The sequence below is a fragment of the Salmo salar genome, unplaced genomic scaffold (genome assembly GCF_905237065.1).
Source record: "Salmo salar unplaced genomic scaffold, Ssal_v3.1, whole genome shotgun sequence".
Lineage (NCBI taxonomy): Eukaryota > Metazoa > Chordata > Actinopteri > Salmoniformes > Salmonidae > Salmo > Salmo salar.
The window spans coordinates 1-56,639 of record NW_025549562.1 but is presented as its reverse complement, the minus strand read 5'-3'; the positions used below and the strand labels follow the sequence as shown (position 1 = coordinate 56,639).

Sequence of the window (56,639 nt, the reverse complement as noted above, 5' to 3'; positions counted from 1 at the left end):
CTGAAGTAGGAGCCAGAGTCAAACGGGCCTTCGAAGTAGGAGCCAGAGTCAAACGGGACTTCTGAAGTAGGAGCCAGAGTCAAACGGGCCTTCTGAAGTAGGAGCCAGAGTCAAACGGGCGTTCTGAAGTAGGAGCCAGAGTCAAACGGGCCTTCTGAAGTAGGAGCCAGAGTCAAACGGGCCTTCTGAAGTAGGAGCCAGAGTCAAACGGGCCTTCTGAAGTAGGAGCTAGAGTCAAACGGGCCTTCTGAAGTAGGAGCCAGAGTCAAACGGGCCTTCGAAGTAGGACCTAGAGTTAAACGCCCCGATCCTGTAACCAGTTACGTTCACACAACCATTGTACGGTGTCTCCAAAACGCTGGTGTCATATTTGCGCATAAAAAAAACTTATCACAACCGTTTTACCAAATGTGTTGTACAGCTTTACTGTGTACCGTGCCAGATAGATGATGTTATAATCCCTTGGCTCAGTGGCTTTGGAGCTTTTCACAAGATCAATGTACCATGACTGTGGAGACCACACTGCCTAGAGCCTGCCTCTGGAGATAAATGTGTGTATGTGTGTGGCAGAGCTGGGCAGTTTGCTGCTGAGCCCAGAAATTAGAGAGGAAATGGCAGAGAGCAGTTTAGTGCAAAGAGCTAGTAAGGCTGGTCTGTGATAGAGCTATTAAAGCTGGTCAGTGAGAGAGCTACTAAAGCTGGTCTGTGAGAGAGCTACTAAAGCTGGTCTGGCTACTAAAGCTGGTCTGGCTACTAAAGCTGGTCTGGCTACTAAAGCTGGTCTGAGAGAGAGCTATTAAAGCTGGTCTGTGAGAGAGCTATTAAAGCTGGTCTGTGAGAGCTATTAAAGCTGGTCTGTGAGAGCTATTAAAGCTGGTCTGTGATAGAGCTATTAAAGCTGGTCTGTGATAGAGCTATTAAAGCTGGTCTGTGATAGAGCTATTAAAGCTGGTCTGTGATAGAGCTATTAAAGCTGGTCTGTGATAGAGCTATTAAAGCTGGTCTGTGATAGAGCTATTAAAGCTGGTCTGTGAGAGAGCTATTAAAGCTGGTCTGGGATAGAGCTATTAAAGCTGGTCTGGCTACTAAAGCTGGTCTGGGATAGAGCTATTAAAGCTGGTCTGTGAAAGAGCTATTAAAGCTGGTCTGAGAGAGAACTATTAAAGCTGGTCTGAGAGAGAGCTATTAAAGCTGGTCTGAGAGAGCTATTAAAGCTGGTCTGAGAGAGAACTATTAAAGCTGGTCTGAGAGAGAGCTATTAAAGCTGGTCTGAGAGAGAGCTATTAAAGCTGGTCTGAGAGAGAGCTATTAAAGCTGGTCTGAGAGAGAGCTATTAAAGCTGGTCTGAGAGAGAGCTATTAAAGCTGGTCTGAGAGAGAGCTATTAAAGCTGGTCTGAGAGAGCTATTAAAGCTGGTCTGTGAGAGCTATTAAAGCTGGTCTGTGAGAGCTATTAAAGCTGGTCTGTGAGAGCTATTAAAGCTGGTCTGTGAGAGCTATTAAAGCTGGTCTGTGAGAGCTATTAAAGCTGGTCTGTGAGAGCTATTAAAGCTGGTCTGGCTATTAAAGCTGGTCTGGCTATTAAAGCTGGTCTGGCTATTAAAGCTGGTCTGTGAGAGAGCTATTAAAGCTGGTCTGTGAGAGAGCTATTAAAGCTGGTCTGTCAGAGAGCTATTAAAGCTGGTCTGTCAGAGAGCTATTAAAGCTGGTCTGTGAGAGAGCTACTAAAGCTGGTCTGGCTACTAAAGCTGGTCTGGGATAGAGCTATTAAAGCTGGTCTGGCTACTAAAGCTGGTCTGTGATAGAGCTACTAAAGCTGGTCTGTGATAGAGCTACTAAAGCTGGTCTGTGATAGAGCTACTAAAGCTGGTCTGTGATAATTCACTCAGAGCACTGAGGGACAACTCTACTTAATGAGGAGCTGTGCTGTAAAGCCTGTAAAGGACTTGAAGAGTGTTTTACAAGGGCTAAACTATCCTCAAGCAGTGTGCAGGTACAAGCCCTGAGGCAGGGAAAAACATGTGCAGTAGGCCAAAACAGTTTTGCTGTGCATTCCCTTCTGAGGAACTTGATTGACCCTAACGTATTGATTAGAATATAATCAACTGTGATCAAATAGAAATATTAAAGGATTATCTAAAATGAGGCTTAGAAAATTTAATAAATCAAATGTATTTATAAAGCCCTTTTTATGTCACAAAGTGCTTATTCAGAAACCCAGCCTAAAACCCCAAACAGCAAGCAATGCAGGTGTAGAAGCACAGTGGCTAGGAAAAACTCCCTAGAAAGGCAAGAACCTAGGAAGAAACTTAGAAAGGAACCAGGCTATGAGGGGTGGCCAGTCCTCTTCTGGCTGTGCCGGGTGGATATTATAACAGAACATGGCCAAGATGTTCAAATGTTCATAAATGACCAGCATGGTCAAATAATAATAGTCACAGTAGTTGTCGAGGGTGCAACAAGTCAGCATCTCAAGAGTAAATGTCAGTTGGCTTTTCATAGCCGATCATTGAGAATATCTCTACCGCTCCTGCTGTTTCTAGAGAGTTGAAAACAGCAGGTCTGGGACAGGTAGCACGTCCGGTGAACAGGTCAGGGCTCCATAGCCACAGGCAGAACAGTTGAAACTGGAGCAGCATCACGGCCAGGTGGACTGGGGACAGCAAGGAGTCATCAGGCCAGGTAGACCTGAGACATGGTCCCAGGGCTCAGGTCCTGAGAGAATTACAGGGAGCATACTTAAATTCACACAGGACTCCAGATATAACAGACTGACCCTAGCCCCCGACACAAACTATTGCAGCATAAATACTGGAGGCTGAGACAATGTGGCCCCATCCGACGAATCCCCCGGACAGGGCCAACCAGGCAGGATTTAACCCCAACCACTTTGCCAAAGCACAGCCCCCACACCACTAGAGGGATATCTTCAACCACCAACTTACCATCCTGAGACAAGGCCGAGTATAGCCCACAAAGATCTTCACCACTGCACGAATCCGAGGGGGGGGCGGCCAACCCGGACAGGAAGATCACGTCAGTGACGCACCAGTGACTAGGGTTAGAGGCAGAGAATCACAGTGGAGAGAGGGGTACCGGCCAGGCAGAGACAGCAAGGGTGGTTCGTTGCTCCAGTGCCTTTCCGTTAACCTTCACACCTCTGTGCCAGACTACACTCAATCATAGGACCTACTGAAGAGATGAGTCTTCAGTAAAGACTTAAAGACAGAGTCTGCGTCTCTCACATGGGTAGGCAGACCATTCCATAAAAATGGAGCTCTATAGGAGAAAGCCCTGCCTCCAGCTGTTTGCTTAGAAATTCTAGGGACAGTAAGGAGGCCTGCATCTTGTGACAGTAGCGTACGTGTAGGTATGTACGGCAGGACCAAATCGGAAAGATAGGTAGGAGCAAGCCCATGTAATGCTTTGTAGGTTAGCAGTACAACCTTGAAATCAGCCCTTGCCTTAACAGGAAGCCAGTGTAGGGAGGCTAGCACTGGAGTAATATGTTCACAATTTTTTGGTTCTAGTCAAGATTCTAGAAGCTGCATTTAGCACTAACTTAAGTTTATTTAGTGCTTTATCCGGGTAGCCGGAAAGTAGAGCAACGCAGTTGAAATATAAACCGACACTCATCTGTGCTCATTTTACGTCTCTCTACAGCACCCCTGGGGGTCATGTCTCAGTAGTGCCTGGTGTTTTCCCCACTCCTCTCCCTGTGAGTCCGGCTCTACTCCGGCGGTTCCTGATCTCATGCCTTTAGCAGCTGTTGTCAAGGAAAGGGAGACTTGTGGCATATGTTCTAGTTCGAACAAAGAGAAGCATACTGAACACGACACCTTAAAGTACAGCTGCTGAATCAGTCTAAAGCTATGGTTTAACTGGGCCCAGAGCATGTGAGAGGAGGGTGGCGAGTTATGAGTCAACATTTATAAAATCACACTTTTCTTCTGAAATGTGGGTCGTTTGAGGACAGTACATTTGTCACTTGGTTCTGGAGCAAAAACAAATCTGAAGAAGCTCTTTTCTAATGTTATATAACTGGTTAACTATTAGCAGTTAATATATTATGTCCTTCAAATGAACATTGTGGACTTTTTTTCCCCGTTGTATGCTGAATGAAGACAGACTCTGGTTCAATGATTAGGCACCACTTCACATAATGTAGCTAGAACTGGCTCAAGTTAGACTGTGTGGTAATAGTATGGCTACTGCAATTTGAGGCCATCTGGCAGAAAGTGACGCGGGCGTTGGAGATAGGGGTGGGGGCTAGTGGGTCTGGGCAGGGGTGATGTATGTGTATGTTGTGTTTATAAAATATCAAATAAATTATTATAAAAACAATTTTTAAAGTATGGCTCTCTCAGGTAAGAGTAGTGCAGATGTAAAATATTGCTACAGACAGGCCTGCCCTATACAGACTAACCTATAAAGACAGTCCTGCCCTATAGACAGTCCTGCCCTATACAGACTAAGCTGTACAGACAGGCCTGCCCTATACAGACTAACCTGCCCTATACAGACTAACCTGCCCTATACAGACTAACCTGCCGTATACAGACTAACGAATACAGACAGGCCTGCCCTATACCTTTAGACAGGTTTGCCCTATACAGACTACCCTATTGACAGGCCTGCCCTATACAGACTAACCTATACAGACTAACCTATAGACAGGCCTGCCCTATACAGACAGGCCTGCCCTATACAGATTAACCAATACAAACTAACCTGCCCTATACAGACTAACCTATACAGACAGGCCTGCTTTATACCTATAGACAGGTCTGCTCTATACAGACTAACCTATTGACAGGCCTGCCCTATACAGACTAACCTATACAGACAGGACTACCCTATACAGACAGGCCTGCCCTATACTCACTAACCTATGCAGACAGGCCTGCCCTATACAGACTAACCTATACAGACTGCCCTATACCGACAGGCCTGCCCTATACAGACTAACCTATATAGACAGGCCTGCCCTATACAGACTAACCTATAGACAGGCCTGCCCTATACAGACAGGCCTGCCCTATACAGATTAACCAATACAAACTAACCTGCCCTATACAGACTAACCTATACAGACAGGCCTGCTTTATACCTATAGACAGGTCTGCTCTATACAGACTAACCTATTGACAGGCCTGCCCTATACAGACTAACCTATACAGACAGGCCTACCCTATACAGAGAGGCCTGCCCTATACTCACTAACCTATGCAGACAGGCCTGCCCTAAACAGACTAACCTATACAGACAGGCCTGCCCTATACAGACAGGCCTGCCCTATACAGACTAACCTATACAGACTGCCCTATACCGACAGGCCTGCCCTATACAGACTAACCTATATAGACAGGCCTGCCCTATACAGACTAACCTATATAGACAGGCCTGCCCTGTACAGACTAACCTATACAGACAGGCCTGCCCTGTACAAACTAACCTATACAGACAGGCCTGCCCTATACAGACTGAACTTGTAACACAGGCCTGTCCTGTACAGACTGACAGGTTTGAACCGACATTTTCTTGTACACCTCCCTCTATATACTGTAGTCACGCTTCTATCTGCTTGAAAGATGCATTTTGAAGTAGGTTTGTTGAACCCTCTAGTGGATCCTCCAAGAAACACCCAGCAGAAAGGGGAAGGGGGGATACCTAGTCAGTTGTACAACAGAAAGGGGGGGATACCTAGTCAGTTGTACAACAGAAAGGGGGGATACCTAGTCAGGTATACAACAGAAAGGGGGGATACCTAGTCAGTTGTACAACAGAAAGGGGGATACCTAGTCAGTTGTACAACAGAAAGGGGGATACCTAGTCAGTTGTACAACAGAAAGGGGGGGGATACCTAGTCAGTTGTACAACAGAAAGGGGGGATACCTAGTCAGTTGTACAACAGAAAGGGGGGGATACCTAGTCAGTTGTACAACAGAAAGGGGGATACCTAGTCAGTTATACAACAGAAAGGGGGGATACCTAGTCAGTTGTACAACAGAAAGGGGGATACCTAGTCAGTTGTACAACAGAAAGGGGGGATACCTAGTCAGTTATACAACAGAAAGGGGGGGATACCTAGTCAGTTATACAACAGAAAGGGGGGATACCTAGTCAGTTGTACAACAGAAAGGGGGATACCTAGTCAGTTGTTCAACCCCTCTGAATCAGAGAGGTGCGGGAGGCTGCCATAATCCACGTCTTCGGTGCCTGGGGAACAGTGGGTTAACTGCCTTGTTCAGGGGCAGAATGACAGATGTTTACCTTGTCAGCTCGGTGATTCGATCCAGAAACCTTTCAGTTACTGGTCCAGCACTCTAACCACTAGGTAGTTATCTAACACAGTTAGGACTAAAATAACTGTGGGCTGAAACTAATTTGAGGATTAACCAGGTTTGAAACTTTGTTCCATGACAATTAAAAAGCCATGCTAAATATAACTTCAGAGACATGACACAGAGACATGACAGAGACATGACACAGAGACATGACACAGAGAGACATGACACAGAGACAGAGACATGACACAGAGACATGACACAGAGACATGACACAGAGACAGAGACATGACAGAGACATGAGACGTGACACAGAGACGTGACACAGAGACATGACACAAAGACATGACACAAAGACATGACACAGAGACATGATACAGAGACATGACACAGAGACATGACACAGAGACATGACACAAAGACATGAGACATGACACAAAGACATGACACAGAGACATGAGACGTGACACAGAGACATGACACAGAGACATGACACAGAGACATGACACAGAGACATGTGACAGAGACATGACACAGAGACATGAGACGTGACAAAGACATGACACAGAGACATGACACAGAGACAGAGACATGAGACGTGACAGAGACATGAGACGTGACAGAGACATGACACAGAGACATGACACAGAGACATGAGACGTGACAGAGACATGAGACGTGACAAAGACATGACACAGAGACATGAGACAAAGACATGACACAGAGACATGAGACGTGACAGAGACATGACACAGAGACATGACACAGAGACATGAGACGTGACAAAGACATGACACAGAGACATGACAAAGACATGACACAGAGACATGACACAGAGACAGAGACGTGACAAAGACATGACACAGAGACATGACAAAGACATGAGACGTAACACAGAGCGTTGGATGTGGTTTTCAAAAAGCAGTTGTTGAACATCGTAGCAGACTAGGCCAAGTAACACTAAACTCCACACCACGCATTCAGCTCAGAGTACGCAGGATGTGACATCACGTCTATAGGTAATTCATTTATTATCACCGAGGTTTGAAAAACTCATTGGCACCTTTTCCTTTACCAGAAAGCCTTCTGGGAATCGTCGGCAGGATGTTGTCGAATAAATGATTGTGTGGGAGATCTAAAACAAAAAGAGAGAGACTGCCAGTGTAGCGTTAGAGAGATAATCAGAGAGAGACTGCCAGTGTAGCGTTAGAGAGATAATCAGAGAGAGACTGCCAGTGTAGCGTTAGAGAGAGAGAGAGAAGCGTGTCAAATACAAAGGAAGGATGTAGGCCTCTTTAATGGTTTATTTGGACAGTACAGTAAATTGTGACATGTTTCTGAGAAGGGCGAACCAATCACAAATCAGGATCATGGGGAGGGAGGGCTCAGGAAGTTTAAACTTTTCTCTTGATTGGGTCACTGAGAAGAGAACCCCACCCTGCACAACATGTCTATTCCCCTTCCACCCAGTAAAACATACATGTCTATTCCCCTTCCACCCAGTAAAACATACATGTCTATTCCCCTTCCACCCAGTAAAACATACATGTCTATTCCAGTCAAGACCTAAGCTGGTCCTTCCAGCTCTACCATTAACACAGACGTATCACCCAGGCTCGTCAGGAGAACAGAGTCAGTCATCTTAGTTCACCACCTGACTCAGCGAAGCCTCCATCCTGCCTCCGTTTTGAAAAGACCAATAACAACACGTCTTAATACGCTGTGATCAACAACAAACTGTTTTGTTTGGAAAGCTACTTGAAGATTACACCTTAAGACATGAGGTGTGTATTGAATGTTTACAGCAACATGGTCATAAACACACCAACAGACTCCTCACTCAGACCACACGTGTAAGATCTGCTTTTAATGATGCAGAGAGGGACAACACCCTGGTTGTCCCATGGAGGTGCCGTTAGCAGGACCAACGTGTCGGACATCAGGGCACAGAGTTCAACAGGTCTTGCAGGAAGAGGTCTGGAATGTCAGAGAGGAGTCCTGAAAACAGATTAAACAGAGTTAGATGAAATGATTCAATCTCACACATTGAGCTGTACACATCAGTCTGGCAACACTGGCCTACGACATTCAGGAACTCAGAGAAGGATTCAGCAGGCATGAGTTCTTCCTGATAGGCCTTGAGTATGCACTCCGAGGCCTCGTACAAGAGCATGTCATTGTGCCTCATGTACTCCGCCAGCGAGAAGGACCAGCCTCCCTCTGTGTTGCTGGTGGACACTTTCTATAGGAAGGGGGTAGACGTGGATGAGTGAACTGAACACGGCAGAAACAGTTCACGACCCATGTTGTACAGCTTAATTGTTTTATTCCACCTTTATTTAACCAGGTAGGCCAGTTGAGAACAAGTTCTCATTTACAACTGCGACCCGGTCAAGATAAAGCAAAGCAGTGCGACACAAAACAACAAAGCATATACACAAATGTACAAAAGAATTTGACACAAGGGTTGTGTTACAGCAGGTATTTTTGTCTGCCAAATGTTTTGGGTTGTGTGACGTAAAAATAAGTCCCTCTTACCCTGAACATGTCATAGATTAGTTCCACAAGGCCCCAGAAGAGGAGTGGAGAGCGGTACACTACATACTCCTTGGACTGTTTATCTGGGAGTCTGGAGAGATGAGGAAGATTACAAATCATTCACACTGCAGCTAAATTATATATATTTTAAAATCAACAGGAATGTATTCTCACAGAACAATCTTACAATTTAGTCATGGGGGGGGTTCATGTCTCACAGGGATCACAACAACAAAAAAATACTAAAACGTGTGAACTTTTACAAGTTGTTATAAATGCGATTATGAAGACAGTTCTGGAACAGTATCTTACTAGTCGGCGGAGACCTTGCGTGCGTGTACGGTGACGAGGAGCCTGCGTAGGAAGGTGTGTTCCTCCAGCGTTCAGGAGACAGGATGTGCATGGCCAACACTGTGTAGTAGTGGGGACCGTCCACATCATAGCTGCTCTCCACCCACTTCTCACACGGCTGCTCCAAGAAACACTGCAGGTTCTTCTCCTCACGACTAGTAGCCCGAGTACTGAGAGAAGACACAAAGACACCAACGGGTCAAACAGAATGGAGAGTCCCACGCAAATTAACAAGATGTTCATTAATAATTCACAAGATAGTTATGAGGAGAGAGACAGAGAAAGAGACAGAGAGAGACAGAGAGAGAGACAGAGAGAGACAGAGAGAGAGACAGAGAGAGAGACAGAGAGAGAGACAGAGAGAGAGACAGAGAGAGAGAGAGAGAGAGAGACAGAGAGAGAGAGAGAGGAGTATGTCAGGTAACATCTCCATACGTGTTGAGAGCACGGTGTGGATGACGTAAGGGATGAGGTGGATGGTGCTCTCTCGTCCTCCCCCTCCCGTATCCACGCTGAAGGACTGCTCCGTGGAGAAACGCAGGAACAAGAGCTTGGTGTCGTGGATGTTCAGCTGGTAGGTGGGCTCTCTCTGTCCCGTACACTCCTGTAGATATGTGTTGTGTCTGGGGGAAAAAGAGAGAGCAAAAGGAGAGAGGAGATTAGTAATGAGGATGGATGTTCAGCTGGTAGGTGGGCTCTCTCTGTCCAGTACACTCCTGTAGATATGTGTTGTGTCTGGGGGGAAAAAGAGAGAGCAAAAGGAGAGAGGAGATTAGTAATGAGGATGGATGTTCAGCTGGTAGGTGGGCTCTCTCTGTCCAGTACACTCCTGTAGATATGTGTTGTGTCTGGGGGAAAAGAGAGAGCAAAAGGAGAGAGGAGATTAGTAATGAGGATGGATGTTCAGCTGGTAGGTGGGCTCTCCTGCAGATGTGTGTTTCTTGGAGATCGAGAGGAGAGATGTTTGACAGGAAATAGTTTGGGAACGGTTTGTGTGTACTAGATCTGATTAAGTTGATTGCATTTTCAAGAGATGAAATTAAATTCTTCATTTCATAACACTGTTTTTTGGCAATATATCATCTCATTAAGTTAATTAGAGAACATCTTTTAATTGCTAATGTTCTGGAAAAGTGAGATGCAACTGGTCCAACAACAGAGGATTTGAATTGTTCGGCGATGCCCTACTGAACATGATGAACCTGCTGTGTGTCATTACCTGGCCAGGCATGTGGCGAAGGCTGATTCTGGGACGTGAGGCCCCCAGACAGTCCATTACACTTGGTGTTGGCGTTCTGCAACGCAGCACTCTCCCACTCCTCCCGCCCCCGAGCAAGCCTGACGGAGGAAGGATAAAGACACTATTGCTGAGCATGTTCCAAGCTTGACCAGCAGAGTAGAGACAGTCTAGGGCCTGATCCTCTTTCCTCAGGGAGGAGGAGGCCTGAATCCTCTTTCCTCAGGGAGGAGGAGGCCTGATCCTCTTTCCTCAGGGAGGAGGCGGCCTGATCCTGTTTCCTCAGGGAGGAGGAGGCCTGATCCTCTTTCCTCAGGGAGGAGGCGGCCTGACCCTCTTTCCTCAGGGAGGAGGCGGCCTGACCCTCTTTCCTCAGGGAGGAGGCGGCCTGACCCTCTTTCCTCAGGGAGGAGGCGGCCTGACCCTCTTTCCTCAGGGAGGAGGAGGCCTGACCCTCTTTCCTCAGGGAGGAGGAGGCCTGACCCTCTTTCCTCAGGGAGGAGGAGGCCTGATCCTCTTTCCTCAGGGAGGAGGAGGCCTGATCCTCTTTCCTCAGGGAGGAGGAGGCCTGCAGTGGGGTGACAGTCATAATGAACTATGTTAAAGTCGTACCCTGCCGCTGCATGCACCGTCCCTGCCCCTTGCGTACCGTCCCTGCCCCTTGCGTACCGTCCCTGCCCCTTGCGTACCGTCCCCTGCCCCTTGCGCATCGTCCCTGCCCCTTGCGTACCGTCCCTGCTGCTTGTGTGTGTGTACTAACCTGACATCTGCGAAGTGGCAGTCGTAGTGGACTATGTTGAAGTGCGTCACAGTGCTGTATCCCTGCTGCTTGCGGGGCTTGTTCTCAAAGTCCTCCAGGGCCACGTGCTTCGTAAAGGTGTAGATCCCCAGCACCTTGGTCGGCTGGGGAGAACACGAGGTGAGACATTACTCACAACATATTGAAATATAACTGACACACAGGAACAAAGGCTTACATTTGGAATAAAGTAACATTTTACATATGAAAAGCAAACAGTATAAGTCACCGCCACGAGCGGAACTTTACACACGTTTGACAATTTTAAGTTTTTAAAAGATGTAAAATTTGTATATTTAAGCAATAAGGCGTGAGGAAGTGTGTTATATGGCCAATATATCACAGCTAAAGCTGTTCTTATGCACGACGCAACAGAGCGAGCCTGGATACAGCCCTTAGCCATGGTATATTGGCCGTATACCACAAACCCCCGAGGTGCCTTATTGCTATTATAAACTGGTTACCAACGTAATTAGAACAGTACAAAACATGTTTTGTCATAACTGTGGTATACGGTCTGATATACCACGGCTGTCAGCCAATCAGCATCCTCTCAGAGTGAGGATGAGGAGCAGCAGTGGTCCAGCCGTCACAGGTTAACCTGTTGGGGATAGGGGGCAGTATTTGCACGGCCGGATAAAAAACGTACCCGATTTAATCTGGTTACTACTCCTGCCCAGTAACTAGAATATGCATATAATTGTTTGATTTGGATAGAAAACACCCTAAAGTTTCTAAAACTGTTTGAATGGTGTCTGTGAGTATAACAGAACTCATTTGGCAGGCCAAAACCTGAGAAGATTCCAAACAGGAAGCGCTCTCTCTGACTATTTCTTGGCCTTCTTGATCATCTCTAACCAAAACAGGGGATCTCTGGCATAACGTGACATTTTCTAACGCTCCCATAGGCTCTCAGAAGGCGCCAGAACGATGAATGGTGACTTTGCAGGCCATGGCTGAAAAACAGTAGCGCATTTGGATAGTGGTCGATCTGAGAACAATGAGACTGAGGCGCAGGCACGAGCCGACACCATGTTGTTATTTTTTGGTCTTTGAACGAAAACAGGGTTTTCCGGTCGGAATATTATCGCTTTTTTACGAGAAAAATAGCATAAAAATTGATTTTAAACAGCGTTTGACATGCTTCAAGTACGGTAATGGAATATTTTGACATTTTTTGTCACGAAACGCGTCGGGCGCGTCACCCTTCTTTACCCTTCGGATAGTGTCTTGAACGCACAAACAAAACGCCGCTATTTGGATATAACTATGGATTATTTGGAACCAAACCAACATTTGTTATTGAAGTAGAAGTCCTGGGAGTGCATTCTGACGAAGAACAGCAAAGGTAATCCAATTTTTCTAATAGTAATTCTGAGTTTGGTGAGTACCACACTTGGTGGGTGTCAAAATAGCTAGCCTGTGATGGCCGGGCTATCTACTCAGAATATTGCAAAATGTGCTTTCACCGAAAAGCTATTTCAAAATCGGACATAGCGATTGCATAAAGGAGTTCTGTATCTATAATTCTTAAAATAATTGTTATGTTTATCGTGAGTAATTTAGTAAATTCACCGGAAGTGTTCGGTGGGAATGCTAGTCACATGCTAGTCACATGCTAATGTAAAAAGCTGGTTTTTGATATAAATATGAACTTGATTGAACAAAACATGCATGTATTGTATAACATAATGTCCTATGAGTGTCATCTGATGAAGAACATCAAAGGTTAGTGCTGCATTTAGCTGTGGTTTTTGTGACATTATATGCTAGCTTGAAAAATGGGTGTCTGATTATTTCTGGCTGGGTACTCTGCTGACATAATCTAATGTTTTGCTTTCGTTGTAAAGCCTTTTTGAAATCGGACAGTGTGGTTAGATTAACGAGAGTCTTGTCTTTAAAATGGTGTAAAATAGTCATATGTTTGAGAAATTGAAGTAATAGCATTTCTAAGGTATTTGAATATCGCGCCACGGGATTCCACTGGCTGTTGAGTAGGTGGGACGCTTGATACAGTTATGGAACCTGTATCCCTCTCTACAGATACCGCAGGTCAGTCCTGGTAGAGTGTTGTTGTTATGTTACCTGGAACTTGTATCCCTCTCTACAGATACAGCAGGTCAGTCCTGGTAGAGTGTTGTTGTGTTACCTGGAACTTGTATCCCGCTCTACAGATGCAGCAGGTCAGTCCTGGTAGAGTGTTGTTGTGTGTTACCTGGAACTTGTATCCCTCTCTACAGATACAGAAGGTCATTCCTGGTAGAGTGTTGTTGTGTTACCTGTGTCATGACGTTGCCCTCTCTGGGAACAGGGAGCACAGTTGACTCCCCTCCCCTTGCACCATCCCCCTACCTACCTCTCCCTACCCAGGCCCTGTGAAAACAGTTGTAAAATTCTAAAGGAGAATGTCCTGCCGCTTGGCCCAGTTGAGACACAGAGGGGTTTCATTGAGAGACCAAGGAAATTCTTCCAAAACACAGAATTGGGGAACCGAACGACATTTATGTTCTGGAGAAGGTATAAAAGATCGGTGAAGAATCCAGCTACGAACTGGTCCACTTGGTACAATTTTGTGATACTCAGAAGAAACAATATAGCCATATTACCATAATACTGTTTATATAATAGCCTCAGCTATGGGACTTGCATCTAAATGATTGTATAAAATGTATTAATAAGGATAAAGCTATTTGGAATACGTTGAGATGCTATGTACTGATGTTAATGTGATAGAATGTATTTCTGTTCAAAGCTTAAATCAGTCATCGGCACGCCCCCCAGGGACACAAACAGGACCAGGCGTCATGTGACAAGCCTGTTCTATGTTCACGTATAAAACCCCCACCCTGATTTTCTTTCATCAGACCAGCTTACCTCAGAAGAGAGAGCCAAGGTCTGACCATCCAATTCCTCTACTGAAAGTTAACTATACCACGTAGTTAAACTTTTAGACTATCGAGACCGACAGAATAATAACAAGTATTTGATATTAATTAATAGTCTGCAGATAGAAATTATATCATTGAACGCGAAGACCGACGAAACATCCATTCTATAACGACATTAATGAATGTCGCTTTGAAAGATCCATTCTAACCGAGAGAGAGAGAGAGAGAACAGGACAAAAACTCTCCAACAAGGATCCCGACGACACACTGAGCGTAAATATATATTGATTGCAATTGTTCCCAAATGAGTGAGCGTTCATGTGCAAAGAATTGTTAATATTTATCAACTCTGTAGTGTCTTCTCAGCTGCCCTTTATGACCCTTTGTTTAACAGGCCGCCATGCCTGTTTAGCCCACTAGGGCACATTCCTCTACCATTTCTTTGTAACGATAACTACTGTTTGTATGCTTTCTGTGAATTACTTAGTTTAGTAAATAAATGATTTTAAGACAATTGATGTATGGATGACTTTAGTAAAGGCTGGATTCGTGCAGATACAACAATTTACGACGTTTGGAATGAGACTGGACGCGAGGTAAAATACACCATTTAAACCAGAAGATAACCGGCCTATACTATAATTTAATATAATATATAATGTTATAATATAGGAAAGTTATATTAGGAAAATTATAACTTTGTAATCTGAATATTTTCCTTGGTGCCCCGATCTCCTAGTTAATTACAATTAAACGATTAATCAGTTTAATCGCGTGATAATAATTACAGGGAGTTATTTGATAAACATGTCTTCAAGTTAATGGTGCCCAAAGACACGACACAGGTAAGCTACACACCCTTTGCCAGGTCCCAGTTTAGGGGAGCCTTCTCCATCCTTGGTGCGGGCGGCGATGTCTCGGACCCTGAGGGCGGCCCAGAGGGTCCTTCTCCTTGCCCTTGTCAGCCAGGGCCGTGGGACACAGGTTCAGGATGTTCAGCAGACACCACGCTCCCAGCAGCTGGAAGTTCTGGTAGTGCTGGAGGACACATTTCACAACAATGTTTGAATCATTTAGCAGGCACTCCTCTCCAGAGACTTCACAATCAGTGAATTTAACTACCCTAAACAACCACATACACTACATGGCCGAAACTATGTGGACACCTGCTTTCATTTCATGTAACTCCTGATCTTGTGATGACGTTGCTTCCAGAGGCAGTTTGGAATTCGGTAGTGAGTGTTGCAAACAGACAATTTTTTTTACGTGCTTCAGCATTCAGCGGTCCCGTTCTGTGAGCTTGTGTGGCCTACCACTTTGCGGCTAAGCCGTTGTTGCTCCTAGACGTTTCTACTTCACAATAACAGCACTTACAGTTGACCGGAGCAGCTCTAGCAGGGCAGAAATTTGACCGACTGACTTGTTGGAAAGGTGGCATTCTATGATGGTGCCACGTTGAAAGTCACTGAGCCATTCTATTGCCAGTGTTTGTTTATGGAGATTGCATGGCTGTGTGCTCAATTCTATACACCTGTCAGCAACGGGTGTGGCTAAAATAGCCAAATTCACTAATTTGAAGGACTGTCACCATACTTTTGGCCATGTAGCATATTTCTATGCTTTATAATACTTTTAAATGACATGTCCGTTTTTGGCGGGAAATACCAGGTTACCCGGGAGAAAAGTGATTTATTCACCCATCAGCCTGTATCCAGCTACACAGGTGAGGACAGGTATCCAGCTACACAGGTGAGGACAGGTATCCAGCTACACAGGTGAGGACAGGTATCCAGCTACACAGGTGAGGACAGGTATCCAGCTACACAGGTGAGGACAGGTATCCAGCTACACAGGTGAGGACAGGTATCCAGCTACACAGGTGAGGACAGCGTTGATTCACTAGTCACCTCTCCTCCAGCTCTGCGGGAGCTGCTGATGGCCTGGCTGATCAATTCATAGATGTCCAGCTGAAAACACAGAGAGAGGACAGAGAGAGCGAGGACAGAGAGAGCGAGAGCGAGGACAGAGAGAGCGAGAGCGAGGACAGAGAGAGAGAGAGAGCGCGAGGACAGAGAGAGAGAGAGAGAGAGCGCGAGGACAGAGAGAGAGAGAGCGCGAGGACAGAGAGAGAGAGAGAGCGAGGACAGAGAGAGAGAGAGAGCGAGGACAGAGAGAGAGAGAGAGCGAGGACAGAGAGAGAGAGAGAGCGAGGACAGAGAGAGAGAGAGAGAGCGAGGACAGAGAGAGAGAGAGAGAGCGAGGACAGAGAGAGAGAGAGAGGAGACAGAGAGCGAGGAGAGAGAGAGAGCGCGAGGACAGAGAGAGAGAGAGAGCGAGGACAGAGAGAGAGAGAGAGCGAGGACAGAGAGAGAGAGAGAGCGAGGACAGAGAGAGAGAGAGAGCGAGGACAGAGAGAGAGAGAGCGAGGACAGAGAGAGAGAGAGAGCGAGGACAGAGAGAGAGAGAGAGCGAGGACAGAGAGAGAGAGAGAGCGAGGACAGAGAGAGAGAGAGAGCGAGGACAGAGAGAGAGAGAGAGCGAGGACAGAGAGAGAGAGAGAGAGCGAGGACAGAGAGAGAGAGAGAGAGCGAGGACAGAGAGAGAGAGCGACGAGAGAGAGAGCGAGGACAGAGAGAGAGAGAGAGCGAGGACAGAGAGAGAGAGAGAGCGAGGACAGAGAGAGAGAGAGAGCGAGGACAGAGAGAGAGAGAGAGCGAGGACAGAGAGAGAGAGAGAGCGAGGACAGAGAGAGAGAGAGAGACGAGGACAGAGAGAGAGAGAGAGAGAGAGCGAGGACAGAGAGAGAGCGAGGACAGAGAGAGAGAGAGCGAGAGAGCGAGGACAGAGAGAGAGAGAGAGAGCGAGAGAGCGAGGACAGAGAGAGAGAGAGAGAGCGAGAGAGAGAGAGAGAGAGAGAGAGAGAGAGAGAGAGGACAGAGAGAGAGAGAGAGAGAGAGAGGACAGAGAGAGAGAGCGAGGACAGAGAGAGAGAGCGAGGACAGAGAGAGAGAGAGAGCGAGGACAGAGAGAGAGAGAGCGAGGACAGAGAGAGAGAGAGAGCGAGGACAGAGAGAGAGAGAGAGAGAGAGAGCGAGGACAGAGAGAGCGAGGACAGAGAGAGAGAGAGAGCGAGGACAGAGAGAGAGAGAGCGAGGACAGAGAGAGAGAGAGAGAGAGCGAGAGAGAGCGAGAGCGAGAGCGAGAGAGAGAGAGAGCGAGAGAGAGAGAGAGCGAGGACAGAGAGAGAGAGAGAGAGCGAGGACAGAGAGCGAGGACAGAGAGAGAGAGAGCGAGGACAGAGAGAGAGAGAGCGAGGACAGAGAGAGAGAGAGCGAGAGATCGAGGACAGAGAGAGAGAGAGAGAGAGAGAGAGCGAGGACAGAGAGAGAGAGAGAGAGAGAGCGAGGACAGAGAGAGAGAGAGAGCGAGAGCGAGGACAGAGAGAGAGAGCGAGGACAGAGAGAGAGAGCGAGGACAGAGAGAGCGAGGACAGAGAGAGAGAGAGCGAGGACAGAGAGAGAGAGAGCGAGGACAGAGAGAGAGAGAGAGAGCGAGGACAGAGAGAGAGAGAGAGAGAGAGCGAGGACAGAGAGAGAGAGAGAGAGAGAGCGAGGACAGAGAGAGAGAGAGAGAGCGAGGACAGAGAGAGAGAGAGAAGCGAGGACAGAGAGAGAGAGCGAGACAGAGAGAGAGAGAGCGAGGACAGAGCGAGGACAGAGCGAGGACAGAGAGAGAGAGAGAGAGCGAGGACAGAGAGAGAGAGAGAGAGAGCGAGGACAGAGAGAGAGAGAGAGAGAGAGCGAGGACAGAGAGAGAGAGAGAGAGAGAGCGAGGACAGAGAGAGAGAGAGAGAGCGAGGACAGAGAGAGAGAGAGAGAGAGCGAGGACAGAGAGAGAGAGAGAGAGAGCGAGGACAGAGAGAGAGAGAGAGAGAGAGCGAGGACAGAGAGAGAGAGAGAGAGAGAGCGAGGACAGAGAGAGAGAGAGAGAGAGAGCGAGGACAGAGAGAGAGAGAGCGAGCAAGGACAGAGAGAGAGAGAGCGAGCAAGGACAGAGAGAGCGAGCAAGGACAGAGAGAGCGAGCAAGGACAGAGAGAGCGAGCAAGGACAGAGAGAGCGAGCAAGGACAGAGAGAGCGAGCAAGGACAGAGAGAGCGAGCAAGGACAGAGAGAGCGAGCAAGGACAGAGAGAGCGAGATCAAATGTAAGTAACTTAAAATCAGCCAAAACGCACCCGTTAATAGAATGTGTTTTGATAACTTCTAATTGTAAAAGATTAGCTGGAAGGGGTGAACTGATGTCATTCTTCACTAACTGATCAGAGTACTGAGTCATATCAGTCTGCTAGAGTACTACAGAGTCATATCAGTCTGCTACAGAGTACTACAGAGTCATATCAGTCTGCTAGAGTACTACAGAGTCAAATCAGTCTGCTACAGAGTCATATCAGTCGGATACAGAGTACTACAGTCATATCAGTCTGCTACAGAGTCATATCAGTCTGCTAGAGTACTACAGAGTCATATCAGTCTGCTAGAGTACTACAGAGTCATATCAGTCTGCTACAGAGTCATATCAGTCTGCTACAGAGTCATATCAGTCTGCTAGAGTACTACAGAGTCATATCAGTCTGCTACAGAGTCAAATCAGTCTGCTACAGAGTCAAATCAGTCTGCTAGAGTACTACAGAGTCATATCAGTCTACTACAGAGTCATATCAGTCTACTACAGAGTCATATCAGTCTGCTAGAGTACTACAGAGTCATATCAGTCTGCTACAGAGTACTACAGAGTCATATCAGTCTGCTAGAGTACTACAGAGTCAAATCAGTCTGCTACAGAGTCATATCAGTCGGATACAGAGTACTACAGTCATATCAGTCTGCTACAGAGTCATATCAGTCTGCTAGAGTACTACAGAGTCATATCAGTCTGCTAATCAGAGACTACAGAGTCATATCAGTCTGCTAGAGTACTACAGAGTCAAATCAGTCTGCTACAGAGTCTTCAGTCTGTAGAGTACTACAGAGTCATATCAGTCTACTACAGAGTCATATCAGTCTACTACAGAGTCATATCAGTCTGCTAGAGTACTACAGAGTCATATCAGTCTGCTAGAGTACTACAGAGTCATATCAGTCTGCTAGAGTACTACAGAGTCATATCAGTCTGCTACAGAGTCATATCAGTCTGCTAGAGTACTACATACACAATTGGTGCACCCTAGCAACTAGGTATAATATTGGTGGTAATTACACATTTCTGTACGATGGTAGCAGCATCCTTTTCATAGTCCTCCTCTTTGGAGCCAGTGGAGGCTGTGCGGAGCTGCAGGCCACTGCCCACCTGCAGGACGGCCATGAACGTGGCAACACTGACACCTGGAGGAGAGGAGGAGTAAACCTACAGTTAACTCCAAGATTAGAGGCAGAGGCAACAGGGGAACTTTCAGCCAAAATAAAACATATTTAAACTAAAAGAATCATTGTATAAAATCATGGGTAAGCTTCGTCAGAAGAACATTGTTTTTCCGCTTGAAAAGTTGACTTTTGACAAAAAACAAACAAAAAAAGGGGACAGTACACTACTGTATGTGGCCAAACTAGGAGTGGAACCTACAACTGAACACAGAACGTACCGGTGTAGAGGCAGCTGAGTGCCAGGACAGTCACATCCAGCAGTCTCCCAGGGGTCAGGGGCTCCAGGACGGGCAGGGACAAGGTGTCCAGGGCCATGGTTACATCGAATACCAGGGAGTGGAACCTGAAGGGAAGAGAATAACACTGGGTAGTGGGTGTCAAATACTGATGATAAATGAGTGTGACCGAGCACGTCACAAAATTCACCTATGACCAGTGTAGGTACCAACTCAGGAGCATGATTACATCAACAAATTTACTGCAATTTTGACTAGAAGAGACAATTGACTCAAATGGGGAAAATATTCTATCACAACAACAATTCACTATGCTCCTACAGAGAGGAAAGAAATCCTTGAGTAGTGTTGTACTCGAGTCCAGAAGTCCAGTGATTAGGGATTTAACTACAATACAATCCTGTGAAGACCAGAGAAATCTGGGTCACACACACACACACACACACTCAAACCCACCCATTGCGGACGGCGGTTGCGTCTCCGACGGTGGCGGGCATGATGAAGGAAAGAGTTGGCTGAGACGGCGTCCTGAAACCGGTTGATATAGCGCAGGAAGTAAGGGAGGTTCAGGCAGACACGCAGCGATTTCTCTGACCCGCCCAGTTCCTGGAGACTGGCCACGTTCTGGGACGCGTTTTCATTTTGGCCTGGAAGGTCTGGTCTGTCGTCTGGTCCTCAATCTCCACCTGAAGAGTAAAGATAAACAGAAATATCAGACCATGTGAACAGCAGCCTACAAAACAACAAATATTACACTCAGAGCCATTTTTGACAAATGATGGTTATAAAAAAGGTACAGAGTAAAATGTTGATATCAAGAAACACAGAGGGGGAAAAAAACTGTTAACTTTCCCAGCTAACAGGGTGGCCATGACTGGCTTTTACTTTTGGTGGCTAAAAAAGTTGTAGAAAATGTTTCAGGAGAAATGTTCTACCTGCGTGTGTCCTGAGGGGGAGGCCAGTACGGTGAGGTCAGGGTTGAACACCGAGGTCAGCTGATTGAAGAAGTTCATTCGCACTTCCTTGTGTCGCAGCTCAGGGTTGACTGGAGAAGGCACCTCCTTCTGGTCCTCCACTGTCAGGGCGGGAGAAACAGGCCCGTTAGGACAGGGCGGGAGAAACAGGCCCGTTAGGACAGGGCGGGAGAAACAGGCCCGTTAGGACAGGGCGGGAGAAACAGCTGTCTTGCCCTAACCCTGTTGAGTAGACAAGCACCATAGCTGTCTAACCAAACATTGTCACCCCAACATTTTAAATGTATTTATTTGACATAATCCAACAACATAGCCAGAATTAAATGACACTTCTACTGAGTCTATCTAACAATGTGATACAGTGAGTCAATTCCATTTAAATTCCAGTCAATTCAGGAAGTAAACCAAATTGAAAAGTATTAAAGAAAATGTGGAATTTCAGCAGCAGCGGCCTGTGCAGTTTCAGATGAGGGAGGACGATCCTTTTTTTTTTATGATCTTATTTCTATTACAGCATATTGGATGACTGTCATTCATATTCCATTCACTCAAGTTCAATGTAACAGCGATAGGTTTAGGCTACTAGACAATACTCAAATGTTCCCTGTACCCATCAAGCGGTTTCTACAACTTAGCCTATGAATGACAGTTTACAACGTAGGTGCACACAGGTCGAGAGAAAGACTTGTGACAGTGACACATTCAATAACGCCTTGCACATTCTTGCCTGCATCTAGCTGATTTAGGGTGTAATAAATTAGTCCAACAGTTGCAAACGAGAGTTTCTATTGGACAAATACAGGTATGTTTTATCCCTGTTTCGTTCTGTTTTACAAATGTTTTTCAACGGAATGAATAAACACCTGATCACACACAAACAGCTCACTTTAACAGCCACATAGAAACAGCTCGTTGTATTCCTTCTCGCATCTCCTCCTCTCACCTTTTCCCTTCGCTTGTGGACTTCAAATGCACAACACATTAGCTGTCTGTGACCAGGCGAGAAAAATAAAAAAACTTTACATGCCAAACCTTAATATCAAAACCGCAATCATGCAGTACAGTCAGTAAGCAGTTTAGCAGTTACACTGACGGGGCCCCGGTGGCACCAAATTAGTAAAACCAAAAGCTTACCTTGACTTCGTTAAGAGTTCTGGTGTTGGATAGTCATAGCCAGCTAGCTAACATAGCACCCCTCTGAGCCGGGTGTTTGAGTACGCTAAACAGGCTAGCTGCAATTGGTAGCTAAGTAATTGAAAACAATTGGCAAACTCTAGCTAACTCTCGCTCTTGCTCCTCCGTTTTTGAAGAAATGAATTTGTTCATAACTGTTCAACTATTGTCTTTCTCTCTCTTTGAGTCAACTACTCACCATATTTTAAACACTGCAGTTCTAGCTAGCTGTAGCGTATGCTTTCAGTACTAGATTAATTCTCTGATCCTTTGATTGGGCGGACAACATATCAGTTCATGCTGCAACAGCTCTGATAGACTGGAGGACGTCCTCCAGAAGTTGTCATAATTACTGTGTAAGTCTATGGAAGGGGGTGAGAACCATGAGCCTCCTAGGTTTTGTATTGAAGTCAATGTAGCCAGAGGAGGACGGAAGCTAGCTGTCCTCCGGCTACACCATGGTGCTACCCTACAGAGTGCTGCTGAGGCTACTGTAGACCTTTTTTGGAAAACAGTGTGTTTTTAACAAATTATTTGGTGACAAATATATTTTGAATAGTTTTATCTAAACACGATAACTTTTTAAATGTTTCACTATTTACATTTTTATTAAAATTCACCGAGGATGGTCCTCCTGTGAGGAGCCTCCGCTGAATTTCAGTGTACTTCCTGAATTGACTGGAATTGAAATGGAGTTGACCCCAAGCCTGGTGAGATGTAAGAAGAGAATTCACAGTCAGAAAGTGTCTTGACTGTCTGTGGCAGCTTGGCGGACTTCATCATGGCTGTGAAGGTGATGATCTTGGTTCTGTCTAGGCGGCTGCAGCCGGTACACAGCCCCTTTATTAACAGGATCAGGTGTTTCTGGAGACAGAAAAGAGAGGAGGAGAGGGGGAGGGGGGGGGGTGAGTAGAGTTCTGTTACGCCATTTATTCCACTGAGTCACTGACTACTCTATATTTATAGACACAGTCCAGTACTACTACTGCTGATACTTACTACTACTACTACTACTACTAACTGCTACAGATACTTACTACTACAGATACTTACTTACTACTACTACTACAGATACTTACTACTACTACTACAGATACTTACTACTACTACTACAGATACTTACTACTACTACAGATACTTACTACTACAGATACTTACTACTACCCCTACTACAGATACTTACTACTACCCCTACTACTACAGATACTTACTACTGCTACTTACTGTTGCTACTACTGATACTTACTACTGATACTTACACTACTACTACTGATGATACTTACTACTACTACTACTACTGATACTTACACTACTACTACTGATGATACTTACTACTACTACTACTACTACTACTACTGATACTACTACTACTACTGCTACTTACTACTACTGCTACTTACTACTGAAACTACTACTGCTACTTACTACTGATAATACTGCTACTAACTACTACTGATACTGCTGCTACGTAGTACAAGTACTATAATACATACTACCTCTTATAACTTCTACTAATTGTTATTTTGAAATTGTCTCTTTTCATTGTTATGGACTGATGCGTTCGCTTCCTCAACAATGCAGTACATCAGCATTTCACTGCACCTTGTATACCTGCTGTAAACTGTACTGTAATGTTGAGGAAGCTAAAACATCAGCATTTCACTGCACCTTGCATACCTGCTGTAAACTGTGTATGTGACAAATACAATTTGATGTTGAGAGGACGGTCTTCCTCGGGGACGTGACCAAGACAACATAGAAGATCAGGATTTGGGCAAGGGAATAGTTCAGTTTCAATTAAGATTCCTCTCTATATCTATGAATAATCAAGAAAAATCCCATCCCTGCTGTCTGTCTGTGGGATAACAGACTGGACATAATACACTTCAAAGTAGGTTTAGATAAACACAGTGGAGGATGTCTAGCCTGCCTGACCCCAGATCTGTTTGAGCTGGCTATGCCAACGCTGGCATGAGAATGATTAGAGGAGTTGGCAAGACAGCAAAAACAGATCTGGGATCAGGCTAGAGGACAGAGAGGATGGGTATAAGCCAGGACTCTCCAAACATGTTTTCCTGAAGGAGGTACCCTCCTGCAGGTATTCACTACAACCCTGTTTTCCTGAAGGAGGTACCCTCCTGCAGGTATTCACTACAACCCTGTTTTCCTGAAGGAGGTACCCTCCTGCAGGTATTCACTACAACCCTGTTTTCCTGAAGGAGGTACCCTCCTGCAGGTATTCACTACAACCCTGTTTTCCTGAAGGAGGTACCCTCCTGCAGGTATTCACTACAACCCTGTTTTCCTGAAGGAGGTACCCTCCTGCAGGTATTCACTACAACCCTGTTTTCCTGAAGGAGGTACCCTCCTGCAGGTATTCACTACAACCCTGTTTTCCTGAAGGAGGTACCCTCCTGCAGGTATTCACTACAACCCTGTTTTCCTGAAGAGGTACCCTCCTGTAGGTATTCACTACAACCCTGTTTTCCTGAAGGAGGTACCCTCCTGCAGGTATTCACTACAACCCTGTTTTCCTGAAGAGGAACCCTCCTGCAGGTATTCACTACAACCCTGTTTTCCTGAAGGAGGTACCCTCCTGCAGGTATTCACTACAACCCTGTTTTCCTGAAGAGGAACCCTCCTGCAGGTATTCACTACAACCCTGTTTTCCTGAAGGAGGTACCCTCCTGCAGGTATTCACTACAACCCTGTTTTCCTGAAGAGGAACCCTCCTGCAGGTATTCACTACAACCCTGTTTTCCTGAAGGAGGTACCCTCCTGTAGGTATTCACTACAACCCTGTTTTCCTGAAGGAGGTACCCTCCTGTAGGTATTCACTACAACCCTGTTTTCCTGAAGGAGGTACCCTCCTGCAGGTATTCACTACAACCCTGTTTTCCTGAAGGAGGTACCCTCCTGTAGGTATTCACTACAACCCTGTTTCCTGAAGGAGGTACCCTCCTGCAGGTATTCACTACAACCCTGTTTTCCTGAAGGAGGTACCCTCCTGTAGGTATTCACTACAACCCTGTTTCCTGAAGAGGTACCCTCCTGTAGGTATTCACTACAACCCTGTTTCCTGAAGGAGGTACCCTCCTGTAGGTATTCACTACAACCCTGTTTCCTGAAGGAGGTACCCTCCTGTAGGTATTCACTACAACCCTGTTTTCCTGAAGAGGTACCCTCCTGTAGGTATTCACTACAACCCTGTTTCCTGAAGGAGGTACCCTCCTGTAGGTATTCACTACAACCCTGTTTCCTGAAGAGGTACCCTCCTGTAGGTATTCACTACAACCCTGTTTTCCTGAAGGAGGTACCCTCCTGTAGGTATTCACTACAACCCTGTTTTCCTGAAGAGGTACCCTCCTGCAGGTATTCACTACAACCCTGTTTTCCTGAAGAGGAACCCTCCTGTAGGTATTCACTACAACCCTGTTTTCCTGAAGGAGGTACCCTCCTGTAGGTATTCACTACAACCCTGTTTTCCTGAAGGAGGTACCCTCCTGTAGGTATTCACTACAACCCTGTTTCCTGAAGAGGAACCCTCCTGCAGGTATTCACTACAACCCTGTTTTCCTGAAGAGGTACCCTCCTGTAGGTATTCACTACAACCCTGTTTCCTGAAGAGGAACCCTCCTGTAGGTATTCACTACAACCCTGTTTTCCTGAAGAGGTACCCTCCTGTAGGTATTCACTACAACCCTGTTTTCCTGAAGAGGTACCCTCCTGTAGGTATTCACTACAACCCTGTTTTCCTGAAGAGGTACCCTCCTGTAGGTATTCACTACAACCCTGTTTTCCTGAAGAGGAACCCTCCTGTAGGTATTCACTACAACCCTGTTTTCCTGAAGAGGAACCCTCCTGTAGGTATTCACTACAACCCTGTTTTCCTGAAGAGGAACCCTCCTGTAGGTATTCACTACAACCCTGTTTTCCTGAAGAGGAACCCTCCTGTAGGTATTCACTACAACCCTGTTTTCCTGAAGAGGTACCCTCCTGTAGGTATTCACTACAACCCCAGCTGTAACTAACCTGATTCAGTTTATCAAACAGCTAATTATTAGAATCAGGTGTGCTAGATTAAGGTTGGAGTGAAAACCTGGACGGTATCTCTCCAGGGACAGGGTTGGAGTGAAAACCTACAGGACGGTATCTCTCCAGGAAGAGGGTTGGAGTGAAAACCTACAGGACGGTATCTCTCCAGGAAGAGGGTTGGAGTGAAAACCTACAGGACGGTATCTCTCCAGGAAGAGGGTTGGAGTGAAAACCTACAGGACGGTATCTCTCCAGGAAGAGGGTTGGAGTGAACACCTACTGGACTGCATCTCACCAGGAACAGGGTTGGAGTGAAAACCTACAGGACGGTATCTCACCAGGAACAGGGTTGGAGAGCTCTGGCTGGTTTAAGCATTTCTACTTCTCTCACCTGTGAGACGGCGCATGCTTCGTCAGGGTTCTCCATACGCAGCAGTGAGAACTCAATCAATACTTTACAAGCTGCTGCTACTGACAGCAACTGGTTTCTGGGGACTAGAGGTGGAGAGAACAGAGGATGACTGATCAGATTTCATATGAATAGTCTTGTTAATAACATGTACACAACACTGCAATCTTGACATTTTTTATTAAAAAGTTGTATAGTGATGTACCTGAAGGCCATGCGAACATGAACAGCACAATCTACTGTAACTGGGTTAGCCGCAGAGAGAACATGAACGTAGCGTATCAATTGGAAGGCAGAAATACTGTAAACATGTTTCTATCAAATGACTTTATGCCTGTAAGTTAAGACTGGAATAAGAATGTGACAAATATGTGTAGTTTCTTCCTGGGGGGGGTTTCACACCAAATTGTGCCGTTTCCTCCCGTTGGATGACCAAAGAGAAAGTATTGTAAAAGATTGGGACACACAAGTGATGCTTCATTATAAAAATCATAGATGGATTTAACGTGAGCATTTTTTGTACAATAAACAAAATGACTTGCATGGACAGTGGATACGTGGTTATGTTTAGGAATTTTTGTTTGTTAGACATTTGGCGATGTGAAAGCAACCGGACCAAATGTAAAACCTACAACGTAATACACTTAACTCAGTTTTAAGTTATAGTTCCAATCAATGTGTGAAAACGCCTTGAGCCTTAGATATCTCAGACCTTGGAGCAACATAAGACAGGCAACGACAACAAGGTCTGAGGATGATGTCAGCTTGGGCCTGCCGCAGAGGCAGAGTTCTACCTTCAGACACATTAAATGATTAAAAATGGCAACACTAGGGCTGCTGAATCAAGTGCACCTACCAAGTGCACCTACCAAACAAATGAACAAAAAAAATAGGAATGCAAGGCTTCATCTTTTTTTTATAGAAATGTTTGGGGATCGACTAGGAATGCCTTGGAGATCGACCAGTCGATTGCCCGTTTGGTGACCACTGGTCTGGAGAGACTAGTCTCTTCTCACAAAACAAATTTACAAAGGAGTGGTTGCTAAAGTAGTTGAAATGGTAGACATAAAGGAACTAGTTAAATTAGTTAATGGATAGTTGAACATACTTTGTCCACAGACTGTGGTGATGTAATGAGCAGAGAGCGCCACGAACGACGAGTAGAACGGCTAATACTGTTTATCATGGTGTAGGATCTCAGATTCACTGCAATGACATGGGAAATTGAAGAGGGAAGGTCATTGCAAAATACACAATAAATGGCATTACAAAAGTACAGTTCAACTCACAGTCAAGAAAAGGCTATGTCGGCATGAAGAATAACACTGTGCAAAAGAATAGGTTGGTCCAGCAGCCGAAATAAATAGTCAAGCATAGATCCATAATATCCACAGGACTTTATTCACTCCTGAAATGTTGCTGTTGAGAAGGTTTTGTTTACATTTACATTTTAGTCATTTAGCAGACGCTCTTATCCAGAGCGACTTACAGTAGTGAGTGCATACATTTCATTTCATGCATTTTCTTTTTGTACTGGCCCCCCGTGGGAATCGAACCCACAACCCTGGCTTTGCACACACCATGCTGGCGTTGCAAACCAACTGAGCCACAGGGAAGATAAAAAATTACAAGTGAATGCTGTGGTTTAGAGTCCCCGGGAACACCAGCTCCAATGGTTTCACATATTTGGTTGTATGTTTTGTCGTCATTTGACAACAAAATGTTTTTATAGCTTCAAATTTAGACTGTCAGTTAATGCATCCAGAAATGAGTCTATACATTTGAGTGGTTATATTTCTCCAGCCCCCATCCCTGAGCTACTGTTGCCCATATTTGATCTATCCCATAGTCACAACACCTGACAAATCAAGGGCTTGATTGTTTGTTAACAACTAGTAGTCAAATCAGGTGTGCTATTGTTGGGATAGATCCAAATGTGTGTGTTCTGCCATTTCAGTTGATGAAGAAATCAAACCTATCACATTCATAGATGCAGCTCTGGATGCCAGGACTGACAGACAGTTCAACACAATGACATGATAAATGGGGCGGCAGGTAGCCTAGTGGTTGGATGCCAGGATTGACAGACAGTTCAACACAATGACATGATAAATGTTCTACAAATTGTGAAGCTATAACTTACAGTTCAGTGTACTCAAATGACAACACAAAAAGGTTGTGCTGCTACTCCATTGTATAGCTAGCTATACTTTGTTATAAATGGAGGTTTGATAGTTGCACTAGGCTCATTAGACTTGACACATAAGGCATTTAACAGTATAACCGATAAGCTTCAAGTATGAATGGGTGTGTCAACGACTGAAGTGACCATTGAACTGCAAGAAATATCCCAGATTGTAGCTAGCTGTTGACAGTCCTTTGGGCTAACGTTAACTACCTAACTCAGAACGGATCAAGGAGTGCAAAGTCAAGAAACGTTATAGTTAGCCCACATCGAACGACATATGAAACGATTATATCAACAGCTGTGTCAACTCGTGATGTTGACATATCTAAATACTAACTATCTAATCCATTCATGCCATCACATCAGCAACATCATGACGGCAAACAACTTGACCATCAAGTAAACAGAGAACCACGGGGTAAACTTTCGTTTCTTACAATACAAGAAATGTTAGTTAGTTCGTCAACTGTGGCTCGTTAAAGCCTAACATTACAGTAGTTCGCCAAAAAAAAACTACAATGTTTGGCTTTGTTTATTGTCATGCAAATACGACAAAACTCTTCCGAATTCAGTTATTATGGTTTAACAGCAATGTTTACTTCACCGTAAACTCTGTTAGGAATGCAAGGCTTCATCTTTTTTTTATAGAAATGTTTGGGGATCGACTAGGAATGCCTTGAAGCAAATTCACACTAGGTATATTACTGTAGGTAGCATGCTATGCTAATGCTAGCGCAATACAACTGAGCTGAGTTAAGTTAGCATGGTTGCTAGCTGTTATATCGAGCTCTTTCTCGTCAACAGAGCGCTGCATTTCACAGACGGACACGTTGTTTATGGATTCTATAAGCGGAGGTAGCTCTTTCGTTTCAAAAGTTGTGTAGGAAGCTGATAACAGCGGCGGGACAGCGGCAGTCCATTTCGATTCCCCATCTCGTCCACTCACCGCCATCTTTAGATTCCTTACCGGACAAGCAGAAACACTTCCTCAACAACATCCCCCAAATAACAGGAAGTGTCGACATAGATATTAAATCAAAGACGCGCTGTAATAAAGCGCTTTAATAATAAACTACGACAAACTAGCAAGAAAATTTCGTAGATGTAGAAAGGATAGAGAATTTTAGAGAAGAAAATAAAAAAAAGACAGTGAAATAATTGCTATTATTTCTTTATAGCACAACCAAACATCTGTAGTACGCTTACTTTGTGCAAAAAATTTTAAAAAAATAAGACTTTCAGAAATAGGAATCATTTTATTGAGGGCATTGGCGTTTTTGTTAAAGTGTTGCATGAGCAGAGTTGTCCATTCACCCCAAAAAGGAAAAATGTATATTCTAGAGCGCCATGCTAATCCATGTTTAAGACATAAATATAGCACATAAAAATGAAACATTACAAACAAAATAAACCAAAATTATCAAAATCTCATCGAAATCTGTACCGCATTTAGTAATCTTAAAAGACGTTTTAGTCATCTTTCAGAGCTAAATCATGTTTCAGTATAAGAACACCTGCTTTGAAATGCACCAAGTAACCACTTAACTGCTCTTTCGTTGTGGTAAAAATAACATTTCATTGCATGAAGTGAGATCATGAAAAGCACTTTACATTGCTATCTTAAAAGGAAGGTTATAAAGGGTGTAGACAGTTCATTATTTGTTAATAGCAATGACATACAGTGCCTTCAGAAAGTATTCATACCACTTGACTTATTCTACAATTTGTTGTGTTACAGCCTGAATTCAAAATGGATTAAACACATGACAGTAAAAACATGTTAAGAATTTAATGCAAATTTATTGACAATTAAATACAGTAATCTCATTTACATAAGTATTCACACCCCTTTGCTATGACACTCCTAATTGAGCTCAGGTTCATCCAATTTCCTTTGATCATCCTTGAGATGTCACTACAACATGATTGGAGTCCACCAGTGGCCAATTCAATTGTTTTGACAGGATTTAGAAAGAAACACACCTGTCTATATATGGTCCCACAGTTGACAGCACACGTCAGAACAGAAACTATACCATGAATTCCAAGGAACTGTCTGTAGATCACTGAGATAGAATTGGGATGAGTCATATCTGGGGGAAGGGTACACAATTTCTAGATTGTTGAAAGTTTCCAAGAGTACAGAGGTCTCCATCATTGGGAAATTGAAAAAATATGGAACTACCCACTCTGCCTAGAGATGGCCATCCGACCAAACTGAACAACTGGGCAAAAATGACCTTGATCAGGGAGGTGACAAAGAGCCCAATGACCACTCTGACAGAACTATAAAGTTCCTTGGCTGAGATCGGAGAACCTGCCGGAAGGACAACAGTCTCTATAGCACTTCACTAATCTGGGCTTTATGGGAGAGTGATCAGATGGAAGCCACTCCTGAGGAAAAAGCCACATGACAGCACGCCCGAAAAATGGCTAAAAAATGCATGTGAAAGAGCATATCTAAAAATATTGTGGTCTGATGAGATGAAAATCTAACTCTTTGGCCTGAATGCAACGTGCTACGTCTGGAGAAAACCAGGCACAGCTCATCTGGAAAAAGACTTGAAGATTGCTGTTCACCGCTGCTCCCCATCTAACTTAACAGAGCTTGAAAAAAAATCTGCAAGGAAGAATGGGAGAAAATCCTTAAATCCAGATGTGCAAAGCTGATACCGACATACCCAAGACAACTGAAATCTGTAATCTCCACCAAAGGTGCTTCTACAAAAGTATTGCATTTACATTTGTCATTTAGCAGACGCTCTTATCCAGAGCGACTTACCATTTTTTTTTTGCTCCGTACTGGTCCCCCGTGGAAATCGAACCCACAACCCTGGCGTTGCAAACACCATGTTCTACCAACTGAGCCACACGGGACCAGGGGTGTGAATACCAGGGGTATTGACTCAGGGGTGTGAATACTTACGTAAATTAAATCTGTATTTAATTTTCAATAAATGTACGAACATTTCTAAAAACATGTTTTCACTTTCATTATGGGGTATTGTGTGTAGCTGGGTGAAGGGGGGGAATCAAATCCATTTTTAATTCATGCTGTAACAACAATGTGGAATAAGTCAAGGGGTAGGAATACTTTCTGAATGCAACTCCCCTTAAATTCTACCTCAATGTAAAGTCTTACCAAATAAATTAAACAATCAAAAAATGTTATGGAAAATCTTGCAACCCGAAATTAATCTCTTTCTTGAAAAAGAAAGATGACGACCCCCCCCCCCACCAAAACGGCTTCAGCTCGTCCACCACCATTGTCCCGGTGTCATCCATGCAGCAACGGAGAGATCAGAGTTGAAAGGTGAGAAGTTGACTCTTCACCGCCAGGCCCGGTTGAGCAGTTTGACCTGTGCCAGGCGTTTACTAATCATGGTGGCGAAGAACAGAGCGAACAGAACACTGCTGATCAGGACGTAGTCGTAGTCATCTTTCAGCACGTCGAACTGCTTGGAGGGGTACACTCTGGTTTGGTAGATGTCAAGACCGTACGCAACCACCTGTGTAACAAAACATATACAATTCCGTGTTAAGTATTTAGTCTTTGACCTACATCATATTTAAATCTTCATTTCATCTACAGTCGCTCTGCATTGTCAGTGTACCATGGCCTCAGAAATGCAGAAGGAAGTCCAGACTTGATACATTGAAGGTAGTGTAATAGACCAGTTTCCCAACCAGGGGTACTAAGACTTGGGGGTACTAAGACCCCTGGGGGTACCTGGCCTATCCACAGGGGGTACTAAGACCCCTGGGGGTACCTGGCCTATCCACAGGGGGTACTAAGACCCCTGGGGGTACCTGGCCTATCCACTGGGGGTACTAAGACCCCTGGGGGTACTTGGCCTATCCACTGGGGTACTAAGACCCCTGGGGGTACTTGACCTATCCACAGGGGGTACTAGAGAAGACTCATGAGACCATAGGCCTACTGGTAAAATGCACATGAGGGGTACTCCAAGGGTACTGTGGTCATAGCAAAATGTACTTTGTGGTACAGTAGCTGAAACAGGTTGGAAACCAAAGTAATAGACCATAGACTCACCAGACATGTGGACTCCAGGCCAGAGGGGGCAGTGTAGATTCCTTTCACTCTCAATACGGTCTGATTGTAGTTGATGAACCACTCTGTGCGGATGGGCATCTCTGGGGCGTAGGGTATAAGGTTCTCCTCACTGAAAATAAATGATAAATCAATTCTTACTTTCATAGAGTTTCATATAGTGACAAGGGCCCAAAAAGACTCCAGCCACCCCAGTCATAGACTCTTCTCTCTGCTACCGCCCGGCAAGCGGTACCGGAGCCCCAAGTCTAGGTCCTAAAGGCTTCTTAACACCTTCAACCCCCAAGCCATAAGACTCCTGAACAGCTAATCAAATGGCTACCCGGACTATTTGCATTGTCACCCCCTCCACCATTTTACACTGCTGCGCCTCTCTGTTTGTTATCCATGCAGTCACTTTACCTCTACCTACATATCACCTCAACTAACCTGTACCCCCACACATTGACTCTGTACTGGTACCCCCCTGTATATAGCCTCACTACTGTTATTTTTCTTATTTTATATTTATTTATTTTTTTACTTCAGTTTATTTTTGTAAAAACTTTCTTAAAACATATTTTTCTTTAAACTGCATTGTTGGTTAAGGGCTTGTAAGTACGTAAGCATTTCACTGTAAGGTCTACTACACCTGTTGTATTCAGCATTTCACTGTAAGGTCTACTACACCTGTTGTATTCAGCATTTCACTGTAAGGTCTACTACACCTGTTGTATTCAGCATTTCACTGTAAGGTCTACTACACCTGTTGTATTCAGCATTTCACTGTAAGGTCTACTACACCTGTTGTATTCAGCATTTCACTGTGAGGTCTACTACACCTGTTGTATTCAGCATTTCACTGTAAGGTCTACTACACCTGTTGTATTCAGCATTTCACTGTAAGGTCTACTACACCTGTTGTATTCAGCATTTCACTGTAAGGTCTACTACACCTGTTGTATTCAGCATTTCACTGTGAGGTCTACCACCTGTTGTATTCAGCATTTCACTGTAAGGTCTACTACACCTGTTGTATTCAGCATTTCACTGTAAGGTCTACTACACCTGTTGTATTCAGCATTTCACTGTGAGGTCTACTACACCTGTTGTATTCAGCATTTCACTGTGAGGTCTACCTACACCTGTTGTATTCAGCATTTCACTGTAAGGTCTACTACACCTGTTGTATTCAGCATTTCACAGTAAGGTCTACTACACCTGTTGTATTCAGCATTTCACTGTGAGGTCTACTACACCTGTTGTATTCAACATTTCACTGTGAGGTCTACACCTGTTGTATTCAGCATTTCACTGTAAGGTCTACTACACCTGTTGTATTCAGCATTTCACTGTAAGGTCTACTACACCTGTTGTATTCAGCATTTCACTGTGAGGTCTACTACACCTGTTGTATTCAGCATTTCACTGTGAGGTCTACTACACCTGTTGTATTCAGCGCATGTGACTAATAACATTTGATTTGAACCAATATTCCTCTCTAACGGTCAAATAACTTTGAAACAACAGGGTCCTGTTCATTAGTGTACAATGTAGCAAAATGTTTTGCAACAGAAAACAAAAATATGCATTCGTAATTGGACAAAAATAGGTATTCCCTCGCAGTTTCAGTACATTTTCTTCCTTTTGGTGCCTAATGAACATGTGTTGGTACTAACCGGCTGTGCTCAGTGACGACCTCTGGTCTCCGTGGATCAAGGAACATCTTGGGGAGAGACAAGATGGCTCCTGATGGTAAACCCACTGAGATAAAACAAATAGCCAGAGCAAAATTAATTACGATACAGATAGTGCTGAAAGAGGGTATTAAATCCACTAAACACCATTGCAAAATCTGCATAACTAAAGGTTTAGCAAAAAAATAAAAAATAAATGTAACCATGAAAATCATTAATGACTGTCAATAACAAATACTTCTTGGTATTCTTGGTTATTGTCTAGGCAACATTTTGTAATGTCTTTATTATTTTAAATACTACCCACCCACCCACAGAACTACCCACCCACCCACAGAACTACCCACCCATCCCTCCCACCCACCCACAGAACTACCCACCCACCCACCCGCAGAACTACCCACCCACAAAACTACCCACCCACAAAACTACCCACCCACAAAACTACCCACCCACCCACCCACAAAACTACCCACCCACCCATCCACAGAACTACCCACCCACCCATCCACAGAACTACCCACCCACCCATCCACAGAACTACCCACCCATCCACAGAACTACCCACCCATCCACAGAACTACCCACCCATCCACAGAACTACCCACCCATCCACAGAACTACCCACCCATCCACAGAACTACCCACCCATCCACAGAACTACCCACCCATCCACAGAACTACCCATACTGACCGAGGAGATGTCTGGAGGTGATGCCCTTCTCAGTGAGCGTAGCCTCCATGGTGGTGATGGGAGAGGGGAAGATGTAGGTCTGCTGTAGGACCTGGGGCAGGTGGGGTCTGTCCAGACTACTGAACACTGTGCTGTTATACAGCTCTGTCCCTTCAAACAGCTCCAGCACACTGAACTCATTACGCCTGGACTTGGTGTTCCAGTACTCATACTGTGGAGAGGGACGGAGAGAGAGAACATTTTCAGGGTTTCTCAATAGCTGGAAGACAGTAGTTCATTAACCTTTTTCCTCACCATAGAAATCTTTAACACTTGTGACCGTAACAGCAGCAGCTGCTGCTGATGATACTACTACTACTACTACTACTACTACTGTTGCTACTCCTACCACTCCTACTCCTACTGTAAATTCTACTTCTACTTCTGCTATTACCACCACTGATAATACTACTACCACCACCACCACTGATAATACTACTGCAATCACCACTACTGATAATACTACTACTACCACCACTGATAATACTACCACCACTGATAATACTACCACCACTGATAATACTACTGCTCCCACTACTGATAATACTACTGCTCCCACTACTGATAATACTACTACTACTGATAATACTACTGCTCCCACTGATAATACTACTACTGATAATACTACTGATAATACTACTGCTCCCACTGATAATACTACTACTGATAATACTCCTGCTCCCACTGATAATACTACTACTACTACTGATAATACTACTAATAATACTACTGCTCCCACTACTGCTAATACTACTGCTCCCACTACTGATAATACTACTACTCCCACTGATAATACTACTGCTACCACTACTGATAATACTACTACCACTGATAATACCACTGATAATACTACTACCACTGATAATACTACTGCTAATACTACTGCTCCCACTACTGCTAATACTACTGATAATACTACTGATAATACTACTGATAATACTACTGCTAATACTACTGATAATACTACTGCGCTCACTACTGCTAATACTACTGCGCCCACTACTGCTAATACTACTGCGCCCACTACTGATAATACTACTGCGCCCACTAGTGATAATACTACTGCGCCCACTACTGCTAATACTACTGCGCCCACTACTGCTAATACTACTGCGCCCACTACTGCTAATACTACTGCTCCCACTACTGCTAATACTACTGCTAATACTATTGCGCCCACTACTGATAATACCACTGCTCCCACTACTGATAATACTACTGCTCCTACTACTGCTAATACTACTGCTAATACTACTGATAATACTACTGCTCCCACTACTGATAATACTACTGCTCCCACTACTGCTCCCACTACTGATAATACTACTGCTCCCACTACTGCTCATACTGCTGCTAACTACTGCTGCTAATACTACTGCTGCTAATACTACTGCTGCTAATACTACTGCTGCTAATACTACTGCTGCTAATACTACTGCTGCTAATACTACTGCTGCTAATACTACTGCTGCTAATACTACTGCTCCCACTACTGATAATACTACTGCTCCCACTACTGATAATACTACTGCTCCCACTACTGATAATACTACCGCTGATAATACTACTACCACTGATAATACTACTGCTCCCACTACTGATAATACTACTGCTCCCACTACTGATAATACTACTACCACTGATAATACTACTGCTCCCACTACTGATAATACTACTACTCCCACTACTGATAATACTACTGCTCCCACTACTGCTAATACTACTATTGATAGTAGTACTACTACTGCGAATACTGCTGCTACTACTACTCACCACCACCCAGTTCTCAGAGTGGACAAAGTGGACGGGTCCCCTGGCCTTTCTCTGGACGGCTTCATGGATGATGCGTCCAGTCACACCGTCGACCAGGAACACGCCCACGAAGGCCCGCTCAGGGTGGGCGTCTGTACTCTCCGTCACCACTGCCAGCAGGTTAGGGTTTAGGTACTGCGGTAGGTAAAAAGGAAAGAGACTGTTATTCAGGTCTTCACAACAACAACAAAAAATAATATATATATTTTTTTTAAATCACAATTTCTCTTATTTCCAACAAGTTTGTATGTGCACTTGTTGCTCCTCAAAAAAATTATTAAAAGTTAAACTTTTGGGTCAGAGTTTGCAGATATTACCCGCTGAACATGCTTTTTAGTCCAGTCTAGTCTAAATCTGGATCTGGGAAACTGGCCCTTAATAGTCTGAGTGTAGACTCTCTAGTCCAGCCTTTCTTAAAGTATGGGTCGCAACCCACTTGACATGTTAATAGTGGGTTGTTGACGTGTCAGAGTAAATGTATAATTATTTAATTAATTACTGGAATTGATTTGACCACGTGCGCAACTGCACTCCGCGACCCACACGCTGCAGTGCTGTCAGCCACTGACTTGTCATTCCCACTCGCCATCAAATGGACTCAAGCTAGCCACAAGTTCTGAGTGAGCTCAAATCGTCATGAAACGCAAATACAGCGATGAGTTTCTCTTGGTTTTGTACAAACTTTGAGAAATAACAAGGATCGGCCGCAATGTGTTTTGCGCGGTGAAGTGCTTACCTGCTGACCACACCGCTCTCGTCGCACAAATAAACATTCACATACATGTTATTCAATCATTGCACCCACACTGCTCACGGGCATCTGCGTGGCCAGGTCGCTAAAATAGAAATTAGTTATATTTGTGACACTCAACGCGCTGCAAGTCCGGCCTCTCCCATCTCCTCATTGGTTTTTAGTAGCATATACCCACGTGGGGGATTGAAAGATGAACTGAGGTCCACACTCCTGTCGGTGTGTAGTAATGCTGTAGAGTTGGTTGCCAACCGCCATTTAAAGTCCACAGAAGAAAAATAAGCCTTAAGGAAGGAGGAGAGATGAAAAACAAAGTCGGTTGACCGTTTTATGTGTGGATTAATTGTCGGGCGTAGAGGACCTTGTGCATTTCAGGTAAAATAACAACTCAATGTTTATATACCAGGACAAATTAAGCTACCTAAATAGGACAAATTGGCTAGCAACAACAAGCTAGCTAGCTAAATTGCCATGAATGTTTAATGCTTTTCGACCTATCCCTAAATTAATATAATTGGTTCAGAGTTTGTTTTGATATTTCAACCTGCGTGTCCTGATCGCTTCTGGTGTGGGTAAACCACACGTCCGGTTTGGTCAGCATGCTAGGAATTAGGCTCTCAAAACGAACAAATTAAAAATGACCCGTCCTGACCAAACGTCCACAGCATGACATTAAACCCAGGGAGTTCTGACAGAACGGGGCAGAATGCTTCAGGAAACAATGCTTCGACAGTGGACGAGTAAGTCAGCTAGCAAGGCATTGTCGTCATTTTATAACAGGTAATGATTAGCAGAAATAAGCGAGTACTCTCTCCATAGTAGTAGATTAGTTCTTACAAACAATCCCCTCGTACACAGCTAATAGCTAGCTAGCTAATGTTAGCCAAAGCAAGCTAGCGAGATACTGATAGTGTAATACAGATGGAGAATCAATATGATCACACCTACGGTACACATCTTACTGTATAAATTACTGTTGGAGTCTAGGTTGGAACTGTTGCTGTTAAAATACAAGTAATAAAAAATAAAAAAATCTGAATACAATTATTTAACACGTCACACAGATGTAGACTAGTCCCGTGTGGCTCAGTTGGTAGAGCATGGTGTTTGCAACGCAAGGGTTGTGGGTTCGATTCCCACGGGGGACCAGTATGGAAAAAAATGTATGCATTCACTACTGTAAGTCGCTCCGGATAAGAGCGTCTGCTAAATGACTAAAATGTCAAATGTAGACCAAGACAGACAGACCATGACAGACAGACCATGACAGACAGACCGACATATGTGTGATTTGATCAGTCAGTTTATTCCAGTTCAGAATGAATTAATGTGAATTAATTTTAACAGCAACAGTTCCAACCTAGGCAGATATGTAAGAGTGTTTTTAATCATTTATATGGGTCTCATCATTTGTTGTCTATACTGCATTTGTTTTAGGCATAAGGACAATGAAATGCACCAATTTTTACATATAGATGCATGTTTTCATAAGCTTGGGTCCCAGGAAAAACACCGCATTTCTCATTTGGGTCCCAGGCTGTAAAGGTTGAAGAACCCCTGCTGTAGTCTACAGTCGTGGCCAAACGTTTTGAGAATGACACAAATATTCATTTTCTGCTGCCTCAGTTTGTATGATGGCAATTTGTATATACTCCAGAATGTTATGAAGAGTGATCAGATGAATTGCAATTAATTGCAAAGTCCCTCTTTGCCATGCAAATGAACTGAATCCTCCAAAAAACATTTCCACTGCATTTCAGCCCTGCCACAAAAGGACCAGCTGACATCATGTCAGTGATTCTCTCGTTAACACAGGTGTGAGTGTTGACCAGGACAAGGCTGGAGATCAGTCTGTAATGCTGATTGAGTTCGAACAACAGACTGGAAGCTTCAAAAGGAGGGTGATGCTTGTAATCATTGTTCTTCCTCTGTCAACCATGGTTACCTGCAAGGAAACAGGTGCCGTCATCATTGCTTTGCACAAAAAGGGCTTCACAGGCAAGGATATTGCTGCCAGTAAGACTGCACCTAAATCTACCATTTATCGGATCATCAATGGTGGAACAAGCTCCCTCACGACGCCAGGACAGCGGAGTCAATCCCCACCTTCCGGAGACACCTGAAACCCCACCTCTTTAAGGAATACCTGGGATAGGATAAAGTAATCCTTCTAACCCCCCCCCCCCAAAAAAAAAGTTATAGATGTACTATTGTAAAGTGGTTGTTACACTAGATATCATAAGGTGAATGCACCAATTTGTAAGTCGCTCTGGATAAGAGCGTCTGCTAAATGACGTAAATGTAAATCAAGAACTTCAAGGAGAGCGGTTCAATTGTTGTGAAGAAGGCTTCAGGGCATCCAAGAAAGTCCAGCAAGCGCCAGGACCATCTCCTAAAGTTGATTCAGCTGTGGGATCGGAGCACCACCAGTACAGAGCTTGCTCAGGAATGGCAGCAGGCAGGTGTGAGTGCATCTGCACGCACAGTGAGGCGAAGACTTTTGGAGGATGGCCTGGTGTCAAGAAGGGCAGCAAAGAAGCCACTTCTCTCCAGGAAAAACATCAGGGACAGACTGATATTCTGCAAAAGGTACAGGGATTGGACTGCTGAGGACTGGGGTAAAGTCATTTTCTCTGATGAATCCCGTTTGCGATTGTTTGGGGCATCCGGAAAAAAAGCTTGTCCGGAGAAGATGAGGTGAGCGCTACCATCAGTCCTGTGTCATGCCAACAGTAAAGCATCCTGAGACCATTCATGTGTGGGGTTGCTTCTCAGTCAAGGGAGTGGACTCACAATTCTGCCTAAGAACACAGCCATGAATAATGGTACCAACACATCCTCAGAGAGCAACTTCTCCCAACCATCCAGGAACAGTTTGGTGACGAACAATGCCTTTTCCAGCATGACGGAGCACCTTGCCATAAGGCAAAAGTGATAACTAAGTGGCTCGGGGAACAAAACATCGATATTTTGGGTCCATGGCCATGAAACTCCCCAGATCTTAATCCCGTTGAGAACTTGTGGTCAATCCTCAAGAGGCGGGTGGACAAACAAAACCCCACAAATTCTGACAAACTCCAAGCATTGATTATGCAAGAATGGGCTGCCATCAGTCAGGATGTGGCCCAGAAGTTAATTGACAGCATGCCAGGGAGGATTGCAGAGGTCTTGAAAAAGAAGGGTCAACACTGCAATTGACTCTTTGCATCAACTTTATGTAATTGTCAATAAAAGCCTGACACTTATGAAATGCTTGTAATTAAATTATACTTCAGTATTCCATAGTAACATCTGACAAAAATATCTAAAGACACTGAGGCAGCAGACTTTGTGAAAATGAATGTGTCATTCTCAAAACTTTTGGCCATGACAGTACTGTCCTACCACCTAGAGCAGTGATTTACCTTGTAGAGAACACTGTCCTACCACCTAGAGCAGCGTTTACCTTGTAGAGAACACTGTCCTGCCACCTAGAGCAGCGTTTACCTTGTAGAGAACACTGTCCTGCCACCTAGAGCAGCGTTTACCTTGTAGAGAACACTGTCCTACCACCTAGAGCAGTGATTTACCTTGTAGAGAACACTGTCCTGCCACCTAGAGCAGCGTTTACCTTGTAGAGAACACTGTCCTACCACCTAGAGCAGCGTTTACCTTGTAGAGAACACTGTCCTGCCACCTAGAGCAGCGTTTACCTTGTAGAGAACACTGTCCTACCACCTAGAGCAGCGCTTACCTTGTAGAGAACACTGTCCTGCCACCTAGAGCAGCGTTTACCTTGTAGAGAACACTGTCCTGCCACCTAGAGCAGCGTTTACCTTGTAGAGAACACTGTCCTGCCACCTAGAGCAGCATTTACCTTGTAGAGAACACTGTCCTGCCACCTAGAGCAGCATTTACCTTGTAGAGAACACTGTCCTACCACCTAGAGCAGCGTTTACCTTGTAGAGAACACTGTCCTGCCACCTAGAGCAGCGTTTACCTTGTAGAGAACACTGCGGTCTCCCATCACTCTGCCCTGAGAGTGGACATGTTCGTTGGGCCTCTTCCCTTTGACAGCTACTATCTTCTGGACCTCTGTAGGTAGGACCACCTCCCAGATTCGCTCTGTGGACAAGTCCTGGATGAACACACACACACTCTCAATGTCACATCCATGCATACACACACACACAAATGAATGTCACGTACACACACAGTGTTAAGTCACCTTGCGCAGTCTGAATCCAGACAGGTTTCCGTGCTCTGAATGGACCAGGTAGAAGAAGATCGAGGAGGCCATCTCCTGGAGCTGCTGCAGGACGTTTTTCGTAGAGGGGAAGGCTGTCACCTGGAGGGAGGGAACACATATAAAGGCAGAAAAATTAAAAGGGAGTCAACACTAACAGGTACTTTACAAAAGAAAAGGCGCAAATCTTTCCCACAAATGCAGCAGAATGTTTTATTACACATCAGTTAAAACCCGTTGACGTTTCATCCCTCAAGGCCTTGCAATCAGACAGATGTAGTCCTACCTTGTATTGGTCATCGACCAGCAGCAGGACTTTGGCGTAGTCCTGGTCTATAACAGGTAGTAGTAGTGACTGGAGGATGGGGCGGGGCAGGGCCGGCAGGGCGATGTGGCTCTTCCTGCCAAATATGGGGTTGAACACATGCAGGGTGGCCAGGCCAGTGTCCTGGGGGGAAAAACCAGACACAGCGAGAGCAGAAATGTTTAGAAAAATAGGAGACATTTCCTCCAACGTTACATCCAGTCGGAGTAAGAGCTGCCCTACCTAGTTACAGTACGTAAAAATGTAGGTTGTAATTCCTACTGAGACGCTTGGTAAACGACAGCTCCGATGGCTTTTTCCAGCTTCAAGATCACATTTAAAATCGTTGGGGAATCTTACAAATCACCAGAACTCTTAAATAAATAAATAAATAAATAAATAAAGTGTAGTAAGGACTATTTTGCAACACAGTCCACGGTGTTGTTTCCTACCTTATCCTTGATGAGCAGAGTGCATTGTGGGGGATGGGGGAAGTGAGCGGTGGTCCTCTGGACTACCAGTTTGAAGGCTGCGTTGGGCTGGACATTCTCCAGGTAGTGCTTCCACAGAATAGAGCCTGACTTGCTGTCGATGCCAAAGAGCTGGAACCAAAACAGAGATAAAAGATTATTTCATAACGTGTGCTATAAAAGCATAACACTTATTTTATGGCCAAGGACAAATGCACTGTGAAAGCCGAACATCATTTCAAACAACATTCCAATCATTTATTAAAATCAATTGCACAAAAACCACATCACATCCAGAGCATTTTACAGAGCTTGTGTTAGGACTGAAGTAACACAACACTCTGCATATATGAGACTGACTAGGACTACTGCAAAGTGCTACCAATGTGGGTGCTGAGGTCAACAGAACCTCTCTCTACCAATGTGGGTGCTGAGGTCAACAGAACCTCTCTCTACCAACGTGGGTGCTGAGGTCAACAGAACCTCTCTCTACCAACGTGGGTGCTGAGGTCAACAGAACCTCTCTACCAATGTGGGTGCTGAGGTCAACAGAACCTCTCTCTACCAATGTGGGTGCTGAGGTCAACAGAACCTCTCTCTACCAACGTGGGTGCTGAGGTCAACAGAACCTCTCTCTACCAATGTGGGTGCTGAGGTCAACAGAACCTCTCTCTACCAATGTGGGTGCTGAGGTCAACAGAACCTCTCTCTACCAATGTGGGTGCTGAGGTCAACAGAACCTCTCTCTATCAATGTGGGTGCTGAGGTCAACAGAACCTCTCTCTACCAATGTGGGTGCTGAGGTCAACAGAACCTCTCTCTACCAATGTGGGTGCTGAGGTCAACAGAACGTCTCTCTACCAATGTGGGTGTTGAGGTCAACAGAACCTCTCTCTACCAATGTGGGTGCTGAGGTCAACAGAACCTCTCTCTATCAACGTGGGTGCTGAGGTCAACAGAACCTCTATCAACGTGGGTGCTGAGGTCAACAGAACCTCTCTCTATCAACGTGGGTGTTGAGGTCAACAGAACCTCTCTCTACCAACGTGGGTGTTGAGGTCAACAGAACCTCTCTCTACCAACGTGGGTGCTGAGGTCAACAGAACCTCTCTCTACCAACGTGGGTGCTGAGGTCAACAGAACCTCTCTCTACCAATGTGGGTGCTGAGGTCAACAGAACCTCTCTCTACCAACGTGGGTGCTGAGGTCAACAGAACCTCTCTCTACCAATGTGGGTGCTGAGGTCAACAGAACCTCTCTCTACCAATGTGGGTGCTGAGGTCAACAGAACCTCTCTCTACCAATGTGGGTGCTGAGGTCAACAGAACCTCTCTCTACCAATGTGGGTGCTGAGGTCAACAGAACCTCTCTCTACCAATGTGGGTGCTGAGGTCAACAGAACCTCTCTCTACCAATGTGGGTGCTGAGGTCAACAGAACCTCTCTCTCTACCAATGTGGGTGCTGAGGTCAACAGAACCTCTCTCTACCAATGTGGGTGCTGAGGTCAACAGAACCTCTCTCTACCAATGTGGGTGCTGAGGTCAACAGAACCTCTCTCTACCAATGTGGGTGCTGAGGTCAACAGAACCTCTCTCTACCAATGTGGGTGCTGAGGTCAACAGAACCTCTCTCTACCAATGTGGGTGCTGAGGTCAACAGAACCTCTCTCTACCAATGTGGGTGCTGAGGTCAACAGAACCTCTCTCTACCAATGTGGGTGCTGAGGTCAACAGAACCTCTCTCTACCAACGTGGGTGCTGAGGTCAACAGAACCTCTCTCTACCAATGTGGGTGCTGAGGTCAACAGAACCTCTCTCTACCAATGTGGGTGCTGAGGTCAACAGAACCTCTCTCTACCAATGTGGGTGCTGAGGTCAACAGAACCTCTCTCTACCAATGTGGGTGCTGAGGTCAACAGAACCTCTCTCTACCAATGTGGGTGCTGAGGTCAACAGAACCTCTCTCTACCAATGTGGGTGCTGAGGTCAACAGAACCTCTCTCTACCAACGTGGGTGTTGAAGGGGGGAGGGGCTGCATGTTTTTTATCAGGTAGTTTCTCACCTTCCCCGAGGCCGTGACCATGAGGATCACCTTCTGCCATCTATACACACACACATCCCCCCCAACCCCCCACCCCCCCTCGGCTCACCTTCCCCGAGGCCGTGACCATGAGGATCACCTTCTGCCATCTATACACACACACATCCCCCCCCCACCCCCCTCGGCTCACCTTCCCGAGGCCGTGACCATCACCATCATCTTCTGCAGGTTGAACTCATCCCTGGACAACGTTTCTATGGTGACCTCGTTCTTAACCTGGCTGCGGGGTTTACGGGCTTCGTGAGAACAACTTCCACAGGTGTGCCAGCCACACCTGGAGCAGAGTCACCTGGGATGACAGACGCTTCAGCACCATGGGGAATAAGCCGTCTGAGGAGAGGGATAACCACGGACAGACGGACACACGTTATCATCTACACTTTCAGTCGTTAGATTCTAAAACAGCCATGGTTGCAGTCGTCAGGATAGAAGGCTGGACCGCAAGATGTTTCCTCAGGTTAATCTGGAACCCGGTGGATTCTTTCTACAGGGACACTAAATAAACCAGGTCAACACTGAAGCTCACAAACTGATCTACAAACAAAATGACAGACTTAGAACACAACCAAACAACAAAGACTACAAGAACACAACAAAGACTACAAGAACACAACAAAGACTACAAGAACACAACACTACAAGAACACAACAAAGACTACAAGAACACAACAAAGACTACAAGAACACAAGACTACAAGAACACAACAAAGACTACAAGAACACAACAAAGACTACAAGAACACAACAAAGACTACAAGAACACAACAAAGACTACAAGGACACAACAAAGACTACAAGGACACAACAAAGACTACAAGGACACAACAAAGACTACAAGGACACAACAAAGACTACAAGAACACAACAAAGACTACAAGAACACAACAAAGACTACAAGAACACAACAAAGACTACAAGAACACAACAAAAGACTACAAGAACACAACAAAGACTACAAGCACACAACAAAGACTACAAGAACACAACAAAGACTACAAGAACACAACAAAGACTACAAGAACACAACAAAGACTACAAGAACACAACAAAGACTACAAGAACACAACAAAGACTACAAGAACACAACAAAGACTACAACAAAACAACCAAGACTACAAGAACACAACCAAGACTACAAGAACACAACCAAACAACAAGACTACAAGAACACAACAAAGACTACAAGAACACAACAAAGACTACAAGAACACAACAAAGACTACAAGAACACAACAAAGACTACAACCAAACAACAAAGACTACAAGAACACAACAAAGACTACAAGAACACAACCAAACAACAAAGACTACAAGAACACAACAAAGACTACAAGAACACAACAAAGACTACAAGAACACAACAAAGACTACAAGAACACAACCACACAACAAAGACTACAAGAACACAACAAAGACTACAAGAACACAACAAAGACTACAAGAACACAACCAAACAACAAGAACACAACAAAGACTACAAGAACACAACAAAGACTACAAGAACACAACCGAACACAACAAAGACTACAAGAACACAACAAAGACTACAAGAACACAACAAAGACTACAAGAACACAACAAAGACTACAAGAACACAACAAAGACTACAAGAACACAACAAAGACTACAAGAACACAACAAAGACTACAAGAACACAACAAAGACTACAAGAACACAACAAAGACTACAAGAACACAACAAAGACTACAAGAACACAACAAAGACTACAAGAACACAACAAAGACTACAAGAACACAACAAAGACTACAACCAAACAACAAAGACTACAAGAACACAACAAAGACTACAAGAACACAACCAAACAACAAAGACTACAAGAACACAACAAAGACTACAAGAACACAACAAAGACTACAAGAACACAACAAAGACTACAAGAACACAACAAAGACTACAACCAAACAACAAAGACTACAAGAACACAACAAAGACTACAAGAACACAACCAAACAACAAAGACTACAAGAACACAACAAAGACTACAAGAACACAACAAAGACTACAAGAACACAACAAAGACTACAAGAACACAACCACACAACAAAGACTACAAGAACACAACAAAGACTACAAGAACACAACCAAACAACAAGAACACAACAAAGACTACAAGAACACAACAAAGACTACAAGAACACAACAAAGACTACAAGAACACAACCGAACACAACAAAGACTACAAGAACACAACAAAGACTACAAGAACACAACAAAGACTACAAGAACACAACAAAGACTACAAGAACACAACAAAGACTACAAGAACACAACAAAGACTACAAGAACACAACAAAGACTACAAGAACACAACAAAGACTACAAGAACACAACAAAGACTACAAGAACACAACCAAACAACAAAGCAGAAACTTAAAATCAGAGCCCTTTGCTACTGATCTTCAACATAAGCAAACAGAAAAGACAGAAAGCTCATAGCTTTACCTTGAATGGCTGGATCCACGCGCAGCAATTAGAAAACCAAAGAGACAGAGCAAGACTTAAGCCAATTGGGGATAGCAATACATAGAAGACAATTAACTTAGACAGGGTCAAATAACATTATACGGTCCTGGCGGCAACAAACACAGGCCATCACAAATACTTATACAAAGCCAAAAAGAGACAAAAACACCTAAAAAAATTAAATACATGGAATCATTTTTTTTTTTTTTACAAAAAAAGACATGTTGAAAACATAGATTTTAAAGGGAATGACTAAAAGCATAATAACGTTAATCGTATCGTTTTAGAGAAATACCTTTTTGTGTATCATCCTCAATTATTTTATTTGATGCACGTCGTCTTCGCTACGTTGTGTTTTTTAAAATGACAATATGAATAAGGTTAGCTAGTCTCTGATCTCCGATGTTCTTTACCAGCTTTCTTGCCAAACTCCCCCTCCAGCTCCGCCTGTGTCCCAGTGAGCGGCAGGTCCACCATCTCCATGGTAACAACATCAGCCAGGGCCTCCTCTCTGGTCCATACCACACGTCCTGAAATCACAGGTGTTGGTTAGAAGCCTCGTCTAGTGTGTGTGTGTGTGTGTGATATGTGATTTTTATTAGGATCCCCGTAAGCCAAAGGTGAAAGCTAGTCTTCCTGGGGTCTGCCACATAACAAAAAGAGACATTACATACAAAAAGACTTAACAATTTACATTCATATAAAACAGTGTGTGTTCCAGTGTGTAGGGTTTTTTTTGTGAATCAAAAATACGTTTAGGTGGTGGGCGTGGCAATGAGAACGGTCGCCCGTCGTCACGGCTACATCGTAGAGAATATTTTACATCTTGGCGCTGTTGAGATTTTTTTAAGCAAAATTTCCTGCAATTCTACATATTTCTCGATGAAGCTGAGAATCCTTTTTGCAGTTTAAAGCTAATTTCCTGCAATTCTACATATGTTTCCATGATAGCTGAAAGAAACTGAGTTTTAAAGCCAATTTCCTGCAATTCTATGCATTTTTTCCACGAATAATGCTGTGTTCTTTTGCAGAAATATAATAACAAAATTAATACTAATGCTTTGTTTTTTTATTATTTTCAATTCTCTCTCCAACTGTTTAACTTTTGTTAGTTCTCAAAAGATAAAAAGAAAAATATATATAGATCATTATCTTTTCTACATGTTTTATATCTGATTTGTCGTTTAGGTTTCCACACTGAGAGCGTTTCTCCATCCCAAAGATTACAATGGCAGACAAATCCATAGTGTGTGTGCGCGTTTCTGGTTTTACTATCCTTGCGGGGACCAGAAGTCCTCACAAGGATACTAAAACAAGGACAATTCAGACAAGTGGGGACATTTCGCAGTCCCCACATGGGGAAAAAGCTATTTTAAGCTGAGGGGGTTGGTTTACAAATCAGGGTTAGGAGTTAGGTTCAGAGTTAAGGTTAGGGAAAATAGGATTTTGAATAGGAATCCAAGGATAGCAAAACCAACGTGTGTGCGTGTGTGTGTGTGTGTGTGTGTATATGTATACACTGACCTGGCTGCTGTATAAAGGTGAGAGCGTGGTCCTCTGTCTGCACTAGGACCCTGTAGCCCACAGAGTCGTCCTTCTTCAGGAAGGCATGGACGTACAGCTGGGGAGGAAAAACATCAGACACTACAGGGTGAGGCACCGGGCACCACAGGGGAGGCACCGGGCACCACAGGGGGAGGCACCGGGCACCACAGGGTGAGGCACCGGGCACCACAGGGTGAGGCACCGGGCACCACAGGGTGAGGCACCGGGCACCACAGGGTGAGGCACCGGGCACCACAGGGTGAGGCACCGGGCACCACAGGGTGAGGCACCGGGCACCACAGGGTGAGGCACCGGGCACCACAGGGTGAGGCACCGGGCACTACAGGGTGAGGCACCGGGCACTACAGGGTGAGGCACCGGGCACTACAGGGTGAGGCACCGGGCACTACAGGGTGAGACTACTGTATATGCACTTTGTGACAACAGATCATGTAAAAATGGCTTTATAAATAAATGTGATTGATTGCAGTGCTGTAACCTCCTATAGGTAGATTCCAACAGCATTTCCTTTGGACTTTTCTGCGAATGGTTGGACGTGTCAAACTCATATTTACTACCCTGTACCTGATTTTCCAAAAGCCAGACAGACTCACCTTGTGTGGTTTCCCACCGTTCAGATCCAGGGGAAAGATGACAGTGGTATCCAACAACCTGCGACCAGAGTCAACGCTGAACAGGTTGACAGCACAAGCCTGGAGTGGGAACAACAAGGAAGATAACCAACGGGTTACTTACAACAGTATAATAAACTACTATATGGACCACAAATGTTTCTTTCTGCCCCCTGAACAAGGCAGTTAAGCCCACTGTTCTCTGGTAAGCTGTTATTGTAAAATAAGAATTTTTAAATGCATGACTCAACACTTCGATTTTAAGCAACTGTGAGACACGATGACGACTCACAGTTTCGTTTTTGGGAGTCATGACGGCAGCAACAGTCTTCTCTCCTGTGGTGGCAAATGAGACTAAGAACGCCTGTAAAAACACATAGAAACGCGTTTATATGCCCACTTAGAACTCATTCAGCGTCACTGACCTTCCGACTAACAACATTCGAGGTCCAATATTATCCAGGTTGAATGGTTAAATAGTATAATAATATACTGTATGCTACATAGCAGATGCACTATCCAGAGAGACTTATAGTACTGGAAAAATATAGCAGTAATCAAACTCACAGACGGGGTTTACTGTATACGGGTAGACAGGGTTTACTGTATACGGGTAGACAGGGTTTACTGTATACGGGTAGACAGGGTTTACTGTATACGGGTAGACAGGGTTTACTGTATACAGGTAGACACAGTTTATGGTCAGTGACATTAATAATTGCCTGTCTGGGATGAATTAAGTTTATTGAATTCAACTATATTGAATAAACAAAAAATGAATGAATTAACGAATCTGTACGGGCTGGAAGTCTCTGAGTGGGGCGATGGTGTATCCATCAGCATTGAGCTGCAGCAGGACGTGGTGGTCTGGTCCAAGCTGGAGAAAGAACTCTGAGAGGGGGGAGCGAGCCGGGTGGGGCTGGCTGGACACCAGGACGGGCTGGAAGCCTGGGGACACCTCTAGATCCAGAGACTGGGGGGGGTTTAGGAAATTAAGCAACAGAAAGACATCGGACCATTCCTTTCCACTCAACAAGCAATAGCATCAATGGGATTATTAATGCACAAGGTATTCACGGGATTTAAAAGGAAAAAAATCCAGTCAAAAACAATTGAAATCTGCTAAACACGTTAACATTTGCTAGCGTCTGTTTGCTGCCTGAACCAGTCACAAATCAACCCATATGAAACAAAAAGGTAGGGATGCCAACAACACCAGTTCACACACTCCGTGCTGAATACACGCTAGCTAGTGTAGTGAAGTTCTCTTATTCCCAAATGAGTTTTCATTCTGTTCTGCTGTGATGTCATCACGTTGGCCAAATGTTCCGATGTAGCGAGAGACGCAGAGCCAGTTGTCAGTCGGATGCTGATTTTTGAGAACAAGTCCAATAACTTTGGTGCCGTACAACTTCATCAACAAGCTGGCAAACTAGCTAGCATATGACCATTCAAACTAGCTAGCGTCTGACCATTCAAACTAGCTAGCGTCTGACCATTCAAACTAGCTAGCGTCTGACCATTCAAACTAGCTAGCGTATGTTTTCAGAATTAGGAACTAGGAACTATTCTTTTTTTTTTTTTTTTACAAATCGGTAGAGGGTTGAATGTCGCCATTTGACGTGAGACGGTGTAGTCCACTGTTGATACATTCGGCAGCAGTCAAGTTCAAGACGTTGGACTTTCAAGATGCAAAGTGTCACTTGCCTCATCATCAGGATGTGTTTTGCGTCATATGAGGCAACTGACACTCTGTTATCTTGAAAGGCCAACATCTTGAAAACTTGACTGTTGACATGCAAAAACTTTTTGGGAATGTTTTAACAGTGGACTAATGAAAAAGAAAAGTATAATAACGAAAAATAACCTTTTTTGAGGGGAGTTCCTTTAAAAAAAATTTTAAAATCACAGAAGTTAAAGCAAAAACAAATCCCATGACTGAACCTTATTAAGATCGGCAGGCAAACTTTTTGGCTCAAGAGACACATTGGGATTTTGAAATTTAACAGAGGGCCGCTCAGATTGTTTTTAATGACGGATTTGTTTGTCAAAAATCGATTTACAGGCCAGAAAAGGGTCAGTTATTTGAAAATCTACAGGTCCATTATCATATACATGATAACGGACTTAAAGCATTTGAGATAGATATATATACATGATAACGGACTTAAAGCATTTGACATAGATATATACACACTTTCAAATCTAGTTTGAGGTTTAAGTGTTACCTGGAGTGTTTTTGTTTTAACCCAGAAAAATGATTTACTTCATATGACAGAAATCTGTCGCAGTGACAGAGAACTTTAACCTCTACAATCGCATGTTATGTCTCTCAGTTTCAAACATATCTGTTACCATCAAGCACTGGCTCACTGAACGATACGGTTGTGACGGTGGGAGACGGGTACCTGTAGTAGGATCTGGCTAAACTCTGGAGTATCCTCAGCCTGTATAGGGAGGGTGTAGAGGGCGAATGTGGCAGGGTCCACACACATCAGTAACCCGTGACCAACCACCACACAGCTAGACTCAACACTGGACAGCCACGGGGCTTCGACTGATCTCTGAGGACAACGACAGACAGGAATCAGTAGGTTAGAGACAGGACGTGTGTGTGTGTGTGTGTGTACAGGCTACAGAGGACCAACAGACACAGTGTAGATACTGATGGAGGACTAACAGTTTGAGCTGGTTTCCTCAGACACAGATTCCATTTCCTCCTGGACTGAAAAAGCATGCTGAAAAGGTTATCCAGGTCCTAGGCTTAATCTGGCTCTGGAAAACAGGCCCTTTAATGATACCTTAATGAATTTTAAAATGGTTGCCAATGAAGGTTTGATGACAGTTCTAAAGCAGTTACCTGCTTGATGATCTCTCCATCCTCTAGACTGTAGGCTATGATAGTGAGGTGAGAGTTAGGAACCAACCCCAACACATAAACCTCCTCTTCTCCCCCAGAGTACACTGCCTGGTATTGGACTGCATCACTGTGGGGTACAGAAAATAATTAGTCAAGCAGTTTTACACAGTCCTGAAAATGAAATGCATATTACCTACGTGCTGTAGACTGGGTTCAAATACTATTTGAAATATTTTAGATACTTTGAGCGTTTGATTGAGCCTTTACGGATTGCCAGATGGGCAGGGCTTGCACTTTTGGCTACATTTGATTGGCTCCATTGCGTCAGGTTAGCATCACCAAGTGCAGCTAAATCATTTGAAATAAAACAAATACCATTTGAACCCATGCCTGGTCCCAGCCAGCACCAGCACCTACCTGTCAGGCAGGTTCTCGACCCATTTCTGGTGTCCATTGGACAAGTAGTGGAGAGAGATGGCAGCTTTCTTTAGCACTGCCACATGCTTTACGGTGTCCTGTATGGCCACAAAACACGCAGCCTGGAAGCTGAAATAGAGATAGACATTATGAGTACTTAGTCATCTGGCAAAATATCTAAAAATCATTGTCCATTTCTATTGAGTGTCTCTCAGCTATAAAATTAAAACAGGTCATCTGCACACAAAGAGACACACACCTGCCAGTATCCAGCACGGCCTCCCAGTTCAGCCCGCCAATGTTTGTGTCCCAGGAACGGAGCAAACGACCATCTCCAACCACCATCAGAGCATCTAGAGAAGACGTAAAGAACAGTCAAATATCCACCGTCAAAGATGAACGCAGAATCTTAAAATGAACATAGGCCTAGATAAAGCCTATATAATTGACTGTGTACAACACGGTTATGTTGGCTAGGCCAAGAAACTAGGCAAGTCTACAACAAACTTTTAAAAGGCTGTAGTCACCTTGTCCATGTAGCAGAAGTGTGTCTATGGTTCCCTCTGGTCCGGTCTTGTCCACATGTCTCCAAACTGTAAAGTCAGAATGAAAAATATTTAACTCTATGCAACTCAAAACATTCTTGTCACAGATTTCAGAGTCAAAGAGAAAAGCTAGAAACATATTCGTATTGTAATATGAATTACAAATACTCACAGAGATCTCCAGTCCTGGAGTTGAAAGAGGCAAAGATATTCTTGTCGGTGGCGACAAACAGCTTTTTAGATGACTGTGTATTCGACTCAAAGTGGGCAAAGAGTGTCTTCCCCACATACTGCTGTCTCCTGGAAATACAAAAAGGGGAATATTTTTTAACAGTCAGACTTCTGTTGAAATATAGCTAGCTATTTTTACTTTAGTTAATCAAATCACTAATGTACATAATCCTATTCATTACTGTGGCATTTGGAGACAGTATCATATCTGCAAATACACTGATCACTACTCACTAACTTTAAGCATCAGCTGTCAGAGCAGCTTACGGATCATTGCACCTGTACATAGCCCATCTGTAAATAGCCCATCCAACTACCTCATCCCCATATTGTCATTTTGTTGTTGTTTTTGCTCCTTTGCACCCCAGGGGCCTGTTGCACAAAAGTAGAATTAAGACATCCGGGATAAATGACTCAGCTGAGCTCAATGAAGCCAAAACATGTGCGTCCAGGCTTAATTGGTTGCACAAAGACCAAGCCAGGATGAGCAGACACGGATTCATTAAGCCAGGTGAAACCAATCCTGGATAGGTGCGCGCTCACGGCTCACTCAAATAGACCCCGCCACAGATCACAGATTAACTGATTTACCATGGCAACTAGAGCCGCGCACTTTTCCCGTCGGGAAGCACAAATCCTCATGGAGGCATACGAGGAGGTAAAATATATAATTAAGAAGAAAGGCAACACCGCCACAGTGATAAAGCAAAGAGAAAAAGCGTGGCAAAGTATTGCAGACCGCCTGAATGCGTAAGTAGTGCACAATTACACAGTCACCGCTCCGCTGAAACATCACAATTACAATTCAAATATTTAATTCACATCTCCAAAAATGCAGTTGTACTGTAATTATGAAACGGTTAAATGTTTAATTGAAATGCACTGCAGATATGAGTGAATTGTGTAAAGTAACTCCATCACACTGTATAAAGCTATGATAGATTTTTTGATATTTTTACTGAAAACAAGACAAAAATACCAAGTAATTTTTTGCAGTGTGACTCCATTAAGTGTGTGTGTGTGTGTGTGTGTGTGTGTGTGTGTGTGTGTGTGTGTGTGTGTGTGTGTAGATTAAACATGAACGGGCCAAAACGGACATGGCAGCAGGTCAAAATCAAATACAAGAACATTCTGCAGAATGGTATGGTCCCTGACTAATATTTAACAAAGCACAAGCATATATTGTACCCAGAAGGTGCCTGCTCACACATTGTCTGTACTGTTTTAGCAGTGAAAAAGAATACCCACAGACAAGGCACGGGTGGTGGGTCACCAAAGGCTGCCCTTACCCCAGCAGAGGACATGGCCTTGGAGCTAAATAAAGGCAGGCCCGTCTTAGAGGGGATCCCTGGGGGGAAAGAGACGAGCATAGGTTCCTCCCAAGATGCCACCCGCTTCATTCAAGGTATTGTCCTTCCATCTCTACATGGGATACAACCACATTCATATTGAATCAATTTGGACTGTCTGACTTTGGTTTACCTATTGCCTTGCAGTGTCTGGCAGCACTGTGTTCCTGTTAGAGCCACCAGCACAAGCACCAGACGATGCTGATCCAGTGAGTACTCCATCAAAGGCATACTGTAGGCCTGGCATGTCTTGTCTACTAGCTTCAATATGAATCCGATTAAATGTGATAGGGTGAAGGCCCCAGTGCAGCAGCAACAGCACATGATGGAGACGATGATGAGGAGGAGACCATCTCTCTGGAATCCAGAAGGCATGAGGTATCATGTTAAGACTGTGAAAGTACTATTTACTCTACAATGGTGAGGAGTCCTCATCAAAATCAAAAATCTAATTTCTTTTACAGGACCCAGATGCTATACAGTGGGAAAACCAGCCTGGCAACATAGTGCGTATTAATAAAAGGACACCACATCCTGCCAAATTCCAGCTGCGCTAATTGTATTGTGTTCACAGAGCTCACAAGCTATCAGAAAGTTGTATGGCAACCACCTCCGGCGCCAAATAGAACTGGCAGACATAGACATTCAGTACAAGAAGAAAAAGATGGAAAATCTTGCACTGGAGTCCGAAATAAAAAGAGGACAATTAGGAAACTGGACCTTGAAAATAAAAAACTTGAGAGGGAGGTGAGATATGCCTTCAATGTACACTGTATGCTAACTGTAACACAAATGTATTAATCATTATTTTTCTTTCCTCCCCAGCTCCAAGAAGATGACACAGCTCAAAATAAAAATTAGGTATATTCTCGTAAAGTCAAGTGAGCCATGACATATGAGCTCTTATTGTGAGCACACAGGACGGTGGCATCTTTCTAAGGTTTTTTTTATTTTCCCAGCAATCAGTACAACCAAGTCATCGTTATAAGGCATCGCCCTCTTTTGCCCACCCCCCAGCACCAGGTGTGGCCACTAGCCTATATGAAGGCCCAAAATTGTGTGTTCCTTTCTGCTCTGACAATGGCATGCCCATTCGTGCGAGATGTGGTGGATGAAGAAGCACTTGTGCTGAGGGAGAGCCTTCAGGCGAGAAAGGGTCTTCAGGGGACCGGTTGGACCCACTGGCCTTCCCTGATGACCATCTATATGAAAGATACAGGTTTTCTGCAGATGGCATCAGGTATCTATGCAGACTACTGGGTCCCAGGATTAAGCACCGCACTGCACGGAGCCATGCACTGAGTGTGGAGCAAATGGTTTGTGTGGCCTTGCGCTTTTTTTTCTAGTGGAGCCTTCCTGTACTCAGTGGGGGATGCAGAACAGCTGAACAAGGCCACAATTTGCCGCACAATAAGGAGTGTGTGTCTGGCTATCAAAGCATTAGCAGATGTCTTCATCTCCTTCCCTGGCCACAGAAGACTCTGTGACATCAAAGAGGAGTTCTATAGGATTGCAGGTAAGAGGATCTACAAATTACAGGACAACTGTTAACACATAGTAGGATACTCATTACTTTGTGTGACAGGTTTCCCCAATGTCATTGGTGCAGTGGACTGCACACACATAAGGATAAAAGCCCCCTCAGGTGCCCATGAGGCCGATTTTGTGAATAGGAAATCCTTTCACAGCATTAATGTTCAGGTGAACATAACTTTTTGATATTGTCCATTGACGAACACTCTGCATTGCCAGTGATGTGCATTGATTGGTGTAATATTCCTCATCTTATGATTTCAGATGGTCTGCAATGCTGACTGTGTGATCAGCAATGTTGTGGCAAAATGGCCTGGCTCAGTCCATGACTCCAGAATCTTTCGGGCCTCTGAAATCTATCAGT

The 56,639-nt window shown here is 44.4% G+C and overlaps 1 protein-coding gene and 2 pseudogenes across 2 annotated transcripts; all 3 read right to left on the bottom strand.

Moving 5' to 3' along the window:
* Positions 1-7,565: 7,565 nt before the first annotated feature.
* On the bottom strand, positions 7,566-20,252 carry LOC106566300 (E3 ubiquitin-protein ligase UBR4-like; annotated as a pseudogene).
* A 6-nt stretch (positions 20,253-20,258) lies between these two features.
* Positions 20,259-27,591, bottom strand: LOC123738351 (E3 ubiquitin-protein ligase UBR4). The gene is made up of 5 exons (XM_045713414.1): positions 27,455-27,591; positions 26,329-26,432; positions 22,637-22,766; positions 20,691-20,830; positions 20,259-20,441 (listed from the first exon to the last, which is right to left on the bottom strand). Exons 2-5 carry the CDS (start codon positions 26,362-26,364, stop codon positions 20,322-20,324), a joined length of 426 nt encoding a protein of 141 aa, XP_045569370.1. The 5' UTR covers positions 26,365-26,432; positions 27,455-27,591; the 3' UTR covers positions 20,259-20,321.
* Positions 27,592-29,770: 2,179 nt separating this feature from the next.
* On the bottom strand, positions 29,771-53,599 carry LOC123738350 (ER membrane protein complex subunit 1-like; annotated as a pseudogene). Its single transcript, XR_006767500.1, has 24 exons — positions 53,592-53,599; positions 53,335-53,504; positions 53,145-53,210; positions 52,877-52,970; positions 52,618-52,746; positions 52,201-52,327; positions 51,749-51,904; positions 50,140-50,313; positions 49,633-49,704; positions 49,323-49,421; positions 48,688-48,784; positions 47,577-47,693; positions 47,143-47,151; positions 44,810-45,009; positions 44,641-44,680; positions 42,560-42,709; positions 42,090-42,251; positions 41,786-41,905; positions 41,558-41,695; positions 36,789-36,962; positions 34,977-35,187; positions 34,265-34,349; positions 32,589-32,718; positions 29,771-32,043 (listed from the first exon to the last, which is right to left on the bottom strand). The product of XR_006767500.1 is annotated as an ER membrane protein complex subunit 1-like (transcript).
* Positions 53,600-56,639: the final 3,040 nt, after the last annotated feature.

What these genes read in the sequence shown, in the direction of transcription:
- LOC123738351 (XM_045713414.1), bottom strand. Translation starts at nt 26,364, where the DNA reads ATGGAGAACCCTGACGAAGCATGCGCCGTCTCACAG. An exon ending in AAGCATGCGCCGTCTCACAG is followed by an intron (nt 22,767 to 26,328) that starts GTGAGAGAAGTA and finishes TTCTGTCTCCAG; the next exon opens with AAACACCTGATCCTGTTAAT. An exon ending in AGTCAAGACACTTTCTGACT is followed by an intron (nt 20,831 to 22,636) that starts GTGAATTCTCTT and finishes CCGCCCTGACAG; the next exon opens with TGGAGGACCAGAAGGAGGTG.